Source organism: Gavia stellata, chromosome 6, assembly GCF_030936135.1.
Source record: "Gavia stellata isolate bGavSte3 chromosome 6, bGavSte3.hap2, whole genome shotgun sequence".
NCBI classification, from domain to species: domain Eukaryota; kingdom Metazoa; phylum Chordata; class Aves; order Gaviiformes; family Gaviidae; genus Gavia; species Gavia stellata.
This window is the reverse complement of record NC_082599.1, coordinates 18,873,004-18,933,647: the sequence shown is the minus strand read 5'-3', so window position 1 is coordinate 18,933,647 and position 60,644 is coordinate 18,873,004. Positions and strand designations below refer to the sequence as shown.

At 44.3% G+C, this 60,644-nt stretch overlaps 1 protein-coding gene across 1 annotated transcript; it reads left to right on the top strand.

Moving 5' to 3' along the window:
* The first annotated feature begins 2,420 nt into the window (after positions 1 to 2,420).
* GAD2 (glutamate decarboxylase 2) lies at positions 2,421 to 40,988 on the top strand. Its single transcript, XM_059818536.1, has 16 exons — positions 2,421 to 2,496; positions 2,766 to 2,825; positions 2,983 to 3,132; positions 4,281 to 4,514; positions 9,481 to 9,571; positions 10,388 to 10,500; positions 14,417 to 14,532; positions 24,426 to 24,505; positions 27,772 to 27,826; positions 29,207 to 29,323; positions 30,447 to 30,511; positions 34,373 to 34,451; positions 36,170 to 36,319; positions 38,095 to 38,202; positions 39,965 to 40,054; positions 40,815 to 40,988. Exons 1-16 carry the CDS (start codon positions 2,421 to 2,423, stop codon positions 40,986 to 40,988), a joined length of 1,758 nt encoding a protein of 585 aa, XP_059674519.1.
* The last annotated feature ends 19,656 nt before the right edge of the window (positions 40,989 to 60,644 follow it).

Sequence of the window (60,644 nt, the reverse complement as noted above, 5' to 3'; positions counted from 1 at the left end):
GTATCCAGCTCTCTCTTCTGCCTCTGAGCTTTGTGGCTAAGTGATGAACTTTTAAATCGTGTTTGCTTTGTTCTCCTTTGCCTTAGATTTTTAGGAATCTTAATCTCTGGGGTGCCAAGAAATGAATAGAAATACGCTCTCTGATTGAGTGCTGCCTAAATGTAATGATCATTCTTAATCAGTTCCACTAGAAATTAAGTGGAAATAAAAGCAATAGCCACCGTGTTCAAATTTTCCCCCGATTCCTTATTCAAAAGATCTTATTTCACAGAAACCACACAGATAATTGCTGCACTTCCTTTCAGGATTCATAATTGCATGCTCCCAGCTGCAAAGCAAGAGAAAGCAGATTTCATGATGCCAGTATAAAGGCCTGATCCTGCTCCCTTGCTTAACTCTCTTAAATACGATTGGCAGCAGCAGCAAGCCACAGGGGTTGGGTTTTTGCCTGTTCCCCCCCACACTTGGCCCTTTCCCCAGAGACAGGTAACCATTGCTTCCTGATCTGTAACTAGTTATAAGGCTGTGCACTGGATTAAAATTTGCTGCAATGTAAAATTTGAGATACATTGTTTAAATTTTGAAATCGGTTTTAAAGTTGCTTTCTCATGTATTATTAAAACAGTAAAGTAAATAAAAATGCAGAAAGCAGCGATACGGTTCGCTGTGTCTGAATTACACCCGGAACTGACACAAAACACTGTGGACTGGGGCGTGAGTGAGCAAGGCAGGGAAAAGCTCACAGCAGCATCTCGCAGTGGAAAGCCTGAGTTATTGTCTACCTTTCCTTAAAGCCAATGTGATCTGGAAACTGGAACAGACCTGTAATTTCAGAGATGCCTGTGCTGGTTTTCTTTTACTTTCTCACCTGGGCAGTGTTGAAAAACATCAAGACAATTCCCTAAGATTTCAGTGGGGGGGCCGGTCCTGGTAACCATGTGGGTGTACGCAGAAAGCGGAGAGAGAGATGCCCTCGCAGAACACAGCCTGGGACCCCCAGGGCCTGGCTGCGAGGAGCAGTGTGGGGCCTGGGTGACCAGTGCTCTCGGCACGGCCGAATCCTGGCCTGGCATCGTCTCGCCTGCCTCCCTCCTAGGGTTAGGGCTTGAAATCTCTCCCGTGCGGGAGGAGAAGCAGCCACAGCAAGGACGGGCTCCGTGCTCCCGCGGGGAACCGGCTGTGCTGAACGGGGAGGGTTGGTTGCCTTCAGAAACAACGTCGGGGAAGGAAGGAGAGCGGGTGTTTTCCTCCTCTTCCAGTCTCGCCTCCGAGACCTCCACCCCCCACGGGGCTGAAGCAGGGAGGGAGGCTCCGCCGAGCCCCCCGTTGCGGGGAAACCCTAGCAGCGGCCCGCGGATGCCCGGAGAGATGCCGGGGCAGGCAGGCGCAGGAGGCGTGGGCTGCCCCCAGACAACCGCGCCGCCGCGCACGGCTCCTCCCGCCACCTCCGCGGGAGCGCAGCCGGGGCCCCTTTGCCCAGCCCAGGAGCGGGAGGGGGAAGCGGGAGACGCCCCCGCCCCAGGCCCGCACGGGCCCCCCCACCAGCGCCTCTCCGCGGCGGCGCGACCCGACGGAGTCTCCGCCGGCCGCTGCGGTCAGGGCCGGGGAGCGGCGGGGCCTCGGGAGGGCTGTCCCTTCCCCGCCCTGGGACTCCCCCGCTGCTCGCCGCCCACGGCAGGGGCTGTCCCGGCCTCGGCGCCGCTGCCCTGCTCGCAGCCGCGGGAGTGCTCCGGTGCAGGGCGTGAGGGGCGGGAGGGATTTCTCGGTGCTTTGCAGCTCACGGGATTGCGGACGCTTCCCCGTAGCCCCAGGGACCGGTGTCCCAGCCCTCTCCTCGGGACACCGCCGCGGCTGCCCCCGCGAAGGCCCGAAAAAGCATCCTTCCCCTCCGCTCACCGCTCGACGGCGGAGGTCTCCGCTCCCCGGCCGGCCGGGCTACCGCCGCAGGGGCCGTCGTGCCGCGGGGCCGTCGGTGAGGCGGCGGCGGCGGCACAAGGAACCTCGCTCGCCCTCACCCCCCGAGGCAGCTGCAGCCCCCACGCAGGCTGCCCCTAGGGCTCGGGTCTGTCCCGAGCGCCCCCACAACCCATCGGCGCCGGGTCCGGGGGGGCCCTTCACGGCAGCCGCACCTCCCCCGGCCCCCGCAGCGCCTCCCGCCCCGTCCCAGGCGGGCGGCAGCGGCTGGCGGCGCGACGCCTGTGGGGCGCGACCGCGGCAGCTCGGCGGAGCGCGCCCCGGGGGCGCCCACGGGAGACGCTCCCACCCACGCGTACCCGGGGCGCCCCCGCCCCTTCGCCTGCTGCCGCCTGGCGCAGACGCACGCATTTACACACCCGCACACTCACACTCACGCACACTCGCTCAGGCCGCCTGGGCTGCAGCTCGCCGCTCCTCGTCCGCCCCGCCGGTTCGCCTCCGCCATGGCAAGCCCCGGCTCCGGCTTCTGGCCTTTCGGGGCCGAGGAGGGCTCCGCGGCCGCCGAGAGCCCCGGCACAGGTAGGGCGGCGCCGAGCAGCCTGGCGGGACCGGCCCGACGGAGCCGCGGGGCCGCCGCGGCAGCGCTGCCCGCTCGGCGGAGACCCCTTTGTGGCAGCTCGGCCGGCGGGACGGAGCGGCGGGGGCGGCGGGGACGGACGGCGGCTCTAGCCCGGCTCGGCTCGGCTCGGCTGGGCAGGGGGGTCCTGGGGAGCCGTGCCGGTTGTCGGACGAGGCGCCCCCGGCCCGCGCCCGTCCCCACGGACCCTCCGCTCCATTTTCTCTTGCAGCCAGAGCCTGGTGTCAGGTTGCCCAGAAGTTCACGGGAGGGATCGGAAACAAACTCTGCGGTAAGAGCAGGGAGGCCCCGGCAGCCCGCGGCGGAGGCAAGGCTGCGCGCCCGCGGAGCGCTGGCGGGCGGCCGCGGGCCCTGCCCCGGGGCGGGCGGGCGGGGGGACGGGGGCTGATGCCGCTGTGCTGAGACCATGTGTCCGTGTCGCTGTCAAGCCCTGCTCTACGGAGATGCCGAGAAGCCCGTGGAAACTGGCGCCAGGGCAGCGCCGGGGGCAGCGGAGCCGCGGCCGGCCTGTACCTGCGACAAAAAACCCTGCGGCTGCCAAAAAGCGGAGGTGAATTACGCCTTTCTGCACTCAACAGGTAACGGCGCTCCCGGGCCACGCCGCATCTCTAAAACTGGCAAAAAAACAGAGGTTCGGTCGGGAAATCGCCTCCGCCCGCTGCGCGGGGAGGGGGGGGGCGGGGGGGGGCGACGGTGCACGGCGGCTCCGCGGAGCCCCTATCCCCGTCCCGCTCCTGCGCCTCCCCGGCACCCGCGGGCACTGGGCATTTCTCGAACCCGCCAAAAAAACCCGCAAACCCCAAACAAAAAAAGATCCCGGGAAAAAAAAGCAGTAAAATCCCGGCGTGCGGGAGCCTGCAGGTTGCTCTTTCTAAGGAGTACTGACAGCAGCGACCTTCTCGTTGGAGTCCCTGCGACGTAATTAAGGTTTGCGAGGAAAAGGGAGAAAGAGCGCTCTCTTACTGATTTATTTTAATTCGAGGTATTTTTGCACTTCATCTTTGCTGACCTTGGAGGTAGCGTCTCCGCTACTAAATCGAGCCCAGCTCCCCGCAGAAATGCGCTGCCCAGAAACGCGCCCGTTTGGGCGGCAGAGCGGGGCAAGCTCTGCCCTCCTGGCCCCGCCGTCGGAGAGCTGCTGCAGGCGCCGTGCGCTTGGGCTGCTGCTGCCTGTCTGACTGCTCCCGCCTTACCCCAAATTCGGGGGTTCCGCTACGGCTCGGCTCTGCCTGAGCCACGGCACTTCGGTTTAAACAAAAGATGTCAGGGTGTGCAGTGAGAGACCGTGCAGCATCGCCTCGGAAAAAGGCATTAAATTATCAACAAGTTACTTACATTGGAGAGTCATAAGGAAGGTATTTTATTGCAAGGCAAATGACAGTTGTTAGAGTGCTGCTTGTAGCGTTTGTTTCCCAATCTTTATTCTTCCTGAGATTCGTTTTCCCTTTTTCCTCGTTTCCCCGCTCTCCCTCAGTGTCTTAAAAATTGGTCTGAAATATACTTTGGGCAAAATTTGCTATTTTAGATAGGAAATTAAAACTTACTTGTATCTCTCAGAACATTCCTTAAAAGACATTCTTACCAAATTGCTTATTAAATGAAAACAAAGTCTATTTTAACTGAACAGAGTGGAAAGATTTCCTAAACATAAATGGGAGAAGCCTTTGTCCAAAATCTGCGTATGTGGTCGTAAAACGAAGTGAACTTCTCATTTCTCCGTTCCCAGATCTTCTGCCAGCATGCAACGGAGAAGTAACAACTATGTCTTTCCTACAAGACGTTGTGGACATTTTACTTCAGTATGTGGCAAAAAGTTTTGATAGATCAACAAAAGTTATTGATTTCCATTACCCAAATGAGCTGCTTCAGGAATATAACTGGGAACTGGCAGACCAGCCACAGACCTTGGAAGAAATTTTATTGAACTGCAGAACAACTCTGAAGTATGCAATTAAAACAGGTAATAGCCATGCTCATTTTCTACCCTACGTGGTCTCATCCATTGATTAAACGTGTCATTTCATTTTGTCTTGAAACGTTAAAGCTTGAAGCAGTGACTGTATTTTGTCACTTCCAAGCAATTTCTAGCAGAGACAGAAATCGTTTTGCTGAATGATAAAATACTCCAGCAGCCCCGTCTCTGTAGCGGTCAGTGCAGCATCGCACCCCCTTTCCGATTTAAAATTAATGCTTCTGCGTGTCGGAGTTGCCGAGTGTGCTGCTGAGCAGCCTTTTCACCACCTTGGCGACTTTCCTCCTTTCCTTTCCATCCATTTTACATGGGATGGCCCGGGGATTGCCCCTCGCTCCCTGCAGAGCGGGGGGCGTCGGGCGCGGAGCTCGGAGGCAGCCGGGGCGGGGGGAAGGGGGGGCGTCCCTGCAGGGGGGCAGCAGGGACCAGCCCGGTTAAACAGCCAAAATCGCAATAAACATCCTGTAAATGGGAGCGCTGAGCGGCCATTTGCCGTCTCTCTCCCCTTACCTGCAGGACATAAAAATAGGAAAATTTGGTAGAATTGCCCACAGGAGTATTGGGGTTTTTTTTCCAACTTCAGGCTCGAGCAATAAAAAGAAAGCCCGAATTGGTTTAGTAGTCTTTTGTTGTTGTTGTTGTTGTTTTTCACTGGGGAGGGCAGGGGTGGGTTGACTCCTGCCTGTCTGGGACCCCCCCTCCATGTGGGCTTCGTGGTGTGGCGGCAGCGTGGGGCTCACCCAGGCGAGGAGAAGCCCCCGGCTCCGCACCCGGGGCCACCTTAAATAAACTGCGGCGGAGCGGACAAAAAGCGTAGCTACAATTACGGCTGTGATTGAGAAATAATGTGGAGTGCAGGGAGCTCTTAGTGGGGATTTGAATTACTGAAAAATTGCTTAAAAATAAATGTGTAGCAATTACTGAATGAGACAAAAGACTGATTTGTGAATAGAGGTTGAGGGGAAAACAAAAAACGGGTTTTGTCGCCTTTTGGGAACGGAACTGACTGATCCCAGTAAACATTGTGGGGGATCTGTGTAATCCTCCTCGTTTAGAGGTGGAAATGCCCAGCTGAATGGTTTTGATGCATGAGTCGGGTGCTGTCAAAACGTCTGTAAAATATTGGAATAAATAGTTAGATAAATGATGTCCACAGAACAAAGTCGATCAGTCCAGTGATCCGTGTGATGTGTCTGGGTAGGGCATAGGAAACATATTTTCACAGAATGCTGTGAAACGCAGGATCTGTGAATCTAGGAAATCAAAGAACAGGGTTTCTTAAGCAATTTTCGTTAATCTTGTTTTTGTCATAGCCTGTTTCACATAATGGACCTATTTCATTTTGTGTATCCAGAAGAGACCCTTTAAAACACTTACCATTTCTCTTCCTCCTTGTAAATACGTGAGGCTTTCCCTTCTTGGCATTTTTTAATTTGTTTTAATGAAAATAATATTTTCACGGTCCGAGGACCGGTGCTGGGGGGTTGTGTGAGACGTGGCAGCGCGGTGGGGTTCGCCCGCGGGGCCGGGGGGTGGCGTGGCACCGCCTCGCTTGGCTGCTGCCGCTCCTCAGCATCCTGGGGTGGCTGCCCCAGCCTGGGGGGGCTCACGAAACGCATGGGATTTACACCCGGAGCCCTTCGGCATGTGCTTCAGAGTAAAACGCTTGAATTACCCTCAGAGGAAGGACAATGCAGTGAGGTTTCTGCCAGCGGGGGTCTGCATCCATTCCCACTGCGGGAGCCCTTTGGACACAGCCCCTCCTGGGTTGGGGGGGGCTCTGGGCTGCTTTTTGCTGCAGGGGCCCGGGAGGCAGATTGGAAAATAAATTGTATTGCTTAGATTAGCCTTACAGCTGGATCCCCAAGTCCCAGCACTGATCCCCAGTTGGGATTTGAGGAGCTGGATGGCCGATTTTTCAGCCAAGGGGCGGGTGTGGGATGCTCCCAGGTGTTGCCTGTGTGCCACCGGCTCGCTGGAGTGCCTGGGGGAGCCACACGCGGCTTTCTGCTCCCTTACTGGCTCCCGGCATCTACCCCTGGTGAGAATTTCATCTGAGAGAATATAAAAGGCAGCGTCTGTAAATGCAGGGAAAGATAGATGTGAAATTTGGTTCCTGTGCAGTCCCCGCAGGGGAAGTTGAAATGTGAGCATTTAAAGATGGCTTGGAAACCCCAGGAAGGGTGCGAGGAGCTGGCACTGGTCCAGCCTTGCTCCTGGCAGGCCCTCATGCTGGTAGCAGGCGGTGGAGCTGCGAGCAAGGCCAAACCCAGTGACGCCGGCCATGCCTTCATTCTTGCTGTCCAGCTTTGCCCGACCCTTGTCGTTGCTTCCCTGTCGAGGCTGCGGAGGCTGCATGTTAGTGCTAGGGGATGTCCGTGCCTAAAACCAAGCGCAAGGTTGGTTTGAGAGGAGGGTGTGTGGGGCGAAGGCACGTTGTCGGCAGGGAAAGCCCATCCCTGGCTGTCCTAGTGCCTCAGGCCCGGCTTTTGCCCATCGTCTCCTGATTTACTCGGGGATATGCATAAATACGTTGTATATTGCTAAACCAACCAGTAAGCAGTAATCTCCTATTTTCACATCTCCCCCACCTCCCTGCACCCTGTCAGTCTCTTTCCCAGTCACCTCTTTGTTCAGTGACAACCATGACAAAGGCTGTGTGTTTCAGGCAGACGACACCCAGGTAGTGATTTTTAGCATCTCTTGCAAACTCTTCTTACCTGGCCGGTAGAACCTGTGTTTTAAGCAAAGCCACAATTTTCTGTGGCCATCTAGCTGAAGGAAGAGAGCTTGCTCATGTATTAGGGTGCCACGTGGATGGACAAACCCTTGTAGCTTGAGGTTGGGGTCAGATTGGGGCATTACGTTCTCTGCCGTTGCGTGTTAAAGCCACATTGCAGAAGGGAAGGGCACTGAGTGGAGGAGGCCATGTTACAGGTGTAGGCACTGGGGCTCTGCCAGCAGCCGTGCCAGCAGCAGCAGCTCCTGCTCTCCCGGTACTGACGTCTCTGTGGGAGCACAACACTGCTCCCCCCACCTTGCTTGCTCCAGGGTACGGCTGCCCGGTCCCCGGTGTGCAGCCGGCCCTGTTCCCAAAGCAGGAGGTGTGCTGTGACGTTTCCTTGAAGAAAAAGCAGTGACAACAGGGCTGTTGCCTGGGGCCGGGTGCGGGGCTGACCGAGAGCCGTGGAGACGCTGCAGCTGCAAATACATATTCTGCTCTTCCCCAGCTTTTCAGTGTGGATTTATTTCCAAAGCAGGAATTTGCCTGGCCTCTTTGAGCCTTCCTGTGGCCCAGATTCACCAAAGGCTTCCAGCTCCTAATTTTCTGTTGCTTTCCGGCGGAATTTGGGAACCCACTCGGAGCCTGGCTGCGGGATTGAACCCGAGCTATAAGTACCAAAATCTCTCTCAAAATCCCATCATCGGGGAGATGCAGTCCTTTGCAGGCAGAGCCCCTGGCGCGGGATCACTGTGGCTTTGGCCGCGGTGGCAGGGTGCATGTGTGCCCCAGGCCCACCTACCCCAACCGAGAGCGTGTGGGGCGGCGGCTAGGTCCTGTTCATCCTGCTGGATCTCGGCAGTGTCCCGCGGTGCCTGAGGGGCTTCAGCCACCTCTCCTGGGCAGCATGGATCAGGGGAAGGTGTCAGTTCCTAGCTCCAGTGGGGAGGGTTCGGTGCAAAACACAGCCAGTCCGAATGGCAGCGGCACGGGGCTTGTCTCAGGTTAAGGGCGCAGGGAGCTGGATTTTGCGTGTGTGCCCCCCCAGCCCCTTATCCCCTGTTCTGCTCTGCCCGCACAGCCCAATTACTCTGCCTTTGTGTGTGCAAGGTGGGAGCTGGGGAGCAATTCGCCGTGCTGTTCTGCCAGCCATGTGTCCGTGCCTGATAAGAGGCCACCAGAGACCAAAGATAAGTTTTCTCTTGGTGCTGGGTCTGCATTTCCTCAATCATCTTGCTCTATCTTTTGTTTTCTGTGACGGCAATAACAGTATGTTGTCTGTGGGTCAGGACAGGTGTTTTCCAAGCAGAGGCTGCTGTCCTTTGAGTTGGATGGTGTTTAAGTAATTGTGAACCGTCTGTAATTTGTACCAGTAATTATGCCATTTAACAGGGGCTTGCGGGGAGCCGCTAGTAAAAACTGAGTTTTAATGGTTCCTGGGTTTAATGGCTCTAGGCATGTTTTTAAGAAAAATCTCTAACAGGATTTTAGAAAAAAATCAGGAGCCAATTCGATTAACCAGGTAAACGGACTGTCAGCTCATTGAGTATATTCTTGTACATCATTCTGCTGGGATAGCAATGCTGGTTTTCATGGGGTTTGTTTAAAATCACAATTGCGAGCAGCCAGGCTATTTGTAATTGCACTCTGACAGGGAAAAAATGACAAGGACCACCACCTTCCCTGCCATCTTCGTACAATCATCAGCCTTTGAGTCATGTGCAAAGCAGTCACCAAAATGTTCCATTTTCTCATTTCTCCCTGTCTATTATAATCATTAGCCATTCATCACTGATGTTATATGTACTGGCAAGGTCTTCAGATGGTGTCTTGTGCGTGCCTTTCAAACCTAGCCAGGCAAAAACACATCCAGTGACAACATGTGACACACTAACGGGAGCAAACAGCTATTTTTGTGAGGCAGTGATGTGCTAATTTTCAAGGCATATTGAGAGGATAATAGGGAATGTTGGCATTCATTATTCCGCGTTCAGTGTAATTACTCTGATTTTACTGAGTTTGGAATGAGAAAGAAGAGAAATCCCGCCTTTTCCAAGAAATGTATTTGTTGCTGTTTGCTTTGTTTCGTACCTTGAAAGCACTTCGTTTGCTTTGTTTCATACCTTGAAAGCACTTCCTTCTCTACAGAAATCCAGAGTAAATATGCCGTTTAGCACTGAATAGTTTCATTCAGAGTCTTCAGCCTTTTGATAACATTTTCCATCTTTGCAGGGCACCCTAGATATTTTAATCAACTTTCAACTGGATTGGACATGGTTGGCTTGGCAGCAGACTGGCTGACATCAGCAGCAAATACTAATATGTAAGTAGCAGATTTATTTCTGTAATAATATTTAATATAATTTTACAGTTATACTCTAAAATATTAGCTGCTGTAGCTGAGTGAAAGAAAGAATACTTTTATGTTAAGGTCGCTGGAAAAACAATTGTCTGCTTTTTAAATGCTTGCTACAGCTATTTACGTGAAGACTTTCAGCATTGTCCTGTAGGCTGTCTTCTATAAAATTTCATCATACTAATATGATGTTGGTTTTGCCACCTCCCCAAAAATATATAGAAAAAATATTTTAGCATTTTGCATGCATAAATATGTAAAATGAAAGGTATGCTAACTGAACAGTTGCATTCATGTAGAGGGGTTATGTATAATCCATACTCAGCAGTTAGAGCCATTGCTTTTTGTAAGAGGTGCAGAATTTAAAGTGTGTGGGGGGTCACTTTGGGACTAGGAAGCATTTTTGTGCTCTTGCTTAGCTTCATGCACTGTCTTGTCATCATGAATAGGACTGCCGATGTGTGTGCTTCTAGACATACACGCAGGTTTTTGCAAGGAGAGGGTCTGGCTCTGCCCAGCAGCTCTTGAATACAGGCAAAGTCTTGAGCCTGGAAAAGGTGGGCAAGATTTGTTTCATTGAAATGGGTGGAAGTGGAGTCTCAGGATTTCTTTTCCGAGGCATTTGACGTTAAATCAGAAGGAAGATTATCAAAAGTATTGTAAACCAGAAATCTACCCAGTGCAAGATAGAGTATATTGTGGCTGTAATGTAATGTAATATTGGAAAAAGATGCGTTAGTGTTGTAGATGAAAGCATTAAATATGGACATTACTACATTTCAGGTTCACCTATGAAATTGCTCCAGTGTTTGTACTTTTGGAATATGTCACACTAAGGAAAATGAGAGAGATGGTTGGCTGGCCAGGGGGCTGTGGCGATGGGATATTTTCACCTGGTACATGATATTTCAAGCTTTCTTTATTTTACAGACTATGCTATGTGACATCCCCTGTAGTTAAAGATTAAACATAATTAAATATGCATGTTCGAGAGGACACTTGCTAATAACCACCAGTGGCCTCTTTGAGATGAAGTATTGCATGTTTATGAATTTTAGGGATGTGATTATGAGGGTCTGTTCGAGCAAATTGCACTGCATTATGAGAAGCTGTAATGGCACATGGGAAACATAATCAGAAGAGACATTTGCCTTGCAGTTTCGCTTTGCCCCCACTTTTTATGGATTACATGAAATAGAAAGACTATTGTGTTAATAATGAAGGGAAGAAACACAACAATGCTCTCCATCACCGCAGGGGAAGTTGGTGCAAAGAGGGGAAGACGTAGCATTCCTTTAAGTAATTTTAGCGGAGTCTGTAAGATCCTGCCAACGTTACAGTATGCATTTAGCTTTCTATGTGTGAGCTGGCCTGTTGAGCTTAGTGGAGGTACTTGGGTGGCTAGTTAATCTGAGTTCTTGAAGGCTCAGAAACCTGGTTCCTTCAGGGCAAGTCAATAGGGCAAAAAAGAGTGTGATTAACTGTAGAGAAATCATCGACTCTGACAAACACTGCATTGTTAAGAGGGTTTTTTTTTTTAATCATTCCACTTAGTCTTTCGATTTATACTCTTTGTCACCTCCTATCTTACTCTGGAATTTCATTGCTAAAAATTTTGGCCTATCTATCTCACCAAATGGCAAAAAATTGGAAGAATTTATTTTGGGCGTAGCATCTTGGCTTGTCAAAAGAGAACAGACTGATAGCTGGTGGGGAAGGAGTCCTTCCGAAAAGAAAGTTCGTTGACCTAATGGAGAGGGAAAGTGTGTTTGGACTATAGAGCCAAGGAAAGGCCTCAGTGATAACAGCCTAGCATGTTCAGCTCTCTGAGGGCATGAATGGTAAAGTTCATGCTGTGCAGAAGATCAGGCAAGGCTCATCTTCAGCTTCTCACATCTGAATGCACACGTGGGAAGTGGTGCAGGAGTTTTGTCCTGGGCCTTTCCACAGAGGTGGTGAAAAAGATGAGAAGAATTTACCTTACTTCTTGTTGAGTCCTTATTTAAAAAGCACTGAGAGCAAAAGCTCTGACAGCTTTTACTGTAGTGCTTAGAGGTCCTGACCAAAACCATGGCCTCCATCACACGAGCAGCATCTAAACGTGTATCATGAGCCCAGGACCTAAGCCAAAGTTTTTGGAAACTGGAGAGTGGTTGGTTGCTGTCCAGTCCCTGCCCTGACTCAGTACAGCTGGTCTTCAGTTCCTCACCTTGCAGGCTTGAGCTGCAATAGCCCCACCGGGCTGCTCAGGGACCTAAGAGGGGAGAGAAGAGCAATAGCGCTGCCGCTCAGAAGAGCAATAGCAATGCCGCTCAGCGGACCTGGTGGGCAGAGGCTGGGCACGGGTGGCAGGTGGGGGTGAAAGGCTCAGTGCGAGCACCGGATCTGCCCAAGTCTGGCAAACTCTGCTTGAGATAGTGTGAATCAGGGAAGATTAATGCCTCAGTGAGAGGTCCCTGCCTGACCTGGGGGACCAGGGTGTTGCTTGCATGTCAGACGCTGGAGCTCACTTCATCCAGCTGAAACCTGGGTGGGGACGGGCTCTCTGGCAGGCGTGTACCTGTGCTGGCCATCTGCAGTGCTGCCCCCTCTCATCCTTTCTTTCTCTGCAATTTCTGGTTTGTGCAAAGTGCATCTTTCTAATTCACTCTCTTAAGGTAGCAATACCCAGCGTGCAGATTCTGCTTTTTTAGGCAATAATCATCTCTATGCTGTCTTCTCATTTCAAACCATCACGGCTTCAGCTGAAGACCTTACTGTTGTGAAGAAAAGATTCTGAAGAATGCAGAGAATTCTCTGCATTCTCTGGAATGAAATATACAGTATCAATACATGCAAAGTGTAAAGGCCTGATTAGGTTCTTCACATTCTGTAGGTGTGTTTTGTTGCCTGCAATTAACTGTGGGTGTAAACACAGCTGCAAAATTGAAGGCAGAATGTGGGCTTATTGATAAGCTTAAGGCTACATGGCTAGGTAATAAATACTAATGCCTGGTATTGAAGAAACTTAACGTTTCAGTCTTGATTCTTTTGACACTGAGCCAATGACTTTGGACAAGATAGGCCAAATTTCTTCAACTGGAACACCTTAGTTCAGTCACCTAAATCATCAACAGCAGCCATTACATGACATCCGCATTTTTTAGGAACAGGTACCTGAGCATTTCCTCTTAATCTCTCCATTTCTTGGTTTGTTGTTTGTGAAAAGAGGTGTAGAAATACGTTCATACTTCTTAAGATAATTGAAAGGGGAAGAAAAAGCCCGATCTGTACTGACCCCCATGCCAGCAATGCCATCCCTCTGTGGCATTTTCTCTTGAATTCACAGGAGGACCAGTGAGGTCAGGGAGAGCCCAGAGCAGGGGCAGCCTCACTGCAAGAGCAGAGCTAGGACACTGATTAGAAATGAAGGGCGCAGTTTCTGTGGGCTGTGGAACAGCATATATATCTCCAGTGGGATAAATACAAATCTTACAAAAGTCAAAACAATGTTAAATTTGCCAGTGCATATACCCTACCGGTGTAACATGGTGTAACGTCACTGCTTTCAGCAGAGCTACCTTCATCTGCTTAAAGAGTGGATTTTATCTTATCTCACTTTGGCTGTCCAAGCGCTGGGTGTCTTCCCTGGGCTAGTTACAGCAGCTCCTGTATATTCAAGGGAGAGGGGTGGATGCGTTTGCAGGGAAGTCATCCCACCTACCACAGGTAGCTACCTTAGGATAAACTGAACCATCTTCTGGAATTGCCTGTCTTGTGCTCTTAATTCCATTTTTAGATGGATGAAAGTTGGATTAGTTGAACTCTACCTCAGCTGCACTCTGACTTGTTCATTTAAAAGCCTAAAACCATGATCAATAGACACCTTTGCTTTGTATAAATATATGTGCATAAACATCAATATATGATCAATCTGTGCATAAACATCAATATATGATCAATCTGTATATATATAGAGTATATATACAGGATAAAAACTGATGGATTTTATGTATACATGTCTCTGTGTGTGTTCATGTGCATACATATGTAGAAGTACTCAGACTCTGCCTCAGGTTCTGCATTATATTCCCATAGTGCTCATGCAGCATTAATATATAACCAAACATTGTTCCACTCTAGACAGAGAGGCTCAGTTTGTAAAAAACTCAAAAAGGAAAAACGAAGTGCCCAATTTTAATGTATGCATTGATAATTGAAATGTGGGAACAGAATACTGTAGAGCTTTACCCATCTTGAAGTGGGTAAAATACCCATTTTGAAATGGGTATTTTAAGTCAATGGGTATTTTAAGTATGCCAGTGATTTTAAGGCTAATGTTAGGGACATGTAATCTTTTCTCCTTGCTCCCATCAGAGGGCAAATAAAAAGAAAAATATTTGTTGCAATGACCCTTTTTCCTTTCCCTTCCCTCTCCCCATTCCAGTTATCTAGAAGATAGTGTCTGTTGGGACTCACTGTGTGGGTTTCCTCAGAGCTGGGGCATGAAATGCCACCCTAATTTGGGGATTATGTGTTGATGGCATATGGAAAGATAAGATTGGGGACTAAAGGAGAAATGGTAACAAAGATGAGGATGAAAGGAGACCCCCATCATTTTTTGCAGCAGTACTTTTTGCATAAATTGTTATTTGGGTGTAGTAGATCCTGTTATTACACAACTCAGCTGTGAGGAGCATCAGGAAGAATAATCTGCCATTAGGCAGAAACATTAACATTAGAGTTAGAAAAACTGTAGCAAGACTTGTCATTTGTTCTGCAATAATATTACAATGCATAGAAAAAGTAACAGTATATTACTGTGGACTCCAGGTGGTGCCATATCTAACATGTATGCTATGTTGATTGCACGTTTCAAGATGTTCCCAGAAGTTAAAGAAAAAGGAATGGCAGCTATTCCCAGACTGGTTGCCTTCACGTCAGAACATGTATGTGTTTCTGGTTTTTCCTATCTATCTGTTACATCTGCTTGTATGAATTTATGATAAAGAAAATAGCTGAATGGGAATTTGTAGCCAACTGTCTTCATTTCTGTTATTCCTTCACTGGGAATAAAAAAATGGGAAGGGTCTGGCTTTTTGATATATAGAGGTATGAACTATGCGGTTATCTGTGGCTGAAACCCAGGGAGAGCAGGTTCTACAAACGACTGCCATTTTTTTGCTCTCACTTGTGTCTGTATAAATGTCGATATGAACGGTAAGGACCACATCAAACAATGAGAGCTCATCATTGGGCTTCAGTGCTTTCTGCTGGGAATGTCTTTTGTTCAGGTCACTCTGGGGCAACAGAAAATCACTGAGTCAAAATGTTCCTAGCTGAAACCACTCCTGCTGTTATTTAATGAGAGGGTGATAACATACATGAAGACAGTAGTATGGAAATGCTGTGTGTGTGTGTACAGCAGAGCAGCTCTGATATACAGTGCGAAATTAGGCTTTGCTGTGGGTTTCTGTCTGAGAGCAAAAGCTTCAGCACAGCGGGGTTCATCACAGACACCAACGGGATCTGGCAGTGCGAGAGGTGAGGGGAGGTGGGCACAGGAGAAATCAGAGTGGTCCTCATGGGGGAAACGCAGAGGTTTTTGCTTTTTGAACAACCATACAGAAGTCATATTTCTGTCTGTATTGTGGGGGTTGTTGGGTTCATGGCCATTTAAACCTCCTTGCAGCTTATAGTGGAGAATGCATGTGCAGGAGGAAGGGGAAAAGGAAGGGTTATACCCAGGAGGGACTGTGAGCTCTCTTCAGGCTTCATGGTCCCCTTCTGAATTTCTCTCCAGCTGTGTGGGCTTGGCCAGAAAGCACTCTTTCATGGCTGGGTCTCAGCAAGATGCCGTCCATGTTAGGTGACAGCATCTTCCTGGCTACCTTTGTTGACTTATCAGAGAATTTGTTTCCATTCTGTGTGAGTGTGAAGAGCAAAGTGTCCTAAAAACTGATCAGAAATGTTTGGGAGGAAATCCCTTTGAGGATGCCTTTCATGGCAGTAGCATGAGATGCAATACACAACTGTGGGCTCCACATTGCAGAATAATTGTCCCCAAAGCAGCCAGAGAGAAGGATACTCTACAAGTGAGTAGCAACTCTCCAAAGTTGGCTGTATAGCTAGAGAGGCATTATTCATATGGAAGTTACAGACCTAATAAGTCTTGCAAATAAGATTCAGCATCATTATTTAAAATAACAAATCCTATTAATCATTAGAGAATTTCATTGTATTCATAGCGATGGAATGTTAAACAATGAACCAAATTGTGCTATCAGTCTCAAAATAATGAAATGAGCTTTAATAATTGTGTTTTCATGCCAGGGAAGCAGTTCCTTTAGCATATTAAACATTCAAAAATCAAATATACTAGCACATCCATAGAACAGCATCTGAAATGTTACATTTTAGAAGTATCTTGAAATTGAAGTTTTGTCACTTCCTCAATCAAGGTTTTTTATAAAGTATGTAAGGTACGTCTTCTAGGGAAGTTAAGAAACTACACTAAGTGAAGACAGGATCCTTTAACCCTTAACTGCCCAAAGGATGGGGGATCAGGGTTTAACCCTCAAAATAGCAGAGACTATTACAGGAATTGCAGAGGCCCAGAAGTACAGTCCCCTTTTTAGACAGGAAATGTCCTGCAGAACCTGAATAGATGCTAAGATATGAGAATGTCATTTATCTCATTTATCATAACACGGTGATCTTCTACTTCCTTTTAGACTCCCCAGCCGATTGTGGTTTCTCTCTGCCACAGTTGGATGCTCTTGTTGTCTGTGGAACAAACAGTCTATAAACGGAATTCTATAATTTCCTCATACTCTGCACGTATGGCACAATAGTAAACAAAGCTTAAAGCTAATTCATGTGTTTAGAAACATTGAGATTTTTGCCTCAAAATTTTCAGACAGAAGTAAAGGTTCCAGTATCAGCAGTGCTCAGACAAGAATATCAGCATCACAGACTGGACTCTATTTTCATTTCTACCAATCTAGAGCTTCCATTACTATAAACAAATGAAGTTACACCACAATTGCTGTCAAGATTACTGTAATCAGAATCTGGCCTCAATCTGATGCCATGATAGGTTCAGCTGCCAGTTGGCGAGAAGGGAAAGAAGGAGTAATTCACAGCTCCTAAGTAATTCCCTTCCTAATTTAGGAGTGCATCATGTTCCTAAATTAGGAGCCTCACTCAGTGAAGAGAGGTACCTCTGGAGGGAAACTCGGAGCATCCAATTTAGGAACCTAAATATTCCTTAATTTAGATGTTCTAAATCACCTTCGGGAGGGGTTCACCTACTTCTGTGCATTGACCATACACAGAGATCAGCCTCCTGACATACGCAGCCTACATTAGGTGCCTAAAATAGGTTATGTGACTCTTCCAGCCGTGCATGTCCCCAGTAAGGAGATCTTCCCCAAGCTGTTCAGTAGGTCTGTGACTTATCTGTCACTCTGCTTCTGTTTATTTCTGTTTCACCAGTTATGGTGAAGTACACTATAACTGCCTAGGTCGGTCTTGGCCCAGGTATAATTTCACTGAGATGCACTTGCTCAGGACTTAATTCAGTCCTCTGTAATCAGCAGTGCATCATCAGTAGTTCTTTCGTCTGCACTGGTGCAGGAGCAGAGTGATGTCCTTCAGGGCAGCTGTTCTGGACTGCATGTGATGCAAGAGACCTTGACTCAGAGGGGTAAAAGTGATGGATACCAGTTGTAAAAACTGTTTTAGTCCATCGTTTCAAACACAATGAACAATCTTAAGATGAAGGCCTCCTCCTGCGTCCCAGTGCATCAGCTTTAGGCTGCTATGAGAGTTCAGCTGAGCACATCCCTTTTTCAGTGTGGAGAACGCGGCTGAAAGGGAGAGCTGCGTTCTCAGAATATTTTCATTCATCCATTTGTCTGTAAGGCAAGTCCTATCGAATTTTAACCCATCTAACTCTCTTAGACAGCATCCAGCAATAGCTGGCAATAGCATGGAAGAGGGATCACCCCTAAGAGGTGAAAAGGACAAAGTCGTCGTACTCAGGAGGAAAGGGCTGCAGAGGGGAAAAGTTTAGCTGTAGAGAACTAGTTGGGTTCAGGTTACAAAACAGTCCTTGGCCTTTTTATTTGATAGTATAAAAATAGGTGAAGAGACTTGCAGCTTTTACATGCACTCGGTGTTTAATTGGGGCTATACAGACTCAATCCACAGTTCAGGGAATGAAAAAAAGCTCCGCGTAATTGGAAAGATACAGATATTTCTTCATCTCTGCTGGTCTCCAATGCAGCAAGACTGTGCTTGTGTAGTCCACATCAGCTTTCCTAATTTGTCACCCCTCTAGCAGCCGCAACAAGGAGGAATGCCTTGTCAGGTCCTCACCAGGGAAATATCAATACAACTCCTGTCTTAGTTTTGGAAGAGAAACCACAGAGTAAGAACCGGCAGTTCACCCAGTTAGAGAGCCAGGGGAGCACAGAGTGGGTGTCTCTGCCTCCGGCAACCCCCCATCTGCACTGCTCTCGGGGTGAAATGGCTTCTGCCCAAGGCTTCACTGAGAGTATGGCTCCGGCAGACACTGATTGTGAAGGGAGGGTGTGTTGGCAGCTCAGGTATAAGGTGTCAGGATTGTAGACAGCTGGACATCATACTCAGAGGGACCTTGTTCTTTGGAGAAGCACCGGGAGCATCTGTGAGAGGTGTCTTGTCTGCGGTGGTAGGCAAGCACTGTCACAGCCATAGTGCACTCAGGATCCACAGGTCAATTAGATTGGTGGAGGCAGTTTGCAATAAGTCACCACTTCAGCTTCTTGCATGCTGATTTCCCTTCATGGACAAGCCCCGTTACTTGCAGGGAATACAGCAAACCACCAGTAGCTGTGGGAGAAGAGTGGCTTTGGCAAAGTTTTTGTGTGAACAGTTTCTGAAATCCAAAATGGAGGTTCTTGGCTCTGCGACAGAAGGAAATTAAAAAGTGACTTCTGTCTCAAAGCAGACAGCTTGGTAGACCTCCATTTCACACAGCCTATGGAAGATTTTGGTTTCATTTCTGTGCAGAATGAAAAGCTGATCTCTAGTCCCACCACTTCGTGGCACGTAGCATTGCCTTCTAGCCAGGCTACTTAGGAGGCAGTTGCCAGGACTGGCACCTGCAAGAAGCTGTCCAAGGAGTGACCTGTTCGGTGGGACTTCCAGGGAAAGATTTGAGGAGCCTGGAGATCATGTTTTCCGTTTGGTGGCATAAATTATGAAGCCCTAAGTTATACTTCTGAGCATAGAGAGTTAGTAGGGAGTGTTTTCATTTCCACCTAAGGAAACTAAAAATCAAACTCATGGATTCACACATTCTTTCTTTGCATTGCCTAATGTGTAATAACTAGAAAAGTATTGCTTGGTGGTATTTGAAGCCAGAGGGAAACAGTGAAAAAGTCTTATTTGAGGAGCAACTTAATTCAAGTAACTCCATTCAAATCAAAGCAAAACCATTTTCCAGAAAAGCAGTGCTGTAGGGCAGCCTGTCCTAAAGGAGACATTCATCATTTGGGTCTAATCCTTTATCTGGTTGATATGTCGTGACTTTTACACTGCCACAGGATCCTCCTGAACTCAGTGCAACGTGTCTTATCCACAGATAACGCTGTAAAACTATCCACACCGGGAAAAAAACAAGTTGTGAGTCTTGCTGGGTTAGAAAAGCAGTATGAAGTTACATATTTTGAAAGTGCAAAAGATGGAATTATTAGTATGTTGTGCAGAAACATTAATATATTCATTTCTTCCCTGAGATTAACAAGTAACTTTAAAAATTGAATAGCAGTAGCTAAAGGAAACAATAGCAAGCATATGTATCATTACAGTGTATTTAAAAATGTGATGGGACACAGTATACTCTTTTTGTAGATAACTGAAGGAAAAGCAATAGCTTGCAATGAGACATTAAAGATAGGATTCATGTCACTTAACTTTAATCACCTAAAGTGTAAACATTTAATCTGAGTTAGTCTATGCACTTTTTATAGCCAATAAAAAGAGAGTGAGATCTGCAGCAGACAACTCATACTGATCTAAAATGGGTGGCAAAGCCTCGGGGATGAGGTGCCTTCTGGAGGTACCTTTTCTTCCCCACTATTGAGGGAGCCCGGACAGCAAGCCTAGGCCAGGCACACATTTTTAGATGATTAAAATTAAGAGAGAAGTAGCCCAGCCTACACATCCAGGGATCCCACATTGTTTAAGGCCCAGGGGAGATGGAGAGGAAAGCGTGTGCGCCTTCTCTGCTGGCGTGTGGCTGATGGGGTGAGGCTGGGGGTCCAGGTCTGCAGAGCACCAGGGTGCCAGCCACCAAACCTGCGGGCCTCGGAGAGGTTTTGGCTGCTGGATAGCTCAGCTTGCTCAGCGTTTGGGAACTCGCTTCTGTTTGAGCTCCCTCCACAAAGCTTGTGCCACTATGGATTTATGTAAGCAGGGAGAAACTGCAATCTGAAAAAACAGCCATGGCCTCTGGGCCTCATGGCATTAGGATGGTTCTTCCTGACAGCTTCAGCCATGCCAGATTATGAGCAATTAATTTAGCAAGCTATAAAAGTAGAAGCATGTGTATATTGAAGCACTGTTCATTTAAGATAACAATGCCATACTTTTCAGCATCATAACATTTTTCATTATTCTAATTCTTCCTTTTTCCAAAAGGCCTATTCATTATTGCACCTGTAATAAATTTACAATATGTTTTTACTTTATAAAGCTAACTATGAAAAAATGGCTATCAGGCAAACAAACTTACACCTAACAGCATTTGAAATTTTAGGCAAAGGGAAGATTCCCCTGGCTCAATATCACCATTGTTTTTTCCTGACCAAAAATATGCTTTTGGCACTAATGTTGACTAATACTGTGTGCCTTCTTCTTCACCATTGAATTTTAACCAGATTTCTTTTCAGAGACAAGCAGAGGTTCCTCTCTATTGGGGATATATTTGTAGTCTTCTGTGCACCCTTTTGCAGTACAGCACTGCGTGAAGGGAGGGAGGGCGAAAGCCGCAGTGACAGCCCACTCTGACCTGTGTGTCCTCCTGTCTCTGGCAGGCACAGGACAGTGGTGAAACTCTGGTTCTACCAGCTTCTCCTAGCCTGGTTTTTCCTTCGGGACTGGCATCAGGCAGTCTGCCCCTGTCCTCCCTTTTTGACCCTGGTTCTCCCACCGTAGGACTTCAGATCTATGTAACTCCTACATGTCTGTGTCTTGAAAGATGGTGTTCAAGCTCACTTCCTTCTGTAGCCCCTGTATTCCCAAAGGGGTCACAATTAATGTTCTTCTTCCCTGTTAGCCCAGCTGAATCTGTCAGTAGGTCTGTCTAATCAGGCTTATTTCTGCAAGCCTTTCCTTCTCTTTGACCTTTATATTTCTCTGTGTTTACCTTTATATTACACGGGCAAACAAATTTTCATCACCATCTCAGAAATACTAAACCAATGTTTAATATTCATCATCATTAGGAAAGTTTTCTTTGCTCTTAAAACTGTGGTTTTTTCCATTTTCACTTTCATCCTGGCTCTTTTAGAGTCTCTCCGGCAGTTGGAGTCCTTCCTCTGATGTTATCCTGAGACACGAAAACATAACAGTAGTCATGTATCTGTGACTGTATACACAGATTGAGCAATTTCATATTCAAAGTTTGTTTAGAAATTGTAATTGCATTTGCCCTTCTGTGCACAGACTTCTGTATTTCTTCCCATTTTATCCCTAAACCCATTTTGGTTCCTGACTGCTGAATTCCCTTCAGTCTGTAAAAAGCCTCAGACAACCGAGCTATCAGCACTACATTAATTTTTTCCCCGATGCTGTTTTAGCAGTGCCATGAGACTTCCCAATAAGGCAGCTGAGTTTGGCTGTATTCCAGTGTATGTCTTTGAGCACATGGGCTTAATTTTCTTCCTCGTAGTAAACTGTTCAAATCTGTATTTTCTTTCTTAAGGCATTTTGAATAGTTCTATTTTCTATTAGAAAACCAAATTACAGTAGTAAATCTATTTTAACTAGTATGGAATAAGGAGGAATATTCATCAGTGTAATGTCATTTATTCAAAACCCAGTGAAATATATCTGTGACTCTTCACTCCTACATCTCTACCTGTATTTATAAATTACACTACCCAGTATGTGCACATAAGTGTGTGTAATACATGAATAAAAAACAGACTTTTTTTTTTAAGTATATAAATTCAATTCTAACTTTACATAGCATATCCATGAACTGACATTATGCTGGCAATATTCTAGCTCTGTTTCAATTTTTGCAAAGTTCAAACATGTCTTCCTAAACTTGGGAATTTTTTATAAGCCTCCTGATGCCGGTAGCCTCCTCATGGCTTCTCCTCCTCCCTGCTCTCATAAAGTTGCACTGCTGCACCATGGGGTTCAGGGAGACCCACAAGACTGGGAAGAGACTTCAGTGACTCCCAACCATAGAGGTTTGTGGGTTGGTCCCAGTCCAAGCCTTAATCTACAGTGCATTTGTACTTGGGAAAAGTCCACTGATTTTAGTGAAGCTGATGAAGCTTATGGAAATGTGTTTGTTCAAAAATTCGGTTTCATGAAATAAAGAATGTGCCATGAAAAATACCAGTGTGATGCTGAGCAGGCCCATGATGTTCAATGTGTAAATGCTTCCTAGCACTTTGTGACTCCAGCTAGAAACACAACAGGGCAAACTCTGTATCTAATCTGAGCATATCACTAACCTGTGGTTTTAATAGGCTGGACAATAACAGTGTGTTAAGTATCTACCAGTTTCCAGAGCACTAGTGCCTGCAGGTGCTGCACACTTTCCACTCCCACAGACAGCAGGTATTACAGGGCTTGGTCCATAGGGAGGGGGTGGAAATCTCCTCACCCGTCATTCAGCACCGACTCCAAAACAGCAGCCCTCATGCTGGATGAATCCTTCCCTGGAGGTGCCTGTCTCCCCCCAGGTCTGCAAAGGGAGCCTACATGATGACTTGAGCCTGATTAGTCTGATTCAGCAAAACACTGAAGCACAGGCACAAATCCCTTGTTGCTCATCTAAGCACATGGGTATGCATTTCATTTGATCATCAGCTTGTGCGGAAGTCAGTCCGACGTGCGTATGCTTACATTTCAGAATGTGCTTAATTCAGGGGCTAGGATGGTTTGTTGTACTAGGGCCTTAAAAACTGATTTTAGGTCTAGACAAGGTGGTCAATGGCTGTTCAACGCACATTGTTGGTATACTGCAGCCATGCCCCATGGGGGAAAGCTATACCAACCCACTGCATTAAAAAAAATCAAGTAGTCCGAAAAATATCATTCAGTTGAAGAAGTATTTTCAAATTCTCCATGTATCACCAGTGAATCATGGCTCAAGAACAATCTGAACTTCTTCAAAATGTCTGAACATTGAAAAACTCTATAGGCATCATGAAAACTTGAGGCATTTCAGCCAAAACAGTGAGATACAGGCATATGGAAAAAGGAGTTTGGACTGGAAACTTATGCAACCGTAACCACAGTAGTCAGGACTATTAACGATAATTACCCCCCGAGTGATTTTTAAAACATGGGAGGTTTTTTTACTTACTAAATTGAAGGTACATGTTGCAGTTCTACTCTTCTTCCTCTCTCTTTCATAAAGTTGATTTAGAATTTATTTTAATTTCTCAAAGTGTTCATTATGAAGGGAGCCCTTAAGTATACAGTGAAATCCCACTGACTTCACGGCCTTTAAGTGAAGCAGATGTGTGTAACCGTCGTGTCCAGCTCTTCCCCTATAGCTCTGTATTGCTCTCATTACAATTGAAGCCAAATACTCACTTGACAAAGCAATAGCGGTTACTTTTCTGCTTTGTGGTCTGCTTCGCTACTCCCACAGACTATATGTCGTCTTTTCTTCTTTAGCATCTCACACATGTAAAAAACCCTGTTAGATTTTTATCTCCTTGATCTTTTTTGCAGTGTTACATCCATTAGCTCAGGATGTCTTACATCCTGAGCTAATGGTACTCTAGTATATGCAAAGAATTTCCGTTTTTTTAAAGTTTAATAATCTAGTTAAAATTACTTTGGACAATATTGTTACAGCTGTGTTTTGAGTTAATAAAAAATTAGATTCTTGGTGGTACAATTTGATATAAAACTATTTCATTATCATAATCACTAGGATTTAAGTTAGAATTATAAACCAGCACTGGCTCAGGAGTTAAATCGTATGAGCTAGAGAAAATTAGGCTGACTTGCACTCCAGTATATAACTTCCACTTTTTATTCTGTACATACAGATTAACTAATAGTCTTACTAATAGTCCAGTTCTGATTTTAAACTGTAGTAGCTCTATTTATTTATGGAATTACTAGCTTTCACTGGCATGAGATCACGATTAGGCTTCCTATCTTGGTTTCTCTCAGGATATTATTTGGCCAGAAGTTATATAGCAGAAGCACATGACTCTGGATGCCACGAACTAAACGAATTCTCTAGGGGAGAATTTGTTGTTTCAGTGAATCAAGTTCATAGCTGAATCTGTACAAGCAATAGAAGCTGCAGGTATGCGTCAAGGACAGAATTTGGGTCCATCATCAGCCACAGTTGTGTATTTAATATTCCAGGACCAAATCCAGATAGAGTGATTGCTGTTTCTTTAATTGACTGTTGTGACCTGATATGAAGCCTCAAATTACAGTGATTGGTTTCCAAAAAGCCTATGAATAAAATTACTGCCTGTGTGGGACTACTTGCCAAAGGGCTTGCAAGAGTGTAGTGTTTTATATTAGATTGGATAAAAAATAATAATAAAAATAGTAAATAATAATAAATGTATTTTTTCAGAGTCACTTTTCTGTGAAGAAAGGGGCTGCGGCCTTGGGTATTGGTACAGATAGTGTGATTCTGATTAGATGTGATGAAAGGTAAGTAAAAATGCCAAATACAGCTCTTTTTATCGGTACATAGAAGAAGATCATCAGGTGCTCAGCTCAGAGAGAGCATATAGGACGTAGTCAACAGTTGGTATAATTCATCATAGTGCTATCATCTTTATCAGCCTTACAGTGATTTATCCAGCTTGAGGAACTGGCTCTGTCAGTAGCTTCTTTACAAGTCAGTTTTTGGAGCTCATACAAAATCTTGAAGTTCCCTTCCTCAGGGATTTCTGATACTTTTTTTTCTTTCATCCTGAAGTGAAACAAGAAGTCCAGCTAACAATTATTCTTTACATGTTCTGCTAAGAAATGAGGAAGAAGCTTGTTTTGGTCAAAACGGAGCATTTAGACACTCGCATTTTGATCCATTAAAATGAACTGAAGTGGGCCTTTTAAAGCAGTAAAATATTGAGGCGCATTTGCTAATGTAATTCTATTATTTCATGCTCTCACCATCCTTCATAGCTGGACTACATTTCCCCCAGTGCCCTTGATGGGGACACCCCTGCGATGGGATGTGGAGAGAAGGGTCTTGGCAGCATTGTGGGCAGCATAGGCCAAGGAGGGGGATGGCCCATGGAAAGAAGTAGCATAGGAGGTATCTAAACTACAGGTCCCATCAGCAGTACAAAACCGGCAGTAGATAACTTCTTGTTTAAAACTCACCCAACTAAAAGGTTTTGATTCTCTATGAAAACCCATTTTAAGAAAGCAAAGGAATATTAACAAAATCAACATATTCTGATGAAGATTTTAAATTTTAGGGAAAACATGCTTTCTGTGGGACAAAAATTAATAGAACAATCCTTATCGGTTCTGCTGAGAATCTTTTCAATGGAATATGCTCTTACTATGAGTTCCAAATATCGCTGTTACAAGGTATTGAATTATTTCTGGTTCTAGCGTAAATGGAAAGTTTTACTGCTATCAAAATACTCTGCTCCCACATTAAAAGAAGAGCATCAACTAAGCAATTTACAGTGCTAGTCAAGGCACCTGCATATTGACTTATGGGCTTATTATCTCTTTATTAACAAAAGACTGAGCACACCTTGAAGAGGAATTAATGACATCATCAACACAACCAGCACACATCAAAATAAACCTGCGGTTGTTTCTATTCACTGAACACAGACATGGATCAATGAAGTCATGCCTTCCTTTTCTTCTTGTGCAAATTCAGTGTGATGATTTTCTGTGAAGACTACAATGCTTACCCTGCCCACCCTGAAGTAAACAGCGGGATTACTGCATGTCTCACCAAATCCTAGCAGACACCACTGGGACAAAGCGAGCTGTTTGCACAGGACGGGGGCTTGTGCAGTGGAGACAACCCTCTGTGAAGATGTGGACCTGTGGGAGGGTGAAGGGGCATCACGAGATCTTTTTGATATTTCCAGCATGACCAAGCACACTTCTTGGTGGCTCTTGTCTTCCCTGTCCTGACCCACACCTGCCAAGTTTGCCTTGTTTTGCTGTATCATGGGACTGTGTAAATGTGTGGTGAATTTCAAGCCAGGCGAATGTGCACAAAATCATGTTCTTGCTCACACCCCAGACTGGACAACCATATATTTCCGTTGCCTCTTTTACTACCATGCAGACATCTTGATAGCAATAGCATATTACCTGCAGGTTTGGGATCAAAACACTTTAGTATGGTGTGGCAGCAGTGAAGACTGTGTACAGATGTGGGTAATATGAGAAGACTTTGACACCAACACTTGTTCTATCCTTGGTGTCCTTTTGCTGCTGAGTCTCTTTTGCCCCTCCCAAAGCCAACCTACTGCTTGCTCCTTGGTGGAGCTTGGCATACTCAACATGACCAGGAGCTAGCTAATTACTTGGTAAAAAATTTTTGGCAATGAGGGGTTCTGCCCGGCTCTGTGTGTGTTTGTATGCACAAGCTCAATAAATCAGGAACCATTAAAGACAAACATCTAAACTGTTTGGAGGAGGAACTCATTGCCTTCCTTTGGCATGCTTTTTTTTTTTTCCTTTATTCCTCTAATGATCCCAGAAACGAGTTTTGAAGATAAGACAACTACTGCTTTTCTCTGAACGTGTCATGTAACTGGGGGAAGCTCACATTGAGTTGAATGCTCTTTAGACCTTGAACTTCTATGAGAAAAATTGGGGATAATTTTTAGATAGATTTTGAAAAAAATTCAGCAGTGCAAACCCATATCTACTGAAATAATTACTGACTTATTGTGAGCTGTGTAAGGATGAAAACTTATAAAACCTATCAGTATCTTATTCCAAGAAATTAGTAAAATTTTTTTTTTTCATTTCCATCCATCCAAATGTAATGAAAACACTTCCGGTTTTTTTTACGTAAAAGTAAAACTAAAACTCATGGGTTTATTTGTTTCCATAAAACTGCTGTTTTGAGCTTTAGTAAAGGAGTTTTTTTTTATAGCAACAGGAAACAGTTCTTTAGTGATATAAAAAAATGTGTCCCACTATACTAAAAACAGAAAAGTCCTTCAAAGTACATATTCATATAAAAATCTTACCAGCACTGTTTTACGTTGCATCTAATTCATTTACAGGATTTCATAAATTAACCTTCAAGCTTTATACTGCTGAGTCTGAAACTCGTGTGAATGGTTCATATTAAACGTGTTGCAAATACAGTATACAGTCAATACAAAGGGCCTGACAGTGCATTTAATAAGTCCAGACTGGTAGCTTCTTCTCATATCCTGCTTCAAGCAAATGCGAACATCTAATGCATCAAACTGTGGCACAGTTACCCTGAAATGAGTTTATCCCTCGGATGGAAGCATGGAAACGACTGCTTACACCAGATCTGAGTCGCGCTGCTAATGGCCCTGCAGCTTAGCTGGCATTTTTTATGCCTGCTGAAAGGGGACTGTAGGGTTTGGCACCCAGTGAGCTTCTTGGGAACCCTGGGTTGAGCCCCTTCGTGGGAGCCTGGAGCGTATTCTCAGGGCTGTAACGTCAAACAGGACCAGGAGGCTCCATGGAGCATCATCAGTCTTTAATGGGGGTGGCCACAAAATAACTTCTCTCAGTTACTCTCACCATGCTGATGCAAACTGGTTGACAAAATAATTAGGGCAAAAACTCAGACTCATGATCAGAGTCTTTCTGTGCTCTTAAATGCTGTATAAGCCTTGGGCAAAAAAGTCACTTTGTGCCCTATTTGGGTTTCCTATTAAATGAAGAAGTAACAGCAAGAGCTGATTTCAAGATCAAATTTCTAATATTACTGTCTCTTGCTCCAGAGGGAAAATGATCCCATCAGACCTTGAAAGAAGAATTCTTGAAGCCAAACAAAAAGTAAGTTTACTAGTTTTTTCTGCTTCCAAGAAAGAAAAAAAACCCAAGAATGATACAGCTAGTTGTTTAGCTTTCCTTGGTGAAACAACATAGGCTTGCCCATTAGCTTTTGATTTATTTCTTGGAAATGTAGCCTGGCAATTAGTGAGGCAAGAGTTGCTGAGAAAACAGGTTTAGAGCTACTTTATATAATCTCCATGAGCTATTTGGCTTTTTTGATATGTTCCTCTGCATAATATCCTCTTTTTTTTAATATTATCAGCCTATCATGCAGTTCCTCAGCTGAATATTGGCAAAAACGGAGTAATCATTTGGGTAATTTGCATATATGTTGAAAGTATTCCTCATAGTCATCAAAACAATGGAAGATAAACTAAAATCCACACATCTCTAAAAATGCACTATTTTTGTGTGTGTTCATTAATAGAAGCTAAAATTAAAACAACATTTATGTAAATAATCATTAGAAACACAGCATTCAAAGCTCATTAATAACACAAATCTTCATTAAAAGCTTACTTTGTCTAAAAAAAGCAATATAGTAGATAAAAATGAAAGGCAGCATGGCAATAGAGTACCACCCGAACCTACTGACCATGTGTTTCACTTTGCAGAGGGAAGTTTAGACCTTTTTCATAGTTTAAACCCCAGCTCTGCAAAAAATGTAGCCACTCTTTACCTTTGTTGCTCTGAGTATTGCTTATGAAATCAACAGAACTACAAATGAATTTAAAATGAAACACTGGTATAAATGATGGCATGTGAGGGACAGTGAGCGCTCCTCTGGGAGGCGGTGCATTTAGCAGAGGGGATCGAAGAGATGGTCCCTGGCCTCCGTGGAGACTGTGGTCTCCCCGCTCTGCATGAGGGGTGGTGCTGGAGGTGAGCCCCACACCTCCCCTGTGCATTGCCCCCAGGAGACACCCCCAGACAAGACGCTCCCACTGACAGGACTGGGCCACCACACGTTCAGACACTCACTGGGATAATTACAATACAGCCCAGGGCACAGTCCGCCAGAGATATTTCTTGCAGTGTGGTGCCTGGGTGAGGTTTGTTTTACACAACATCATGCAGAGCAGACCTTTTTGTTTCAGGCAGGTGGCATGGAGCAGAATTGTTCTTCTCAGACCTTACCTGTCTCATGCATCCTAATAAATGGAGGATGCCGGTTTAGAAGTTTGCTGCCACCTTAAGGTAGAAACGATAATATCACTAGCATCTAGACTAAGAGAAAATCAGTGCAATGTAGCAGGGATGTCCTCTAGGAGACACTCGTGGGCTCACTGTGGAGGCAGCACAAGAGGAGTCGGGGCTGCTGCAGGCTGAGGAGGCTGCAGCACCCTGACCTTGCCAAATAACCTCTGTGCTTTCTTGCAGGGATTTGTTCCTTTTCTGGTGAGTGCCACAGCTGGGACAACAGTGTACGGGGCGTTCGATCCTCTCATAGCTATTGCAGACATCTGCAAGAAATACAAAATCTGGATGCACGTGGATGTAAGTATCATCTTATGTGGGCAGCTGGATTACAAGGTGTATTAGCATTAATTTATTCAATTTGGACAGTGTCATCCTGTACAAAACCCGTTGTATTTGATCCCTGTAATTAAGTCTTACATCCAAGCGCTGACTTACCGCTCCTCTGAAAGGCTCAGGTCAGGAGGACATTTTAGGAGCTGTGACTGTGTAGTACTTTTAGCCACTGGGACACTTCAGATGACCTAGTTTGAGGGCTTTTGGCCTTCAGTTTTATCTTTAAATGCCATGAGTACAAGAAATACGTAAGAACCATACTGAGTACCGGCTCACCTTCTGCAGGAGCTGCAAAATAAATGTATAAGGAAAAGGCTACATTTGTCTGGAATAAAGAGCCACAAATTGCTGAACAGGTTAATGGAAATATTAGAGAAATTTATCAGATTGGCTACTTAGCTTTATCTGGGGTCTTGCCAATAAATCTTTCTGAAGGATCATCTTTCAGCCCTAGAATGGTTTTTTTGTCATTTTTGCAAATCCTTTCCCCAAAAAGGCTTGGTAATTGAATTTCCGTAGGGCTGAGTGTCTTGCTTTTGCATTACTGTGTCAGCCAAAATCACTCCAATGCAAAGGAAGAATTCGTATTTACCTTAAACTACCTCTCAGTCACATGAAGTGCCTGCTTGTCCCAGATCTCCGAGCAAAAGCAAATGAGCAGGGGGCAAGCAGTAGTGATCTGAAATGTGATGAAAACTCACCAGAGCAGCTGAGATTCCAGTCTGGTTTGTTACCATCACTTAGTCATTAAAAGAGAAAAGGCAGCTTACCCAGGAGCAGCTCTACAAATCATTAATTACAGCATGGGGTAGCCCAATGTGTCAGTGTCAGAGGAGGTAGCGAGGGAGGGGTTAGCAGACGATAAGGGTTGGCACTCAGATTAAAGGCTATAAACCACGGCTTCCAAGCTACTGGAAGAAAATTGTTAGTACAGCTAATGCCTCAGGCCCCATCTGCCTGGTCATTTTGGAACGTGCCACATCAGCAAGAAGAAAGAAGGGGCCCCAAACTGATGTGAATGCACAGATGTCATCACGGAGAAACACAGATTTCTCTTCTCATTAAGATAATGTGTCTTGCCTTCTAGGGAGCATGGGGTGGCGGGCTCCTGATGTCAAGAAAACACAAGTGGAAGTTAAATGGCGTTGAAAGGTATGATTTATGAACACTAATTAAACACATTTATTAAATACATTTTAATACACTTGTGATTATCATAGCCATGTCTATAAATAAAAATAAAAATCGATGTTATCTCCAAGATAACGGTAGGAAGAAATATGCAACCTGTCCTTCCAGTTGAAGTAGCATTGCTAAGTGCCTTTGTTCAATGCTACAGTAGTGCAGCACTTTGTTTTGTAGTACAAACAGCAGACATTTCTTGTTTGCATTTTCATTCCTTCCAGAGTGGTTTCTGCAGCATCCACTGATTCAGTGTCCAACATGAATTAGCAATTGCATTCCTCTAAGGAATTAATCTTGGAGGTCTTGCATGCTGAAGTCTAAGTATAAAAGGTGGATGCACTGGCAGTTTGGACAGGTGTCCTGGCAGTCACTGACCACTCCTCTGTCACTTCTGGAGAGACTATTCCCTTCCAGGCTGTGTTAAGGACATCTTCTCAGTGAATCTGTGCCTGGATATACACATGAGCTCATGAACATTGCACATACACACAGTTGAACACAAGTGATGCCAGTCCAGTTCAGAGTCTGGAAAGACTGAACTTAAACTTACAAACAGCTGCTTATTCAGAAACTTTTAGTTAAGCTATGGAACTCTTTGCCATAGGATGTTGAAAGACAAATAAAAACCGTTCAGGACTTCTGTGAGCCACAAATGACTGGGGCCTCAGAGGATGTTTGGAGGCAGGTCATATATGCTTGCCTTGTTTTGTATTCTTCCCAGGCACCTATTTAGACCACTTGCTAGAGACAGTATACTGGGCTAGTTGGAGTCACTGTCACATTTGTGTATTTTCTGGAGCTCATGCTGTTCAATAGTAAATTATTACTCCATTCTGCCTTTTTTATCTCTAAATCAAATTGCTGTTCCTTGCCAATTAAAAACAACTTCCTCATCCTGTTCCTGAAGATTAGGAGGATACCTTGATGATTCAGTTCCTTTCTCATACATCTCACATGCAAAATGTGGAAAGCAGCCAGTGGTTCTATGAATTCGATTTAGTTAAGTTAAGACTGCCTCCAGCACTCCAAACTTACATATTATGCACTAAAAGGATATACATCCAAAGATCCAGCAAGTTAGAGAAATCTACCCAGTTGCCTGTGAGGACAGAGTATGAAAAAAAGAGTTTGCCTCCGAAATTGCTGTCCAAATTCTGCTGGAATGAGAAGTTCAGGTTGAATCTATATTGGAGGATTTTCCAAATAATACGCTTTAGATCCAGAAGTCCACTGGATTTTATCTAGTGCTTTGATAAGCAACATCTCCATATGTTTGGCAATGAATTAATGAAATTTGTAATTTCCAATGCTGTTCCTCTGCTTGATGGACACAGCGGCTTATTTCAGTTTGTCCCGCTTTCAAATGTGGGTACCTTTAGAGGAGACTTACTAGACCCAACTTCTATGGACATTTCCTGTTTCATGGTAGATACTAGAGTACAGCCCAGTCATTACAGGTCTGGATAGAAGAGAACGGGAGCTGTTGCTCATGTTTGATAGGGGGGGAAAGGGACAAGGAGGGAGCATTAAATGGAGCATTCTGTGCTCTGAGTAATCCCGTCCTCTGGTAACAGACAGTCCAGCAAAAATACTCCTGTCAAAGGCAGGAGGAGTTGGAGGACCATCCTTACAGTGCCCTCCAGTCCCTGCGCAGCAGATTTCAAGCTGCTCCAAGGCACCCTGAAGGAAGCATGTCGCCTGGTGTCTGGAGCAGATCGGTCTGGCCACTGTCAGGAGTTTTGGTCTGGTGTCCCTCTCCCAGAGGCTTGGGCAGGGGGTGAGAGCTACGTGAGAGAAGCGTGTTTGCAGCTGAATGAGCCCTCCCATACAGGGGCTGGGCATCCTTCCCAGGGCTGTGGCTGGTCAGTGAATGCACTTCAGTCTTTTTAATTATGTCTGAGGACCAAATTCTGCCAGTCTTGAATCTCTCCTGTCATCCACTTGAAATCTCTAAAGGAAAACTTTTCCTCCTATTTTTTTCTGTCAGTGACCCACAGCCAAAAAATCCCATAGGTATCACCTATGGTGCTCAGTTACTTGGGCAAATGTGAGATGCTTTAAAAAAAATCTATGGATCCAGGTAGCTTTTTTCCTTCACTGTTTGTCTCAGTCAGCAATTTCTTCAAGCATGTACCGATGGCTGAAGCCCAGAATAACTGATAACAAATAAAAAAAGGTGGATTTTTATTTTACCTAATTAATTTTTTTCTGTGTGCAGTTGGGATGTAATTGGGAAAATAAATGACCTTAGGGTGAACTAAATGTTTTAGGCAGATAATTAGCATCTGGCTGTTGTCAGTAAATAATCCTTTTGCTTGAGAAAACCCATACCACTACTGTTACCTAGAAGTCTTTTAAAGAATTTCTGCCTGATTCTGCGTAGGCACAGATAAAAATTAAAAAATATCTCATCAAAGGAAATTCATAGACCTGAATGCATGTTCAGAATCATTAGCTTTGGTGTTGCAATCAGCTGACTGACTGTGAGCTGATTAAAAGCTGCCAAATACTCGAAAAGCCAAGCCAAGTGGCCAGATGTTGCCTGTGGAAGACTGTTCCCTACAGATTTTGCATCAGACACTTGCGCAGTCCCATTTAAATAGCAAAAAAGAAAGCACAGAAGTGCTGCCCAGTGTCCATGTGAATTTTGGAGTTGCTTGCTTTGAAGGAGTGAAAGCAATTTGGCAGGAAATGATTAAGGACATGCATAAACTTACAGTGCTGTCTCCAAATCCTACAAAGGAAAATACTGCCAGATTCCAACATGCTCGCCCCTGTTCACATAAATGTTACCTGCAAGTGTATCCTGGGTCCTTTTAAGTTTTTACATGCCCCAGTTGACTGATGTATACCATCAAAACTCAGTTCACTGCACTACATGAAATCCTGTGCACTGTGCATCCTTGAGAGCCTGCCAAATAGGATGCAAATGTATACATCTATCAGCTAATCATCATATGTAATAATAGTAATTAACAAATAGCCAGTCAAGCATAACACAAAATTAAAATAATAAACAACTGGACAATCTTCCATTCAGCTCTTGCCACAGTCCCAAATGTCTCTTCTCTAAGCTGTGTTGTGACAGGACCCTGTTTGTTCACAAGATCTGGGCTGACAGTTATTTTTGCAGTGTATGTGTCCTGAAGGGAGGCAGGATCAGGCTCTTTTGTGGAAGGGTGGATCAGTTCTGTGTTTATTACTATGGTAATTTTGGACCCAGTCCTTCAGTTGTGTGAATTATCATAGCCAAGCTAAAATTAAGGAGATGTGAAAATTTACCATCAGCAGAGCAATGAAAAAAATTACTTCGGGACAGGTTTTCCAAGTTACTCAGAGACTTAGAGGTACCCAGAAGTATTTAAAGGAATTTTCAAAAATGCCTATGTGAGCTACTTGCTAAAATCTTACTGACACTGGAATCAATGGGAGGGAGTATGCAGTTTGCCAGCTTCCTATCTGTGTCTTTAATCAGCTGTGCGACTTTAGAAGGTTCATCAGTGAGGTGGGTGTTGTTAGGAAGTTTGCCCTATGTTTATGAAGTACAGAAGACTCCCCAGAAAGTTTATTACAGATTAAGTTTAGTGGATAGAGCAATTATCCTGCAGTAAGTTGCCAGAATTGTCATTCGAAAACCAACTGGAGTGGATTAGGTCCCTTATGAAGGCATTAGTTTTCTAATATCTGCCATGATTATTTTCAGCTTTGCTTGCTCAGAAAAACATGCACATTATTACATGTTCATTATTATTCTTATTATTACTAAATGTCTGCATGGTTTCACCACCATAGTGCAGTGTCTGAGTTTCATGTGGTTTGCTGTCCCAGGGCCAATTCAGTGACCTGGAACCCTCACAAGATGATGGGCGTCCCGCTGCAGTGTTCAGCCCTGCTAGTAAGAGAAGAGGTATGTCCCAATATAGTCATTACTCTCATCTTTCCTGACATTTTGCTTCTGAAAATCCTGGATGTTTTCTTCATAACTGTGTCATAGCTAATATTTGCTAATGTGATGAGGATTGTAACAGAAACTGAGTAGTAGACCTCTAGTTACATGCTCAGGCTTTGACTGCAAAAGGAGTCAAAGCAGCTGTCTAGCAGAAATGATAGATCCAACTAATGGCAATGTCTCTACAGAGTTTTGTGGCTTTCCGTTCAAAATGTCCATAGTTAAGTTGTGGGTGCAGAGCTGTGTAAGCCCAGTAGGTTCTGTGTAGCATAACATGTAACGGTAGGCAAACTCTGGTCCTTTTAGGATGAATGTTATGGTATACATGCAGCATGACATTTGGTCTGGAATCCAGGCCTCATTACACTTTCTAGACTTCTGTGATAGATATTTCAGCCCAGCTCTGATCTATATATCCACTTTGGGGCACATGGAAATATGAAGGGAAGACTAAGTTCACTTGGAATAAAAAGTAGACATTTCATTTAGTCCTAGAATTTGAATTACCCTTCAAGCCTGTAATTTTCATATAACTAGCAGTTACTGGGACAGCTGCTATACAACCACCACTTAATAGACCAGCTATCAAAAAGCTGGTTGCTGTTTTGCTAACAGCTGTACAACAGATTGTATAGAAAGTGATTGCACTTTGGAAGAAAGAAGCTGGCTTTTGTTTGCCCTCTGGGTCAGTTCCCCAGGACAAATCCTGCCTGGTTGAAGTGAGTATCATCCTTGACCTCTAGTGAGAACAGGTGGCTCAGATTAGGAGAAAGCCAATTTTTTTTCCTCTCATTTTACTATCTCAGTTTTGAGTTACACATAAAGATTAGACTTGATGATAAACAGCCAAGTTTTGATTCTTCTTGGACTGGAAATTGCAGTTTTAGGCAACAGCCCTAAGGTATACCTTAAACTTGGTTGAGGACTTAACTGGAGCCAGAACATGACTCTCTGCATTTCACTTAAAAAGCTAAAAAGGAAACCTCATGCTTTCATGAGCCAGGTTTCTTCACCTTGTTGGCTTCTGGCCCTCCCACAAAGCTGCCTCTCAAAATGGTATCTTGCAACCCAGAAATAGCTCTAGCTGGCTCTTTAAAAGCCATATGCTCTTCTGTCTGTTCAAAGCTTTCTATGCCACTTAAGCATCCAATCTGCAGCTGAGGGCTTTGCAGAAAGAACTGTGCCTACAAAGAAAGAAAACAATGAAAATCAGAATTTTAGAGACCAAAGCAATTAGAAAAGTGGTGTGATATTGTTTAGATTAGTCATCAAATTGGCTTGGTCTGACTCAACCAGAAAAAAAGCCTTCCAAGGAAAGGAGGAAGAGGAAGCAGAACAAGGAATAAAAAGCGAGATCCAAAAATGAACTTATGCATAATGATGCTAAGAAGCACGATGTCCAGCTTGTTTTTTAAAAAATGCCTTGGCTCTGGGAGTGGATTACACATTGCTGGATCAGGTACCAAGGTGTCCTGGGCACTGAATGGCATATGAAAAACTTAGTCCACTGAGCAACTAAGTCTGGTTTTGTCATCCTGTTTTTTTTAATCTTCCTTTTGCACTTGGACACATATTCCACTGAATTTGAGTGTTTGTAACTTTTCACCCAAAGCAACCCTCAAAACAGTAGTCACATCTGTGCCAACATCACTTTTTTCTGTCTTTGTTTCTATAAGGGGTTGATGCAGAGTTGCAATCAAATGCATGCTTCCTACCTCTTTCAACAAGACAAGCACTATGACCTGTCTTATGATACAGGAGACAAGGCTTTGCAATGCGGACGGCATGTTGATGTCTTCAAGCTATGGCTGATGTGGAGGGCAAAGGTAGGACTGCCTGCCATAAATTTGTTTTCATTAAAATAATGCACACCAGATACAGGGGGTTTTCTGTAATCATCATTTTAGAGAATATCTGACCTGAATTTCCCATATATAACATGAAAGAAAGAACATTATTATTTTCTGGTTTTTTTATACTTTTAAAAATTTAGCTTCAAAGCAGCACACGTGATTTTGAAATTTGAACTCTGTGGCTTTGCATATCATTTGCTTTGTGTAACTGTAGGAGTCTAACAGCATAAATCGTATACCTAAGAATGTTGTTACGAAGATTTCTGGAAGTAAAAAGATGTTTTAATGACATTTAGAAATTAAACATTGCAAATCAAGACTAGAATACCTAGTTTCATTGCATGCAGTAGATATAGAGTCATCTTTTGAAGGAGTAGAGGAAAACGCATCAAAATCTGTTTTCTGGGAAATCTGAAAACACCAGCTCTAATGATTAATTCATCTGTATTTGTAGAATGTTGCTAAGTAAGTTCTTCCATATATTTATCCAATCTATTATGTCAAGTTGCCTCAGGTTTGTTCAGAGGAGATGACATCATTGTTTTAATTTCCAGAAAGCCTTAAATATCCTCATGTGCTTCATTAAAATTCTGAAAACAATTCTGAGACAGACATCAAATGTAGCTGGAGGTGTGGGAGTCTGTAAAGGAGGATGCAAGTTTCTGTGGTCGCAATAGCTGTTGTGCTAACTGGGGTCTCCAGAGCAGCAGGCAGTTTTAACCACATGTCTCTCTCAAACTCCAAGCCTTTCTCCCAGGGCTGTGCTGGCTCTACCCTGTTTTGAAATCTCTATACACAGAGGGATAATGACAGGGGCTTTTAAGTCATTTCTGCACTGCCAGAACAGATTTAGCAGGGACATGCATCCATTACTCAGAGACAGTTCTTCTTCTAAAACCCGTTTTTTCAATATGCCTTGTACTGCTTTTTCTCTTTTCACACTCCACTTATAATATTAACGTTACAGAATAGGATGTTTGTTTCTTAAACAGTTTATCTCTTCCAGCTGTTTATTCCCCTTCCTCCCTCATAAAGCTGGATCCTTTGTTTGTGGCACCACAGCTGGTGTTTGCAGGAACAATTATGATGTCACAGAGAGAGGATTATGACTTCTGCCAGAGAAGTGTTTGCTGCAGCTCTTAAAAACACAGCTTCTGAGTTTATATGGTGTCAATTAGAAAAGAAGAAACACTACAGAGGCAGGGCAGTATCTAAACAAAATGTGCATTTTCACAGGCATCAGGCTGGGCTCTAAAAGCATATCTGCCCTTTCTGTGTTTAACTAAAAAAGAAAAATTATTCTTGGAAAAGCCCCCAGCACATCACCTCTGGAAGATTAGAAATCCCCTATTCTGAAAATAGCAGGAGACTCCCCATGTCTGGAACTCAGCGCCTTCTAGAGACCCTCCTCTGTGCCATCCCAGGCTGTCTGAAACCATGCTCAGCCTCTCTGCAAAATCTACCAACAAGGGCACCCTTCATCAGAGGTGTTAGCAGTATTTTGCTGAGAACCAAGCTAGTACCTGCTGCTTATTTTGCAGAGGTCACTATAGGGGAGTCAGTGGCAAGAGCTAGAGTCAAATGAGCTCTGCTTAGCAAAGTGTCCTTCATCTCCTAGAATCTGTCCCACAGACACTTCTGAGAGGTGACTTGTGCTGGTGCTTTGGCAAGTGCTGCATGGTCCTTTCAGTGTTTCAGTTCACAGAACAGATAGTCACGTAACTTTTTTTCTCCCTTTGTCTCTAAAGGGAACCACAGGATTTGAAGCACAAATTGATAAGTGCTTGGAACTTGCAGAATACCTATACAATAAAATAAAGAACAGAGAAGGGTATGAAATGGTGTTTGATGGAAAGGTATGTATTGCAACTTCTTTCTCCCAGTTGGTCAACAGCACTTGCCTTAATCACCTATTGGGATGCTATCAACAGGTCAAACCAAACAGGATGTGACTGAAAGCAGTGTCCCTTGTAACAAAACCTGTTGTTGTGCCACTATTTCTCTTCCTCATGGGATCCAGGGACAAGGGAGATGAGGCAACTGTGCATAAGATTTCAGTTTGCACAGTTTCGCCCCACTGAAACTAAACACTGGCATCTCAGGCTAACACAGCACACACACAATTAGAACCAGCTCTTAAGTAATAAAAACAAGGTGTGGTTTCCTAATAGCAGGATCTGTTATGAGTAGGGGGTTACAGTGCCTCACACAGCTCTGAAAGGACGGTTGTGCAAAGCACTTTTATCAGCATCCTCAGGGGGACAGTCACAGGGGACCTGGGGTGACCCAGGGAAGCCATCTGCACTGCAGTCCTTGCTGCTATGGGGTGTAGTACAGCAGGGCAGGGGCTGGTGTTGCTCGGGAGCCCAGTTGGCTCGTGTGGCAGAGGTGACACCACCGTGTGGGGTGCAAATATCGCTAGGCATGTTGTTTCTGTTGAGGGAGTCCAGCTGAGACGGGACCCCTGGGTGCCAGGTGCTCAGCTGGAACACAGTGCCCAGGGCAAGGTAGTGCAGCCTGGGCTGTGTGGCTGTACCTCTGAACTGCACCGGACTGTCCCGTGTTTGACCAGCTCTTTGTGGGCAGTCCTCTCCAGCTGTGATGTCTGGGGACAGGCCTGGTAGAGACCTCTGTTACAAAGTTAACTGTTGTTTTGCCTGTAAAAGAGAAAAAAAAAATCTCCTTTTAGCTTTTTTCCTCCTACTTGTGATGGTTTTTGCTCTCTGTACCTGCCCTGGAAGGTTTTGTCCCTGAGAACATTGCTCCCTGGTAGCGATCACTTAGTGCATGCCTAAGTGCTCTGCAGCACAAGGATAAACGTCACCATCTTTCTTCAGAGATCACAGGCTCATACCCACATGCCACTATGTGATTTATTTCCTGCACCTCACACATCATCACTGAATTTGGTCTGCTGGGTCTGATGATGAGTAAGGGAACCGGCAGCAGCAGGAATTGCTGTAACTCACACATTTAGCATCCAGCAAAGAGGAACGTAGCAAGGCAGGCAACTCTTGGGAAATTGCAAAAATATACAAAATGTCAACTGGCTCTTACTTTATGCCTTTCATCTTGGCACTCCCATATAAGTTAAACTAGCTAAGATGCTGTGGTGCATGCATATTAATACGGCACCTAGCTGAATCAAACTGAGAAGTAATAAATTTCATTAAATGTAAGGAAATCTTAGACTGTCTTATGTACCACCTGTGGCTTCTGTTTACAGAACCAGATTTTGTATTACTGTGCCGTATAATAAAGTAAATGGCACAGTCCTCACTTCTAAATTATCTGTAATAGACTCTTGCCTTAGCCACATGATCCCTTCAGCCTCTGGAGGGGACAGCACCTACAAAATCTAGATGCCTCTCAGTAGGGGATAAATGTATTTGCACAGCTGGATGATGTGTTTCTGCATCTGACACCCTGGGAATAAATTGCCTAAGATTATCTTTTCTGCATTAATAATGATGATGACTCTCAGTGGACCACAATAATGAAAACCATTGACTGCTGTCACAATCTGATATATGAGCGGGGGGAAAGGCATGAACTTAATTGCAACTGAGATATTATGAGCATTTCTTACAGTGTAAACCATTATTATTTTGTGTTTAGCCTCAGCACACAAACGTCTGCTTCTGGTATATACCTCCCAGCTTGCGCAGTATGGAAGACAACGAAGAAAGAACAAGCCGCCTTATGAAGGTAAGCAGCGTCCTCCAGGACATCATGTAGTGAACAGTGAAATCCTTGCAGGCAGGCAATCCTCGAAGTGGTCTCCCAGGGCACAGGACAAGGTCACCTCACGATATTCCAGCAAATGACACCTCTGTGGTCATTTTACTGCAGGTTAGGCTGGCACCACCTTACTCTGGTCTCCCAAGTTTGGTTTTCCCTGGGTTTGCCTAGTCTCTAGAGTATGTATTTGAACTCTGTGTATATTTACTGAAGTTGCTGTAGACTGCAATTGCTAAACCCAGCAAGCGCAACAATAGCTTGATAATACCATGGCACTCTGGTATATGAAAAGAAGATGGAAAACAATTGTAACAATATGTTTTGAGCACTACAAAAACCAGCTACTCTGTGGCTGTCAGCAATGTTGGGAAAGTAGGGGGGGAAAACTCCCCAGTGATTTTAAGGGCAGGACAAAGAAACAGGATAAACCTTATGTCTTTTTAATGACCCATTTATTCCTTAGTGGAGGTTAACCTGTTTATCAATATTGGATGTAATTTCATTTTAACTGCTTCTTGTAGTTCTTCATCTTTTTTAAAAGAAGTAAACATACTCCGTGTTTTGTTATAATAAGGATGATGGTGATGGTGGTGGTGGTGGTGGTGGTGGTGGTGGTGGTGGTGGTAGTAGTAGTAGTAGTAGTAGTAGTAGTAATAATAATAATAATAATAATAATAATAATGGTAATTTTAATGATCATCATCCCCTGCTTTTTGTTACATTGCAGGTGGCACCAGTGATAAAAGCCAGGATGATGGAGTATGGAACGACCATGGTGAGCTATCAACCCCTGGGAGACAAAGTGAACTTCTTCCGGATGGTCATCTCAAACCCCGCAGCAACTCACCAAGACATTGATTTCCTGATTGATGAAATAGAACGCCTGGGACAAGATTTATAATAATCGAGTGTGAAAGTCTGTTCCTGGACCTCTAAGTAGACAATTAAGTTGTCACAAACCGTGCGAATGTATTTGTAGTTTGTTCCAAAGTAAATCTATTTCTATATTGTGGCGTTGGAGTAGAGTATGGTTTAAAATCAAGAAACATGGCTCCTTTAAAGTCCTTTCCTGAGTTTTAGAATACCTCCTTAATAATTAGCTGCACAAAAAGCTGCATTGAAACAAATGAGAAAGAACTGAAGATACTCAAAATTTTATCCCCAATTTTAACACAGCAACTACTTTAAATTAAAAGCAATCAGACTGATTGATGCCAAATTTGCCCAAAGTGATGACAAAATCAAACCGGGGGAAGTGGGAGGGGGCAGTAAGAAGCAGAGTATACAAGCTGTATGTTTAAAAGTGAAAGTATTTTGCCTTTTTCATAGAATTAGAACAGAATTTCTAATTTACCTATAGCAACATTTCAAATGTATTTAAATAGGTATAGTTTTACAAAAGGAGATATATATATATTAAAAAAATCCTATTTTGTAAACTATATATTTTTATTTTATATGGGTTATAAAAACGCAAGGACAGAAGCTGAAAATAAACTAGGATTCTTTTTCTTTTGTTGGAGGTGCCTCAAATATTTATTACTGCTTATTTTAAAATATAAGCCCACATACTACATTCTTAAGAGGTACCAATACCTCATTTCTCCATGTCATATGGATTGTACATCCCCAGGGTTGATTACTGAAAAACCTCAAGAGTACTGCAGCTCTTAAAACCACTTAATAAGATCAATTACAGTACAACAATAGGATGCTATTATGCCTAATTATGTTTCCCACTTGGCCTAACTAAGCAGACGCACAATCAATATACAGCGCTAACCAAGACTGAAATAAGGTTGTATTTGGATGGTTTCTGTCTTCTGTGGTAAAAAAGCCTATCCAAAAAAAAGTCACAAGTCTTAATAAATGCTTCTCTCATAACCATTTCTGCTGTGAGCAGTCCAAAACTACATTGAAAATTAAAATTGACTGAAATTCTTACTAAAGAAATACCATAAAACCTCACAGCTACATGAAGAGAGTAAACTTCTTACAGATGTACAGGTCTGTAAGACAAGGCCTAAATTAAATGTGACTGTGATCTGAGTGACTCGGATGGGGTCTAAGTAACAAACTGCTTTGTCAAAGGTTTCTCCCACTGCTGGACTCCCATCGTTGTCTGCAACAGCTTTTGAAATTGCAGAAAAAATTGAGATGAGGCTACATCTGCCTAAAACAGCCCACGCGGAGCCTCAAAACCTTTTTAGAAACCATGGGCAGAGCTCTTGCAGAATTCATGTGCTGCATCATTCCGTAACATCAGAGGTGACTCTGGCATGGAAACTGAAATTTATCCTCTTTCCCTGCAACATCTGGAGGTGTTGGTAAGAGTTCTGTGGCTCAGGCCTGTCTACTTATAACCCTACTAAAGTTTTGGTTTTAACTTTGCCTAAACGGCCAACTTTTGTTTATAGAGCAATATTGTTTTGCAGTCTCTAAAAATACTTGAAGAGAAAAAAAAAGAAGTGCAATGTGGTTTTAATTTCATCTAACATAGATAAATGGAGTATTGATTCAATGTAATATTATGAGGACATGAAGTAAGAGGAAATTAATTGTGTCTGTAATTGTGTTGCCTTTATTATATTGATAGTACTGTTTTGTCACCTCAGATTGAGGCTGTGCACTTTAGATTTAAACTGTACAATGTTGCAAATCAACATGTGTTGCTGTAAAGCTTGTACAATATATTATTGATATGTCATTATTTGTGTGGTAGTAGTATTGACTCTTGATATTGTAAGAACTGCATTCACGCCAGTCCCTCTACTATATCTTTGCTTGGTATTAACCTCTCCTTGTCAGCTTTTGGGCAGACCTCTCACCTCACTTTGGTGGATTTCCATTGCTACCTGCAATACATAGAGTGTTGCAAGTCAAGCTATAGAGGAGATACCAGTTCTATCAGGAAGGACTTCAATGTGACCTTTGCTAAACACGTCAAAATCAGCAGACTAATCACTGAAATACTGAGTAGAGCAGCAAATTATGTTCTTTTTTCTTGATGGGAAAAAGGCAAGCAAAGAGCTTAAAAAGTAAAAATAGTACAGGGACAATGTTGAAGGTGATCAGCAGCCTGGTTACATCTTGCATGTGCAATTCCGTTTTAAAGTGCTAAGTGCAAACAATGTATTTATTAGCTGTATGTGCCAATCCAAGATTTACCTTCAGTGTTCCAGGAGAACCAGCATTGTTTTTCCATATTACTGTACTTATTGCAGCCAGGAAAGAGCGGCATAGCAACCTGTTCTTGTGTTTGACCAAAGTATCTTATCTGTGGTGTTAATCTAAATCCAAATAAAAGTATAAAAAGTGACTCTGGGTCTTTTCATTAGCAGCACTGATGGGCACTCTGACATTTACCACTTGTGCCATTTCGGAGCAAGGCCCTAATAAAGAGAATGTTTGATTGTAACTTTCTATGTCTCCTGATGGATTTTTTCATGACAAGATGCATTCTGTTAATTACTGTAACATAAAAAACCCAGTTCCATCACCAGAGCGTTTTAGAGGCAATACTCAGCACCAGCATACAAGTGTAAATCTGCCATCTGGTATTCCTTTACCTTATCTTTACAAGACGGATTTAGTTGCTTTATTCTCCTCAGACAGGCTCAACAATTTTTTATGTTTTGTTTTGTCTTTTTATTCCATGAGCACTTATCCCCAAATTAACCATAGAGTCTAATCAACCTCCCGCACAGCAATGAAAGCGATCAGGGCACTTTCCAGGACAACACAGACTATACAATTTAAAAGGGCTGTGAAATAAAAAAGACAAAACAACTGACAGAAAAGATTTTAATCCTCATGTCTCCCAGGGCCTCATTCCTCCAAAATCTGCCACCTGTCTGCTCTATTTTCCTTCCACCCTCTGAAGTGCTGCCTCACCTGATGCCAGCAGCAGAGAAAGAAAACAAAATGATGCCATGAAAGCAGCACCAGTCAGAAAGCGTACACCTGAAATGAGATTTTCTGTGTCGTTTCTTTAAGTCTGCAGCAGAATTTGAGATCAATGCCTACACTGAGTACCTGGGCAGAGCCCAGGTAGGAGCTCTGTAGGGAAATACAGAAAGTGAGAAGATGGGGGGATAAGATACTATCCTTACCCTGATGAAGCTCTTCATTTGCAGTGGGAGGGAGAGCACTGGGTTAGTATTTTTGCGTAGTAGTCCCAGAGGAGTGCATGAGGCTTGGGCTTTGCTGTAACCCTGTTGCACCCAGAGCTGCACAGAGTCTCCCTGAGAGACGGTGGGCTGGAACAGATTGGCCCAACTGAGTTGAGCACAGAGTCCTGGCTGTGCTCAAGGAAGGCAAAATAAAATTGCTGAGCAAAAGGGAATTCAGGCGGCAGCCTGAGCGCCCGCTCTTTACAAAGGCTGGTTCTTTTGCCATTCTCCTATGAGAACAGAAGCTCCGGTTTGGTTATTTCTCTGCTCCTTACCACAAAACCCCCAAAAGAGCACTCTGTGCAGGGAGAATCATGGATCTAGAAGAGGAGATGACCTATTTTGTTGTGGCAGCATACCAGCATGTCGATCTCACATCTGTGGCTGGCAGGTTCCTGTGCTGCTGTGCAGTGCCATAAAGCTCCCAGGAGCTGTTGCCCCCATGGGACGCTCTGCCTCTCCCTGCTGCCCCACTGTGCTGCTTCTGCCTCTCCACACCAGTCCCCCGCTCCACCTTTTCATGCCTCTCTCTTCCCTCTGGCCCCTTGCCCACAACATGTATGTATGTGAGCATCTTAACCATCTTCATAACTTTATGGGACTTCTTTCTTTTTTAAAGAGATTAAGGTTCCTTTCAGTTGTGGCCTACAAATTCAATTAAAACTCCACGACAAGAAGACTGGGGTCCTCAGTCCAAGAAGTGGCTGTTCTTTCTTTTATCATGGGGTGGTCTTGGTTCAAGCTAATCCCACAAGAGGCACAGTATCAATGGGTGACCCCATCCTGGAGCCGGTCTGCTGCAAAAGGAGGCAGAGCACCAAGAAGAGCCCCAAAGAGCTCAGGGAGGCGTCAAAACCTGCCTGGAGCCATCCCAATTGTCTCATATCCACAGTCCACTGGCTGTGTTTAGTGATCTTAATGAAGTGTTTTGTAGTTCACTTCTTAAACCTGGCTTCAATAGAATATGGTTTAGTAAAGCTTAGATAAACCAGGTTCTGTGAAGCAGAGACTGGCTGAATGAGCAAACCTAACAGTGCCTGTTACATGACCTCATGCAGCTTTGACATACTGGCACGTGATAGCCTCTGGGGTTTTGCTCTGTGGTGCATAATTTCATCCAGCGAGACACTCTTCCCACTACTGAAGATATCCATTCTTCCCTGAATGGATGCTGTGTCGGGAAATGGACAGGGTGCAAAACTGCATCATGTCAATAAAATACGGCAGAATATTTTCCTGATGATGCCCATGTGCTATAAGGAACTAGGAAATAAATTCATCTATTGAAACAGCTATTACAGGCACTATCCAGTGCCAGCAGAACTGCAGACCAAGAGCTGTGTCTGCACCAAAGAAAGACACATCTCAAATGACATAAATCCTGTAGGGGTTTTTTTGTTGTTGATTATTATTATTTGGGGGGGGAGGAGGCCACAAACACTGGCACATGATTTTGAAGTCCACAGCTATAAAGAACAGCAAGACAATATGTAAAAGAGATTTCTTAACATGATGTTTGCCTCAATACTCAGTAGTTAATAGCTACTGTGGGGGGGCTAATGCAGAAACAGCAGTGTAGGTGGGCTCTCCTGCAGCTCTTGCAAATCCTCAGCCCTGGGACCATGCTGTTCAGAGCACAGGAGAGGCTGAGGGGCAAGTGAGAGGCAGAAGAAGGCCCAGCTGGCCTGGCAATACAAGATGGACCACCCAAAGACATGGCTGATGATGTGGTTGGGTCTCAACGATTTTGGCTACTCGTGAATGCTGCTTGCTCTTCTGCAAACAGCCTCCAGGAGGGACCGAGAGAGAAGCCCTCACCTACCCTACAGCCCACGGCTCCAAGGCAGGCAAGTTTAAATATCAAGTTAGTTGTATTAAACTCATGTTCCAGCATGGCTAAGGAAGGAACAAAGCAAGCCAGAGCTCAACAAAATGTAAATCTTTTATCTGACTTAGCCAGGCTAACTGCCAAGTAGAAAATCATTCTAGGTAGAAAGCGAGCCCTGTAGAAAGCCACGGGGACACTGTCGTTAATGTGCTAATATCTTAGACTTACAATGTCTGAACTACCTGATCAGCCTAACTAAAGGGAGTAATTCAGCCATTAAGGGAAAGGCAAGTGCTGCAGCTGGAAGAATTACAGACCTAACTTTGCTCTTCGCTGAGAAGGCAGAATGGCTGCAGGTCATGGCACTGTTCATTCCAGCACTGAAGGATGCAGGTGTATAGATTTTACACTGTACTTCGGAGCAAGAAATTGGGTCTGATATTAGAGTCAGCAGAAAAGGAATATGTACCTTTGTATTAGAATAAAAGCTGCTGAAATTCTTGCATTACAAAGAAAGATGAAAAAAATCTGTTCTATAAATTCACATTGCATGAACAGAGCGAAGGCTATTTTCTCAGGGCACAGAAAACTTAAAAGTCAAGCAAGATGGAAACCTTCAGTTCTCCCACTACTGTGCAACAGCTGCTCCTATGCATGTTCTCACTCCAGCTGGTGCCTCGTGCCAAGTCTTCCAAAGACATTCAGATACCTAACTTCCATGATGTGGACCCAGATTGCTTAATTCCAGTCCTCTAGACTATTCACTTTCAGCCTGTGACCCATAAACCCCTACAGATAATTTCCCAGAAGTCTGTGACTGATAACTGGGAAGAACAAGTTCATGCACTGCTCTGCAGCATGTGAAATTTCTAAAGGGGTCCACATCTTCCATAGAAAGACTTTAGAGGCTCACAACTTAAAAGAGCTTGAAAACCACACAACTAGGGAACCTTTCTTTCTAAAACACTGCATTTCATTCATTTAATTCACTTAGACACCCACAAGTCTATGGGACCAGATGGAATTCACGCAAGAGTACTGAGGGAGCTCAGTACTGAAGTGCTCACCAAGCCACTTTTCATCATCTACCAGCAGTCCTGGCTAACTGAGGAGGTCCCAGTGGACTGGAGGTTAGCAAGTGTCACACCCATCTTCAAGAAGGTCAGGAAGGAGGATCAGGGAACTACAGGCCTGTCAGCCTGACCTCGGTGCCAGGGAAGATTATGGATCAGATCATCTTGAGTGCCATCACGCGGCATGTACAGGACAACCAGGAGATCAGGCCCAGTCAGCACAGGTTCATGAAAGGCAGGTCCTGCTTGACCAACCTGATCTCCTTCTATGACAAGGTGACCCGCTTAGTGGATGAGGGAAAGGCTGTGGATATAGTATAACTAGACTTTAGTAAAGCCTTTAACACCATTTTCCACAGCATTCTCCTGGAGAAACTGACTGCTCATGGCTTGGATGGGTGCACTCTTCGCTGAGTAAAAAACTGACTGGACGGCTGGGCCCAGAAAGTTGTGGTGAGTGGAGTTAAAACCAGTCGGCGGCCAGTCACAAGCGGTGTTCCCCAGGGCTCAGTATTGGGCCAGTTTTGTTTTAATATCTTTATCGATGGTCTGGATGAGGGGATCGAGTGCGCTCCCAATAAGTTTGCAGACGACACCAAGTTGGGTGGGTGTGTTGATCTGCTGGAGGGTAGGAAGGGTCTACAGAAGGATCTGGACAGGCTGGATGGGTGGGCTGAGGCCAACTGTATGAGGTTCAACAAGGCCAAGTGCCAAGTCCTACATTCAGGTCACAACGCTACGGGCTTGGGGAAGAGTGGCTGGAAAGCTGCCTGGCAGAAAAGGACCTGGGGGTGTTGATTGACAGCTGGCTGAATATGAGCCAGCAGTGTGCCCAGGTGGCCAAGGCGGCCAATGGCATCCTGGCCTGTATCAGAAATAGTGTGGCCAGCAGGAGTAGGGAGGTGATCGTGCCCCTGTACTCGGCGCTGGTGAGGCCGCACCTCGACTGCTGTGTTCAGTTTTGGGCCCCTCACTACAAGAAGGACATTGAGGTGCTGGAGTGTGTCCAGAGAAGGGCGACGAAGCTGGTGAGGGGTCTGGAGCACAAGTCTTATGAGGAGCGACTGAGGGAACTGGGGTTGTTCAGTCTGGAGAAGAGGAGGCTGAGGGGAGACCTCATTGCTCTCTACAACTACCTGAAAGGGGGTTGCAGAGAGGTGGGTGTTGGTCTCTTGTCCCAAGTGACAAGTGATAGGACAAGAGGCAATGGCCTCAAGTTGCGCCAGGGGAGGTTTAGACTGGATATCAGGAAAAATTTCTTCACTGAAAGGGCTGTCAGGCTTTGGAACAGACTGCCCAGGAAGGTGGTGGTGTCACCATCCCTGGAGGTATTTAAAAGATGTGTGGATGAGGCACTTAGGGACATGGTTTAGTGGTGGACTTAGCAGGGTTAGGTTTACAGTTGGACTTGATGATCTTAAAGGTCTTTTCCAACATAAACAATTCTATGATTCTATGAATTTGCATTCACAAGTAACAGGGCCTAGCATTCTACTGGCATCTGACCTGCACTGGGCACTACAGTCATACAAGATTTTAATTCTATAGCAGCCACAGATATGCTCTGGGCAACAAGCATTAAACTAACATGCGGGACAAGGAGTATAAGAATAAGTATACATAATTTCCCCCACTGCCCTAGATACTTCTATTGTTTTATATAATTCTGTAATCAGTAAATTTGCATTTTCTCACACTTCTGCACTGCCTGCATGATGGACTTCTATTTTCCTACCCATCCTCCTCTGTTCTGGTAATGACAGTGGTTCTGGAAGAAAGAACAGATGTTTGGGACTTGATGTAAACATGCTTTTGCTGCTCTGAGAAACTAAAAGGAAATGGCTTGTGTTAAAATAGTTAGCTGCAGGCTGCAGCTTTTTAAAGACAGTCTATAAAAAGTGATGAGGCAGTGTGGCTGAGGACTGCACACACTCCGGGACTGCCCAGCAGAGCTCCCCAGGTGCTCCTGTGCTGAGGGGCAATGCCCACCATGGGGAGTAACACCACAACTGTCCCTGCCAAACAGCTTACTCTGCTAAAGCTAATCCAGCTAATTTCCCCATTCAGATGAACCACTGCTGTTTGTATTACATTGGCAACCAGCTGAAGCCCAAATCATGTAGCAGTAGAAGCTATGACACTGTCAGCTCGAGATCTGAAAGCATGGAAGAGACTTGGTACACAGAGCTTGTCTCACGTCTTTATCTCACATGATTATTTTTCTCTTTCACCAATCTTTCCTTCTGATCAGGAGAGTCTGTGGAAATAAAATATGAAGCTTTCAGGCAATTCTGTGTTTGGATTAATCTTTCAATGAACTTTGCTTTGGGACACAAGGAATTCAGAGCTGCCCTGTTTCCTTTCACCAGTTGCCAGATGCATGACTTTCACCAGCATGTTTGATAAATCCTCCTGGATGCAGAAAGCTTGAAGAAACCAGGACAACACCTCTGCACAGTGCCTGTGAAGAGGATTCCCAGAGCCCGGGCCAATAAAGCTGTCCTTCCTGGGGGAGGTGGGATAGTGCACCTTCTTCCTGCAGCAGACACAGAGGTTCCACCTGGAAGCAGAACAGATCTGGATGAGTTATGAATCACCTGCAACAGATTTATTTCCACATACTTGCCCCATCCCTTATTCTATGGCTATGGCTCTTGCACCAACAGCTTGAGCAGGTACTCCAGACAAGCCTGTCTATATTAAATTTGGGAGATTGAGAATTAAACTATATTAACTGTGATACTAATGGGAGTTGACAAGGATTATATTAATAAAATGCAGAGTGCCTTAAGTAAGCTCTTACTACTCAGTGAGATTCATGACAGTTCTGAAAAGATGCTTCAATAGAAATTTTTAGACTGCAAGATTATTGTTGGGTTATTTTCTCTAATAACTTTGTATAAAAATATAATCGTTTCCTGTTTGCAGTGTACAGATCCAATAAGCTGCCTCAGGAATTAGTATCCAACAGGCAAATGACAAATGGCAGGGTTATGAAATAGTGCAAGTGCCTCCATATCCACTCTGCCCTTTTACCCTCAATACAAAGAGGTGTTTTCCATGCTTAACCAGAGATCTGTCTATTTATATCTCACATTTACTAAAATTTCAGTAGATGTCAGCAGCTCAAAGAAATTATCACATTACAGTGAAATACGAAATACATACGATTAACGGTAGTACTCAAAAATGTCAGTTGATGCACACACTTTACTTAGTGCCTTGTTTGTGCATAATATGGTTCAATTTGCATTGATTCACTTCTCCCTTTGCCATTTCTCTTAATTCACAGTGGCATGTTTTTATGAGCTGGTGCTGCAGGAAAATCTACAAGCAAAGCACGTATTGTTGATATGACACTGGCAACCCAAGAGGTATGCACGGATCATCTCACTACTTTGCCATTGCTTCTGAAGCAGTCTGCCTTTTATTTACCACTGTGATAGACTTTGTCTTCTACAGATGACAATTTGCAATCACTTTTCTCCTTTTCTTCAGCTAGTTCAGCTACAGTCATTATAAAAAAAGAGATAACAATAATCAAACTCAAAAAACCTTCCAGTGATTGGATCTCATTGTAGATGCATCAATTGCAATGCAGCTGAAATTACTGATGTATTACAGTTCTTGAAACCAATTTTCTTGCAGTAACTCTGGTAGTAATCTCGAATAAATTGTAGCTATTGATCACTAGCCTTCATATTTCCCATGCAGAAATTCTGTCTCTTTGTCCACATTGTAGGCAGCCTCACTTGCTCCCAGGCTTGTTTTTAGAGTGAACCAACTAATCCTTTTCTATGGGAAACTGGGCACATTTGACAGGACAGGTCACCACAGAGTCTGATGAAAGCAGACAGCATAGATGCAGACTGCACCAAGTCTGACTTCTTCATCACAGGGCATGCTGCGATTTCCAAAATGCTCCTGCTCTCTCTCAAGTACACAAAAAATACCCTAGTGTCATGCATAAAGACATCATTCTGCAGGCTGTAACAGAGTCCTCTCAGAACTCATAGAATCATTTTGGCTGGAAAAGACATTTAAGACCATTGAGTCCAACTGTAAACCTAATACTGCCATGTCCACCACTAAACCATGTCCCTAAGTGCCACATCTACACATCTTTCAAGAAGTGTTGAAAAAGTAATAATTATGCCTCAGGACTACTTCATGGTACCCTGAAGAGACCGGGTCAAAGTGCTATGCAGTGTGGATGTGGGCAACATACTGGCCTTCAGCAGGATGGATACAAATCAGCGCAGCCAGCCAGCCCAGCATGTCTTTTGGGTCAGTCCACAGGGGCACAACAGACACAGTGACAGGACCAATGTGCCAAACAAATCTGAGCACTGTCCTGCTCCAGACAAACACCTCGTAGCAGGAGTTAGGATATGCCAGGATGTCTTTGTTCAAGTGTATCCAATAAGGCACTACAGTAAGATGATGAGTGGTTTCATTTTCTCTCTGGCTGTCTTGGGGCTGACAGGAAGGAGATCCTCAGAAATGGGGAATGACTTGTCCTCATGGGTGGCAATGACCTCTCTGCAGGGCTCTCATTGATAGCGCATTTGCTCTGAGACTGCTGTGCTGCTGCTCAAGGGGGTCCTCAAGGGTAGCTGGCAAACGGCTGTGCTCCGTTACCTGGCACGTGACTATTTAGAGCAAAGCAGAAGGGACAGCATTTTGGAGCAATGCCATAAATAGCTCTCTTCCCTGTACTTTCCTGCTTTCTAGCCCAACCAAGATGCTCCCTGCTCTGCTTGTTCTTGGAAGAGTGAACTAATGCTACCCAAGCACTTCTCACCCCTGAGAAAACTCACCCCATCGCAAGCCCTTTGCTCATGCATAGCGTGAGCCGGGCTCTGTCCTGCAGCAATTGCACCACCCCTACTTCTCCACCCAGCAAGGACTCCAGCACTTTGTTTTATTGTCTTTCACTCCTTCTGTAGAAAGATGAATGTATACAGTCATTGGCTCCAGGATTTAGCTCAGTGCCATAAAATAATCGAATGGAAACAACTGTGTTCTTAGCTGCCTTATACATTAAGTCCCAGTAAGGAGGCAAAGGCCTCTGTTATTGCTTCAGCTGATATAACCCTACCTCGAGGTCCTTACTGTCCACAGTAGTTCTGTAAGCAGAAATTTAGAAAACTAAGGCTGGATCCTCGTTTCTGGCCACGAGCAATTCCTTTGCTGTATTACTAAATAGTCATTGAATGTGAACTAACTCAAAGTTGATTCCCATGACGATTGCCCCAGGAAGAGCAACAAACAGCAGACAAAAGAGGCTGAAGATCAAGAAAAGGTCACAGAGGAGGAGGTCTCCCCTCTCATCCAGTGGTTTGGCAGTTTCGACCTTCAAAAACAACACCATGAGGTCTCAGGCCCAAACCGATTTTGTCTAATGAGACCTGAATCTACACCAGCACAATCCAATAAAGTGCTCATTGGTGCTTTAGGGGCAAGAAATGCTCTCAATCCCTTCTGCTGACATGTAGTCTGGATGAAGCTATGATGGAGTTGGTACAAAACTGGTTATTAAATGTGCCCAGAGAGTTTTCTGTAGGTCACATAGAGAGTGGCTCTGCAGGGCCCTGTCCCAGATCTGATTTTGTTTAGATTCTCACTAATGACTTGGACAGTGAAATACACACTACGTCTATCAAATGCCCTAAAGGTACAGTGCAAGGAGGCGCTGAAGTCTGGGAATAACAGGGGAAGGGGGACAGCTGAATTTAAATCAATCTTGACAAACTGGAAAAATAGTCTGAAAAAATAGGTTAAAGCTCAGTAAAGGCAAGTGAAGTGTGTCACTTCAAGCAGGACTAATCAGAGTCATAGATTGGTGGGGGAGGGGGTGGGTTATAAAGCAGCCTTTCAAAAAAGGGGGCTCAATTATTAGTGAACAATGTCCTATCAGAGAGAAAAAGGATGTAGTCATTCTGGAATATATGAGTGGGAAAATGGCTTGCACCACAGACCGAGTCATCCCTCTGATCTGGTCACCAGTGGTGACTGGTACAGCCTCAACTGGGACATAATAATCCATTTTAGGCATCACACTTCCAGGAAGGCATTAAGATGACAGCAACAATAATTATCAGCAATCTAAAAACATACAGTCTGCAAGAAAATACTGAAAGTTGACCTGTCTGCCCAAAAAAACCATCAAAAATTATGAGTAAAGTCTTCCAATATCTAGAAGTTTGCTATAGAAAGGAAGGGACTTTTTTTTCCTCTGTGGTCATGAAGGCTCAGATAACAAATAATGTGTTCAAAGTCTAGCAGAAAAGATTCAATTCAATATTAGAGATAGCTTTCCAGTGGTAAAGGTAATGAAGCCTCGAAACAGCTTACCTTGGGAGACCATGGGGTGCTGGAGGTCTTCAGAAGAGGATGGATGAATGTTAAGCAAGGAACAGCTGATCCTGCTTTGAGCAGAGGGGTGGACCAGGGACCCTCCTGAAGTACTTCCCCTGAATTTTTCTGTGACTCAAGGCAGCAGCCCTGGGTTAATCTGTGACTACCTGTAACTCCTTTCAGTGACACTTTTCAAGACTGTGTCAGTGCTGTGGATTAAGATTAAGTTAATTTCTAGGAAATCCAATGTAGCAAGAGAGCTGTAGAGATCTCAGGCAATCAGTGTGATAACGAATGTAAGGAACTGTACTGAATATCCTTCTTTGGCAAAGGCTGAAGCTTTTGAACCTGAACTGCCAGCTCCCCAGACTGCTGCTACCCTATGTTAACCATAGAGTTCTTTGTCTCCTCCTAAGTCATTAATTGTTTCAAAACACAGTGGAAAATTCCTGAGAAAGGTTCTCAAATCTGATACTGTGAGAGAGGTCAGAACAAGAAATCCAGATTATACTTGCGAGTGGATTTTGAAGGTAACAAAGAAAAAACAGGAAGAAAGAGAGAAAGGGGTGAGTTCGGACTCGCTCCCGCCAGCTCTGCTGGAGGAGCAGCCTGGACGCTTGTCCTAACCCCTTAAAACCAGGACTGGGGGAAACAAACTCAGTCTTCTGTGATCATTTCAAATTTGTCAGCTTGTTTTGCCTATGTATTCTCACTACACTACGCACTGGCACATTAATCATTTGTTTATATAGATATTACAAGGTTTTGCGTAGTTAAAACTGGGCGTGGAACTGACAGCCCTCCTACACCGGGCTCTGCCTTCAGGGTGCAGGGAGGGAGAAGGGAAGGATGGGTGTAGGAGCAAGGTGGCTGGGCAGGGGGTGTGATTTCCCTTGGGGCTGGAGAAGGGGGACAGGCGCCAATGCTGCACATTGCAGGACAGTCCTGGTCTAGTCCCTGATGAAATACTGAAGCCACGTCCGGCTGGTGGTGACTCCTCTTTAATTCATCTTTCCAGCTGGGAGATCTTAGATGCTCTCTCACCCTGACTTGCCTTGAAAATTAACCCAGTGCAGTGGTGAACAGGTGATAAAACACCCTGTAGCCTTAGTTACTGACAGATATGTGTTGAAGGAAGGTAGCTGTAAATCCTGCTCCTGTACACCCACACAAGCTGAGTTTGATCCAGCCCCTGCCCAAGTCCGTTGCAAAATTCCCACCGACAGCAAATGGACTTGGACCGAGTTTATGAGCCACGTAATTTACAGGATGTCTTGGCTGCCTGAACTAATGTCCATCTGTTTCAATGCCATTTACGACACCTAACAAATCAGTTGAGCCTGGGGGCTAGGGAGGGCCCGGCAGGCAAATGCCAAATGCAAACCTGGACTGTCACTGCTGCTGCAAAACAGCTCCTTGGACACAGCCTTTTCTCAGGGAGCCTTCCCTGCAGCAGCACTCATGTGCTTGCTCTTCATCTCCCAGCTAAGGGGGTACCTGAGCAGGGGGGTGCCTTTAGGGTCAGCTGGAGGAGAAGGAAGCAGCTGAGTGTCCATCCTCACATCACCTCACCGGGTCCTCATGCCCCATGGCAGGCAGCCACTGGCAACGAGCATTCATCAGCTTTCTAGATGGGTAAGATGTTGTCAAACCATTACAAAGGTCTACAGGATAAAGAAAAGTTTCCTGACCTGCACGTACTTTGGAGGTAAATATTCCATTTGTATGCATGAGGGAATTGAAATAGGCACCAGAAACTGGTTAGCAGCTACTATACTCTGTCAGTCCAATTGAGAAAGCATATTTACCTTAAACAATGAAGAGGGAAAAATTAAGAAAGAAGGAATAATGGCTTTTTCAGTTCAATGGTAAGAAAAAGGGTTTTTTTAAAATCTATTCGAGTTGACCTGAAATGAATTTTTATTGCGTAAACAAAAAAATGTATATGTGTCCCCCCCCCGCTTAATTTCTGGTCAACCAAATGATATTGTTAGAACTGATGTTATGTTTTCTTTTAGGGTTATTTAGCCTTTTAAACCTGTTATGTGGTTGGGTTTTTTTAAGTTGGATAAAGTTTTCAACAAAAACTGTTATTTCAAAATTAATGCTACATCTTCAGGTTAAAAATGCAGAAATTATGTTTCTCAAACACCTTCAGATTATAACTACGCTTCTGTCCAGTATAACTAAGTGATCAAAATTGCTTTGATCCAAGTTGCATTTGGAGCCCACCCGGCCCTTTTCTCCCCCCCAGACCTCACTTAATTTCTAGAGGAGTTTTTCCTTCGCCCCACACACTTGGGAAAGAGCCCGTCACAGCCGGCTGTGAGGTAGCTGGGGGACTGAGGTGGCCTCGCACTGCATCCCGATGTGACCGCATTTGTGCATTAATTACAGTAAAATGAGTCGGCTCCCTTTTTCCGTATCGTTTTGCCTGTGCTAGGCTGGTAAGGACAAGGCAAAGGTGTGGGGAGAAGAAGCCATTTAAATACGACCACCCACCAGCCGCTGCATGGTGACGAGAGATGAGTCTGGAGTACTCTGCGAGGGATGCAGCTTTTCCTCATGCACACCCTCCACCTGGAAATGTGGGGCTTCAATAAAAACCTCCACCAAAGCAGAGTTACCATGTGTGCAAATTCACTCATTTCAGTCTCATCAGGTCGTAAATTTGTTTCTCGCTCCTTGCTGCAATTATCTTGAAGGTGTATTTGTAGAGCATCAGTGTTTAACAGGCAGAAGCAGCCTGGCAGCCACCCTGCACAAAATGGTGGATTTTGTGAACCAGTGAAGTATCATTCGGAATCACAGAATCACAGAATCATTAAGGTTGGAAAAGACCTTTAAAATCACCAAGTCCAACCATCAACCCAATACCACCGTGCCCACTAAACCGTGTCCCGCAATGCCAAGCCCACACATTCCTTGAACACTTCCAGTGATGGTGACTCCACCACCTCCCTGGGCAGCCTGTTCCAATGCTTCACCACTCTCTCAGTAAAGACATTTTTCCTAATATCCAGCTTAAACCTCCCCTGGTGCAACTTGAGGCCATTGCCTCTTGTCCTGTCACTCATCACTTGGGAGAAGAGGCCAACACCCACCTCTCTGCAACCCCCTTTCAGGTAGTTGTAGAGAGCGATAAGGTCTCCCCTCAGCCTCCTCTTCTCCAGACTGAACAACCCCAGTTCCCTCAGCCGCTCCTCACAAGACTTGTGTTCCAGACCCCTCACCAGCTTCGTCGCCCTTCTCTGGACACACTCCAGCACCTCAATGTCCTTCTTGTAGTGAGGGGCCCAAAACTGAACACAGCAGTCAAGGTGCGGCCTCACCAGAGCTGAGTACAGAGGCATGATCACCTCCCTGCTCCTGCTGGCCACACCATTTCTGATACAGGCCAGGATGCCGTTGGCCTTCTTGGCCACCTGGGCACACTGCTGGCTCATATTCAGCCAGCTGTCAATCAACACCCCCAGGTCCTTTTCTGCCAGGCAGCTTTCCAGCCACTCGTCCCCAAGCCTGTAGCGTTGCATGTGACCCTGCAGCCTTCCCTCCACTCAGACCACTGGGTACTGGACCCAGGTGGTTGGGATTGAAAGGAAATGAGAGAAAACTAACCAAATGCTGTTGGTTAACGTCAAAACTTCTTATCAGGCAGAGACTGGAGGTAAAAGCTGAAATGCCCAGCACAGACACAACCGCTGGCAGGAGACAGGATGGCTCAGAGGGCAGCAGATGCTCCCACAGATACTGCCAGTTTGTTAATGTGTTTTTTACTCACCATAATTTTTTTCAGCTAAATGGGGATGCCCTATCCCCACCTTACATGTAATGGTTTCAGAAAGTCTTCTACCTGCAAGCAGTGTTTTAGGGTTAAGACAGCTAAGTACCAAACAGCAGTTAAACCAGTGTGGTTTGGCCACTCCGATGTGACAATTCCAGCTTTTTTAAATTTAACTACCTAAATGCCCAAGTTCCTCATAAAGCTCACGCAAAAAGGTAGGTGACTCTTCAAGGCCTCAGAAAAGACTGAGAGCCAAGTTAGAGGGGCAGAGAAGATTTAGGTACACGGAAATTTATTTCATACAAATGTAAACCTGGCATTCCTGCTGCCAAGGGCAACTTACATTTGTACAGAAAGAGTGAAAGTGCAGCCCTTACTGCTGGCTGGATATTTTAAACATACAGATCAATTGCAGGTCTATGACATGGAAAACGTGCGATTTTTATTGACTACAAGAGTTCCAATTTAGGAGGGGGAAAAAAGGTACCAAGCTAAGATCTGTCTTTTAAATGAGAAATTAAATATTCCAAGGTGTGGCAGTGGTTGCTTGGGGCTGCCTGGCCAGCTGCACCCTGGCTATGGGAAGGGATTCTGCAGTCCAGCTGCCAGACAAAATCCCAGCCTTGCAGAAATCAGCAGAACTCCCATTTACTGTAAGGATCACAGGATTTCCCTGATATCCTTGTATTGTTCTGAACTTGATCAGGTTTTCTCCACGAAAAGGACAATGTTTCCAGAGTGGGTAGTTATTTTCTACATCACACAGTTGTGATCTGGGTGTTCTGACAAGAAGCAGCCCTTCAGTGACTGGCAGGTTTGACTGCTTAATAGAAACCTGAATTTGACAGGGCAAGGGACAGAAAGCTGCTGTAGACATTGGACATCAATAACGCAGAGCTCCACCAACCTAGAAGAGTGGAAAGATTTATCTGACACATGGGTACCCATGTGGGGAGGCCACTAAATGTGAAAGTGACTGCCATCATTAAGAAGATGGATTTCTTTGTTACTCTTTCCTGTAATTTCTCTGTACATCACTTGTATTCAGGAGACCTTATAATTTTTCCCCCCGGTGGCTAATTTAACAACCTGAAATGTTTTGTTTCATTCTCACTTTGGATGTCGTTATTTTTAAAAGGAGACAAGCTGACCCAGGACTGCAATTAAATTGTTAAATTTGTAAACAGACTAATAATCCATTTGTAGCAGTTGGGATATACTTTACTTTTCATTACTAGCTAGCTGGGAAAAGCTGCTGATACAATTAAACAGCATTTTATATACAATTACAGTGATTCCTAATTTTTTTCCTAGCTATATATTTTCATCTAAGCATTTTAATAACCAACTTTTATAAATTCATTAGATAAAACTGTTCCTCTCATCTTATTTTCTTATGTGTTTCTAATGCATGAATCTGTGTCTCTCCTCAGTACCTCATTTTCTTTTATTTTTTTTCCTCTCATGTTTATACCTATATCATACTTTGTCTTCATTCAATTTTTACTGCCATATGTCTATAAAGATAATATTTTTATCAATGAGGCACACATCAGAGATGAATAGCAATGTGGAATTAAACCTACTGAGCTATGAATGAAAGAAACCTTAGTTGTACTTCGTAGTGAACTTTCTGCCTAGAAACATCTACTTTTCTGTAGAGGATATTTTAAATACTATAGATTTAAAAAGAAAAGCTCAAAGCATAGCTACCTGGACTGGTTTGGGGAAGCATGAGTCAGAGAGATTATAGCAGGGCATGAAGTCAAGCTTTCACATTTCAGGCTTTAATTGGCCACTAAGAAGGAACGCCTGAAGCGTAGGAGGAGGGTTAAATTTGGTGGGCACTAACAAAGAGCAGAGAGTTTCCTGGTGCTTTTATTTCTCAATCCTGCTCCAATACAAATTAAGCCTGTGAAGGTTTTTTAAAAGTCAAAGCAAGTGGATGTGAGGATGCTGTGCTGGGACGAGGAGATCATGTCTGCCTGCAGTCTTACAACCTCCAGCCAAGTCTTCTGCTGCAAGTATCACGCGCAGCGAAGCGGGGCTGGGCTGCAGCATTTCCGAGCATCCCAGCACACTGCAGAGCTGGCTGTCAGAGTAATGCTTTCCTCTAGATCAAGAAAGTCTATGTCAGAAGATGATATTAAAAAAAAAGTTGCAAGTATTGGAGGCGCTTCGGAGCTAACTCCAGTTCCTACAACCTGTCTAATTCAATTGGTGGCTGAAATCCTGACCATGCTGAAGTCAGAGATAAAAGTGCTGCAGGCTCCAGAGGTCCCAGGAGCCCACTGGCCGTCTTTGCTGCTTGCTCCCACCAGAGCTGGTTGGGTTGGATGGTGCTTTTTTGTGTGCTGACAAGCCACAGCAACAGAGGGGAAAACTTAGCAAATACAGTGTACAGAAGCACTGCACTGCTATATAAATAAATAGAAACTGGAACATTCAAAGGAGAATGCAAGGTCCGGCCTGTGTTTTTTGAAGCATCCTACAGATTCCCGTGGCAGGGATTACATTCTCTGTTAATTCTGCAGTATGGTTGATTTTCTGCAAAATTCCATAATGCAAGGATAACAGAAGTGTTTTGAAAATGTATAATGAATAGGTATCAGCTCTGCTCAGAGTCTAAGATATATATACACAAAATATATGTGGAAACAAAGCATTTCTTGAAAAATGAAAGTAAAGTAACTTTACCAGGGTCAATGAGACATTGTCTTTCATTCACTATCCTAAGCTGATGTTTTCTATTAGGAGAGCTTCTGGTGGAATGTGCCTGGGATGTTTTAAGCAGAAGAACAGGGAGCTAGACAAGATTAACTAGGATGATGAAAACCTTGAAGTACACATTAGCCTATGTTATGTTAGCTTGTGCCTTTCTGTATACAAAAAAGTGTGTTATACATGTATGCCCTATTATTCAACAGGCATTAATGATTGTTAGCCTTTATAGAAATTCCATTAAGTCAGCTGCATTTCATGGCTAGTGACTAAACTGCTACTTTTTCTATATCTTTATAGGAATAACTTAGAAAATACTTAAAAGTATGCTATAGATTTCTTCCTTTTTATGAGCTGCTAAGACCACAAAGAAATCACTACGTTTTCTAAGCATGAATTAAGAGAGAACAAGGATTTTTTGTCTAATGAAAGAGTTCTACATGTTCTTAGTCTAGCTGCTACTGAGAGTTATAGTTTAAAAAAAGAAATAAACACAGCTGCATTTAGTCATAATGTTTAGTAAGCAAGAGGCCTTACTACACAGAGATGCAATGAAAAGAATAAAAACCCAAAGCCTGTAGTTTTAACAGCTTCCCAGTTCTAAAATTCTGAAAAAAAC

What these genes read in the sequence shown, in the direction of transcription:
- GAD2 (XM_059818536.1), top strand. Translation starts at nt 2,421, where the DNA reads ATGGCAAGCCCCGGCTCCGGCTTCTGGCCTTTCGGGGCCGAGGAGGGC. An exon ending in GATCGGAAACAAACTCTGCG is followed by an intron (nt 2,826 to 2,982) that starts GTAAGAGCAGGG and finishes GTCGCTGTCAAG; the next exon opens with CCCTGCTCTACGGAGATGCC. An exon ending in CCCTGCTAGTAAGAGAAGAG is followed by an intron (nt 34,452 to 36,169) that starts GTATGTCCCAAT and finishes TGTTTCTATAAG; the next exon opens with GGGTTGATGCAGAGTTGCAA.